Genomic DNA, 72,089 nt, shown 5'->3' with positions numbered 1-72,089 from the left:
GGGTGGGGGGTTGTGTTTCTGCTGCTATGGTCAAGGGGGAGTTGGAGCGAGTGGGGGGGGGGTCGAGACGGGGGTCTACTGCCGCGGGGAACAGGCCGGGCGTGAGGTGCGGTCGCGTGGCTGGCCAAGGAGGGGTTATGGCTAGTCGGCGGGGAATGGGGGCGGGTAGCCCCCTGATCCGGCTGATAACCTGGAATGTAAGGGGAATGAGCAGGCCCGCGTGTTCACGCACCTGAAGGGGCTGAAGGCGGATGTGGTTATGCTCCAGGAGACACACCTGAAAGTAGCAGACCAGGTAAGACTGAGGAAAGGGTGGGTAGGTCAGGTGTTTCATTCGGGGCTGGATGCCAAAAATCGAGGTGTGGCGATCTTGGTGGGAAAGAAGGTGTCGTTCGAGGCGTCGAGCATTGTGGCAGATAATGGCGGTAGGTACATAATGGTAAGTGGTAAGTTGCAGGGAGAGAGTGTGGTACTGGTCAATGTGTATGCCCCGAACTGGGACGATGCGGGTTTTATGCGGCGCATGTTGGGTCGGATCCCAGATATGGAAGTGGGGGGCCTGATAATGGGGAGAGACTTTAACACGGTGTTGGATCCGGCACTGCATCGCTCCAGGTCTAGGACGGGTCGGAAGCCGGCGGCGGCTAAGCTGCTGAGGGGGTTTATGGACCAGATGGGAGGGGTGGACCCTTGGAGATTTGCAAGGCTGGGGGTTAGGGAATTTTCATTCTTCTCGCATGTCCATAAGGCTTATTCCCGGATCGACTTTTTCATCTTGAGTAGGGCGCTGATAGCGAGAGTAGAGGATACTGAGTATTCGGCAATAGCCATTTCGGATTACCGCCGCATTGGGTGGACTTAGAGCTGGGGGAGGAGAGGGACCAGCGCCCGTTGTGGCGTTTGGAGGTGGGGCTGTTGGCGGACGAGGAGGTGAGTGAGTGGGTCCGAGGAAGCATAGAGAGGTACCTGAAGACCAACGATAACGGGGAGGTCCGAGTGGGGTTGGTATGGGAGGTGCTAAAGGCGGTGGTTAGGGGAGAGCTGATCTCCATTAGGGCCCACAAGGCGAGGGGGGAGCAGAGGGAGAGGGAGAGGCTGGTGGGGGAGATGGTGAGGGTAGACAGGAGGTATGCGGAGGTGCCTGAGGAAGGACTGTGGAGGAAGAGGCGCAGCCTCCAGGCCGAATTCGACCTGATGATCACCAGGAAGGCGGAGGTGCAGTGGAGGAAGGCCCAGGGGGCGGTCTACGAGTATGGGGAAAAGGCAAGCCGGATGCTGGCGCATCAGCTCCGGAAGTGGGACGCAGCTAGGGAGATCGGGGGAGTTAAGGACAGGGGAGGGAGTGTGGTGCGGAGTGGGGTTGGCATCAATGGGGTCTTCAGGGACTTTTATGAGGAATTGTATCGGTCCAAACTCCCACTGGAGGAGGGATGGATGGGCCGCTTTCTGGACCAATTGAGGTTTCCGAAGGTGGAGGAGGGACTGGTGGCGGGATTGGCGGCCCCAATTGGGCTGGAGGAACTGACCAAAGGGATAGGGAGCATCCAGGCGTGGAAGGCACCGGGGCCGGACGGTTTCCCGGTCGAATTTTATAAAAAATATATGGACCTGTTGGGCCCGTTGCTAGTTAGGACCTTTAATGAGGCAAGGGAGGGGGGGGTCTTTGCCCCCGCGATGTCCCCGGCACTGATCTCCTTGATCCTGAAGCGGGACAAGGATCCCCTGCAGTGTGGGTCTTACAGGCCAATTTCGCTGGTAGACATAGATGCCAAGGTGCTGGCGAAGGTCTTAGCCACGAGGATTGAGGATTGTGTGCTGCAGATCATCCATGAAGACCAGACGGGGTTTGTGAAGGGGAGGCAGTTGCACGCGAATGTGCGGAGGCTTTTGAACGTTATCATGATGCCGGCGAGGGAGGGGGAGGTGGAGATAGTGGTGGCGATGGACACTGAGAAAGCCTTCGATAGGGTAGAGTGGGGGTACCTGTGGGAGATGCTGAAGAGGTTTGGGTTTGGGAAGGGGTTTGTCAGGTGGGTTAGGCTGTTGTATGAGGTCCCGATGGCGAGTGTGGCCACAAACAGGAGGAGGTCTGAGTACCTTCGGTTGCACCGAGGGACGAGACAGGGGTGTCCCCTATCCCCCCTGTTCTTCGTACTGGCGATTGAACCCCTGGCTATGGCACTGAGAGAGTCGAGGAACTGGAGGGGGTTGGTGCGGGGTGGGGAGGAGCATAGGGTGTCGCTCTATGCGGACAACCTGCTGCTGTATGTGGCGGACCCGGTGGGAGGAATGCCGGAGGTAATGAGGATTCTTAGGGAATTCGGGGACTTTTCGGGGTACAAGCTCAACATGGGGAAGAGCGAGCTGTTCGTAGTTCATCCAGGGGACCAGGAGAGGGGGATTGGCGAGCTCCCACTAAAAAAGGCGGAGAGGAGCTTCAGGTATCTGGGAGTCCAGGTGGCCAGGAGCTGGGGGGCCCTGCATAGGCTTAACTTTACAAGGCTGGTGGAGCAAATGGAGGAGGAGTTCAAGAGGTGGGACGCGTTGCCGCTGTCCTTGATAGGTAGGGTGCAGTCAATCAAAATGACGGTGCTCCCAAGGTTTTTGTTCCTATTCCAGTGCCTCTCCGTGTTTATCCCGAAGGCTTTTTTCAGGCGGGTTAACGGGAGTATAATGGGGTTTGTGTGGGCGCGAGGGACTCCGAGGGTGAGAAGGGTGTTCCTGGAGCGGAATAGAGATAGGGGGGGGCTGGCGCTGCCCAACCTCTGTGTATACTACTGGGCCGCCAATGCGACAATGGTGCGCAAGTGGGTGATGGAGGGGGAGGGGGCCGCATGGAAGAGGCTGGAGACGGAATGTTGTGTGGGTACGAGTCTGGGGGCGCTGGTAACGTCGGCGCTGCCGCACCCTCCAAGGAGGTATACCACGAGCCCGGTGGTGGTGGCTGCCCTCAAAATTTGGGGGCAGTGGAGGCGGCACAGGGGGGAAGTGGGGGCCTCGGCGGGGACCCCATTACGGGGGAACCACCGGTTCGCCCCAAGATGAACAGGTGGACGGTTTGCGGGGTGGCACAGGGCAGGGATACGAAAGTTGGGGGACCTGTGTGTGGACGGGAAGTTCGCGAGCCTGGGTGAGCTGGAGGAGAAGTACTGGCTCCCCCCGGGGAACACTTTCAGGTACTTACAGGTAAGGGCGTTTTCCAGACGACAGGTGGCAGAATTCCCGCGGCTACGGCCACACACAGTACAGGACAGGGTGCTCTCGGGGGGGGTGGGTGGGAGTGGGGAATATCTAGGAAACTTACCAGGTGATGCAGGAGGAGGAGGAGGCCTCGGTGGTGGACGTAAAAGAAGGTAAGTGGGAGGAGGAGTTGGGAGAGGAAATTGAGGAAGGGACATGGGCAGACGCCCTGGGGAGGGTGAACTCTTCCTCATCGTGCGCGAGGCTCAGCCTCATACAGTTTAAGGTGCTGCACAGGGCACACATGACCGGGACAAGGATGAGTCGGTTTTTTGGGGGTGAGGACAGGTGTGTTAGGTGCTCAGGGAGCCCAGCAAACCGCACCTAAATGTTCTGGGCATGCCCAGCGCTGGAGGAATTTTGGAAGGGCATAGCGAGTATGGTGTCGAGGGTGGTAGGATCCATGGTCAAGCCGGGCTGGGGGCTCGCAATATTTGGGGTGGCAGAGGAGCCGGGAGTGCAGGAGGCGAAAGAGGCCGGAATTGTGGCCTTTGCGTCCCTGGTAGCCCGGTGAACAATTCTTCTTCAGTGGAAAGATGCGAGGCCCCCAAGCGTGGAATCCTGGATCAACGATATGGCGGAGTTTATTAAGTTGGAGAGGGTGAAATGCGCCTTGAGAGGGTCGGTACAAGGGTTCTTTAGGCGGTGGCAACCGTTCTTAGACTTCCTGGCAGAGCAGTAGACATTGGTCAATGGCAGCAGCAACTCGGGGGGGGGGGGGGGGGGGCTCACTTTATTCTTTTGTTTTTGTTATTTAGACTGGAAGGTCTGAGGGGTTGTCTATACTTGTTGTATTAAGTCGAGGTGTTAATGTTAATTTATTATTTATGTACAGGGGGGGAGGGGGGTATGGAGGGTTATTTTTCTGGACTGTGTTTTGTACTTAACCCTGTTGGGTTTCTTTTTCATTTTGTTAGGGTAGGTCATGCCTCACAAACCTTATTGAGTTCTTTGAGAAGGTGACTGAACAGGTAGACGAGGGTAGAGCAGTTAATGTGGTGTATATGGATTTCAGCAAAGCGTTTGATAAGGTTCCCCACGGTAGGCTATTGCAAAAAATACGGAGGCTGGGGATTGAGGGTGATTTAGAGATGTGGATCAGAAATTGGCTAGCTGAAAGAAGACAGAGGGTGGTGGTTGATGGGAAATGTTCAGAATGGAGTACAGTCACAAGTGGAGTACCACAAGGATCTGTTCTGGGGCCGTTGCTGTTTGTCATTTTTATCAATGACCTAGAGGAAGGCGCAGAAGGGTGGGTGAGTAAATTTGCAGACGATACTAAAGTCGGTGGTGTTGTCGATAGTGTGGAAGGATGTAGCAGGTTACAGAGGGATATAGATAAGCTGCAGAGCTGGGCTGAGAGGTGGCAAATGGAGTTTAATGTAGAGAAGTGTGAGGTGATTCACTTTGAAAGGAATAACAGGAATGCGGAATATTTGGCTAATGGTAAAGTTCTTGAAAGTGTGGATGAGCAGAGGGATCTAGGTGTCCATGTACATAGATCCCTGAAAGTTGCCACCCAGGTTGATAGGGTTGTGAAGAAGGCCTATGGAGTGTTGGCCTTTATTGGTAGAGGGATTGAGTTCCGGAGTCGGGAGGTCATGTTGCAGCTGTACAGAACTCTGGCATTTGGAGTATTGCGTACAGTTCTGGTCACCGCATTATAGGAAGGACGTGGAGGCTTTGGAGCGGGTGCAGAGGAGATTTACCAGGATGTTGCCTGGTATGGAGGGAAAATCTTATGAGGAAAGGCTGATGGACTTGAGGTTGTTTTCGTTGGAGAGAAGAAGGTTAAGAGGAGACTTAATAGAGGCATACAAAATGATCAGAGGGTTAGATAGGGTGGACAGTGAGAGCCTTCTCCCGCGGATGGAAATGGCTGGCATGAGGGGACATAACTTTAAACTGAGGGGTAATAGATATAGGACAGAGGTCAGAGGTAGGTTCTTTACGCAAAGAGTAGTGAGGCCGTGGAATGCCCTACCTGCTACAGTAGTGAACTCGCCAACATTGAGGGCATTTAAAAGTTTATTGGATAAACATATGGATGATAATGGCATAGTGTAGGTTAGATGGCTTTTGTTTCGGTGCAACATCGTGGGCCGAAGGGCCTGTACTGCGCTGTATTGTTCTATGTTCTATGTTCTATGTTGTTGATATTTTATGAAAACCTTTAATAAAAACTATTTATTAAAAAAAAAGTTATCAGTGTCCACTCTGCTCCTTTTACACACTTCAGAACACTACTTTTGCCACTATCTCCTGACACCATGTTACAAGTGTGAGGATAGCAGGCTCCATTTGTGTGTTTTTGAGAAAGGCTTTTATTGAACTGGTCTTACGATGTCTGCCTTCAGAGGCAGAGTGCCTCATGGAAAATTCACATGACCATGGAAAGTCAGTTAGCCAGACTATAAATAAGATTCACAGAATTGTGGCAGGTCAGAAGGAAGCCATTAGCCCATTGTGGCTGCACCAACTCTCTAAATGAGCATTTCACCTAGTATCATTCTCCTGCACAACAGGAGAAAATACACTACACCTTGCCTGCCCCTCGCAACTTACATGAAATCATGAATCTGAAGGCATGCATTTTCCGTTTGCCAATTATTTAAGGGCTTGCTGATGCTTCCCTTCAAACCTCCAATAATTTAATCCCTTAGTTTCATCCTGTCATCAGGAGGTTGATTTTTTGCGTCCTACAAAAATAGGGCCCGTCCCCCATGTCCAGTCCCCCCCCATGTTCAGTTCCCCCCCCACCTCCTCCACCTACCTTGCTTCACGCTCCCAGGAACAGCAAAATATTCCACACAGTTTGCGGGAAGGGTGGGGGAATTACACCTGGTTTTGGGAAGATCGCGACAGTGGCAACTTATTCCCAATTATCCCTTTAGGTGGTCCTAATTGGTTTACCACTCCTGCCACTGTGCACCTGCTTCCAACAAGAGCACTCGGAGGTGGAACACATTGGGGAACACGTAACTCTTTGAATTTGCTCCGACCTTACCTTCAAACATGTTTCCACATATAATAACCGGCACAGAGCATAGAACATACATACAGTGTAGAAGGAGGCCGTTTGGCCCATCGAGTCTGCACCGACCCACTTAAGCCCTCACTTCAACCCTATCCCCGTAACCCAATAACCCCTCCTAATCTTTTTGGTCACTAAGGACAATTTATCATGGCCAATCCACCTAACCTGCACGTCTTTGGACTGTGGGAGGAAACCGGAGCACCCGGATGAAACCCACGCAGAAACGGGGAGAACGTGCAGACTCCGCACAGAGAGGGACCCAGCGGGGAATCGAACCTGGGACCCTGGCGCTGTGACGCCACAGTGCTATCCACTTGTGCTACCGCGCTACCGAGCACACGGCGCTGGCTTGATTGTTCTCCCCGTTTGGCTCAGGGAGTATAAGCACCCCGGCTAACTACGGGGCTATTACTATATGTATATACGGGTGGCACGGCGGCACAGTGGTTAGCAGTGCTGCCTCACAACTCCAGGGACCTGGGTTCACTTCCCGGCTCGGGTGACTGTCTGTGTGGAGTTTGCATGTTCTCCCCATGTCTGCGTGGGTTTCCTCCGGGTGCTCCGGTTTCTTCCCCCAGTCCAAAAATGTGCAGGTTAAGTGGGTTGGCCATGCTAAATTGCCCCTTAGTGTCCAAAAGGTTAGGTGGGGTTACATAGTTATGAGGAAAGGGTGGAGGCATGGGCTTAAGTAAGGAGCTCTTTCTAAGGGCCGTGCAGACTCGATGGGCTGAATGGCCAATGTCTGCACTGTAAATTTTATGATAAGGTCGGTCAGATAGGAATAGACGGACCGAGAGAGGGGACCTGGTGAAATCTAACCGGGCCCCTTTGTAAATAGTATGCATTATAAATAGGAACCGAGGAATTAGGAGCACAGGTAGGCAATTCAGCCCTTTGAGCCTGCTCCACCAGTCAATCAGATCGCAGCTGATCTTTGTCTGGTCTCAAATCCACCTCCCTACCTGTTCCCCATATCCCTTTAACCTGTTTTCTTAAAATCAGAAATATATCTATCTCCTTCTTGAAACCATTGAATGATTCAGACTCCATCTCACTATGGGGCAGCGAGTTCCACAAATTCACCATCATGCGAGAAGCAGTTCCTCCTCATCTCAGTTTTAAATGTACTACTTCTCAACCTTTAACTGTGACCTCTCGATCTAGATTGCTCCACAAGGGGAAACATTTGGTCTATGTTTATTTTATCAATTCCTTTTAGTATTTTATATACCTCGATCAAATCCTCTCTCATTCTTGTAAACTCCCGCGAGTATAAGCCCAAACTATTCAATCTCTCCTCGTACGTCAACTCTTTCATCCCCGGAATCAATCCGGTGAATCTCCTCTGGACTGCCTCCAATGCCGCCACATCCCTCCTCAAATAATGAGACCAAAACTGGATAGAATACTCCAGATCTGGGGCGAAGATTCTCCCGAAACGGCACGATGTCCGCCGACTGGCGCCCAAAACGGCGCCAATCAGACAGGCATCGCGCCGCCCCAAAGGTGCGGAATGCTCCCCATCTTTGGGGGCTGAGCCCCAACATTGAGGGGCTAGGACGACGCCGGAGGAATTTCCACCCCGCCAGCTGGCGGAAACGGCCTTTGTTGCCCCGCCAGCTGGCGCGGAAATGACATGCCGGGGCGGCGGCATGCGCGGGAGCGTCAGCGGGCGCATGCGCGGGAGCGTCAGCAGCCGCTGACAGTTTCCCGCGCATGTGCAGTGGAGGGAGTCTCTTCCGCCTCCGCCATGGTGGAGACCGTGGCGGAGGTGGAAGGGAAAGAGTGCCCCCACGGCACAGGCCCGCCCGCGGATCGGTGGGCCCCGATCGCGGGCCAGGCCACCGTGGGGGCACCCCCCGGGGCCAGATCACCCCGCGCCCCCCCCCAGGACCCCGCCCACGCCGCCTTGTCCCGCCGTTCAAAAGGTGGTTTAATCCACGCCGGCGGGACAGGCAATTTATTGGCGGGACTTCGGCCCATCCGGGCCGGAGAATCGAGCGGGGTGGCCCGCCAACCGGCGCGGCCCGATTCCCGCCCCCGCCGAATATCCGGTACCGGAGACTTCGGCAACCGGCAGTGGCGGGATTCACGGCAGCCCCCGGCGATTCTCCAACCCGGTGGGGGGGTCGGAGAATGACGCCCGTGGTCTCACCATCACCCTATAAGTAAACGTCTTCTTTGTGTTACTTGTCTCACTCCCTTCGCCCTTCTTAAACCACCCACAGTAATAAGACAAGGCAGTTTGAAAGAATATTTGACTATTTTAGGCAGGATCATTGAATTTAACAGCAAATTGGTACAGAAAATATTTACACTAAAAACCTCTGGCAAAATAATCAAGATAAATTACAGAGCTAGCTGCTTTAATGGAGTGCAACATTTTTACTGAATTAAAAAATAAGCTCCAGATAGCAGTGTTTTCTTATTGACCATTATAAAAATGTTCATTCACATAGGCCGGAACTTTCCAGTGCCACCCGCCACGGGACCGAAAATCCCCGTTCGAAGTTGGCGGACCTTTGGCTGGTCTATCAAATGTTCCCGACGATTCCCGCTGCGGGGAGGACCGGAAAACCCCGGCCATTGCCTTTCCTGAAGCCCCTGTGACGTGCTCCAGGACCATGGGCACATTGCATAGATTAACAGATCTTTGGTTTTATTGGCCGAGTGAGACATCCTGCAGTCACACTTGCCAGAAACCTTCTTAGTGCTTTCCTCTCGTTTGGATCCGAATTTTGCAGTTCCCTTTGAATAGCCTCGATGTCCATGGACTTCAAAAATGACACAAGGTCATCATGGAAATTCCCATAGGACTCTTCATAAGTGGTCAGCTGCTGCCTGTTCTCCTGATTTTTGATGTGAGCATATGTCACAGCTGGAACTATTCCTTTTGGTGGAATATCCCGGGTGGCGTTGCTACCATTGCGGGCAGTGCTCATCATGAAGGTCTTGTGTAAGCATGGTAAACGGTACTGATCACGGAACTCTGTGATCAACGGATGCGGGATTACTTTTTTCTGCTCAACTGGTCGCGGGAGAACGGGTTTTGAAACCACTCTTTTATTTCCTGCTGAAAACATTTCCTGATATTCAGTGCAAAAATCCGCACCAAGTATCTTCCGTACTTCATTTTCAGTCGGGTGTTTGTTCCAGTACATAAGAGGAGTGGCCACCCTTTGGATCTCTTTTCGATTCACATGATGCACCATGAATATTTCATCAGGATGCGGATTATTCCTTGCATGTTCATACCAAGCTCCATCGCGGAACGATTCTGGCTTCCAAGACGTTTTAGATATATAATCATGTTGGTATACCGTCTCATACGGATTTAAAGGTGTTGCAACTATTGGACAATCAGGTAATTTCCTTGACCTGCTTTTGGTGGGCCTTCCTTCTTTGTGCCTCTTGACGTGTTGCATTGTCTTCTTAGATGTGGCCCAGGCCCTCCATTTCTAAAATTCTGCATCAATTCCAGATGGCTCCTTTTGAGTTCATAATTGATTTTATATCTTCCTGATCAATTCCTCTGCATCTGAGGAGTTTCCCAATGATGGTTGTTGTCCTTTTAGGCAACATCTTAAATATCCGTGGGTTTTATAAATGAACTAACTGATTGTGACATCACAACAATGGTGTTACATCATGACGACACTGTGTCAGAGGCTGATATCCAATGATGAGTTAAAATAGGTGCGTAAATTCTGAAATTCATTGAGACAACTGGAGGCTTAAATTATAGTCTTCAGTAGTATTTGTAAAATTGCTGGCATATGGTAAAGGTGGTAATTTGCCTCAATGATCTCAACACAGCATTGTCATTGATATTTAGAAGAAAGTATATTGGAAATTATCTAACGGCATTACTATATTTTTACTATGCTCCACTAAAATTAGCAAAGACAGGGGAGGGGGCACGATTCAACCAAAACATTTCTAAGGGCGTGATTCTCCGGAAAAATTTCTGAGTTCATTTGTGGCGGGTTAGTCAGGGAGTTTCACGTCGGCTCAGCGAGCGAGTTCCCCGTCACTATTCAATGACACTAAGTCATTTTTTGGGGCCCAGGGGAGTTTCTCACTGGTTTAGCCACACTTAGAATTTATTTTAGCACTGGGGAGTTGAACTCAGAGATCCGGCCACCATTTTGAAAGGGTGCCTCCCCTCTCCCCCCCACCCCCCCAATGGGCAATGTCACCCCCCATACACCCCAGGTGCGGACATCCCGCAATGGGGTACCTGGGGGTCCTCCCGCTTCAGGCCCCCACCCCCCTTACAGCACCCCTCTCTTCCAGGACCCCCACCGTCACCCCGCCAACCTCCCAGAGGCCCCTTCTTACCTGCGCTGCACTCCGCCACCCTTCAAAGCCACCTCCAACATCATTTCATTGGCATGGCCCCCTGACCCTCAGCAGTGCCATCCTGGCACTCGGACACCCTTGCACTGACACCCTGGCACCCAGGCAGTGCTCTTGCCAGCTTGGCAGTGCCAAGGTGCCAGCTGGGCAGTGCCAAGGTGCCAATGTTCCAGGGGAAGAGCCAGGGGGCCACCCTGTACTTAACCTAACCACCCAGGGGTCTCCGATGACCCGGGAGACACCTGAGTGCTGTTCCGCCTGGTCCATGCTTGTGTGGACCAGCACTGATCGGCACCCGGCTGAAGCATCACTGGGGAGGCTGGAGAATCGAGGGAGGCCGGTGGATCCTGGGCAGGTAGGTCATAAGTAGGTTTACAACCTACTTCCAGGAGTGGCATTTGGTCACGCCCATTTGCAGCAGGGTTCCAACTCCAACATCTCGTGGGACTTTGGTGAATCCCACAAGGCGCGGAAGCTGTCGGGAGGCTCGCTGGAGGCCTCTCCCAGGATTCTCTGGCCATGTTGTGCTCTCGGCAAGAGAATTGCGGCTTAAGAATTTTTTAGCGCTGAACTCAGAGATCCGGCCGCCATTTTGAAAGGGTGCCCCGATCTCTAAGTGAGCTTGTGGGTCCCTCGCACACCCCACCCATGGGTAATGTTACCCATCACACACATGGGCACTACCTGAAGGATTTCTACCATTCGTTACCAGCAGCACTTAGCGATTACTGGACCTCAGTAGAAATTTAAACTAAAACTTCTTTTTTCAAAAAAAATAAATTTTATTAAAGGGTTTTCATAAAATATCAATAACAAAATAAGTACAAAACACAGTCCAGAAAAACAAGCCTCCATACCCCCCTCCCCATCTGTACATAAATAATAAATTAACATTAACACCCCTACTTAATACAACAAGTATATACAACCCCTCAGACCCTCCAGTATAAATAACAAAAACAAAAAAGTAAAGTGACCCCCCCCCCACCCCCCCGCCGCCGCCGAGTTGCTGCTGCCATTGACCAATGTCTATTGTTCTGCCAGGAAGTCTAAGAACGGTTGCCACCGCCTAAATAACCCTTGTACCGACCCTCTCAAGGCGCATTTCACCCTCTCCAACTTAATAAACCCCGCCAAATCTTTGATCCAGGATTCCACACTTGGGGGCCTTCCACTGAAGAAGAATCCTTCGCCGGGCTACCAGGGACACAAAGGCCAGAATTCCAGCCTCTTTCGCCTCCTGCACTCCCGACTCCTCTGCCACCCCAAATATTGCGAGCCCCCAGGCCGGCTTGACCCTTGATCCTACCACCCTCAACACCGTCCTCGCTGCGCCCTTCCAAAATTCCTCCAGCGCTGGGCATGCCCAGAACATATGGGTGTGATTTGCTGGGCTCCCTGAGCACCTAACACACCTGTCCTCACCCCCAAAAAAACGACTCATTCTTGTCCCGGTCATGTGTGCCCTGTGCAGCACCTTAAACTGAATGAGGCTATGCCTCGCGCACGATGAGGAAGAGTTCGCCCTCCCCAGGTCGTCTGCCCACGTCCCCTCTTCGATCTCCTCTCCCAACTCCTCCTCGCACTTACCTTTTACCTCCACCACCGAGGCCTCCTCCTCCTCCTGCATCACCTGGTAAGTTTCCGAGATATCCCCCCCCCCCGGGAGCACCCTGTCCTGTACTGTGTGGCCGTAGCCGTGGGAATTCCGCCACCTGCCGTCTGGCAAACGCCCTTACCTGTAAGTACCTGAAGGTGTTCCCCGGGGGGGGGGGCCCGTACTTCTCCTCCAGCTAACCCAAGCTCGCGAACTTCCCGTCCACAAACAGGTCCCCCAACCTTCGTATCCCTGCCCCGTGCCACCCCACAAACCCTCCACCTGTTCTTCCTGGGGCGAACCGGTGGTTCCCCCGTAGTGGGGTCCCCGCCAAGGCCCCCACTTCCCCCCTGTGCCGCCTCCACTGCCCCCAAATTTTGAGGGCAGCCACCACCACCGGGCTCGTGGTATACCTGCTTGGAGGGAGCAGAAGAGGCGCCGTTGCCAGCGCCCCCAGACAAGATGCCGTCTCCAGCCTCTTCCGTGCGGCCCCCTTCCCCTCCATCACCCACTTGCACACCATTGTCGCATTGGTGGCCCAGTAGTATCCACAGAGGTTGGGCAGCGCCAGTCCCCCCCTATCTCTACTCCGCTCCAGGAACACCCTTCTCACCCTCGGAGTCCCTCGTGCCCACACAAACCCCATTATACTCCTGTTAACCCGCCTGAAAAAAGCCTTCGGGATAAACACGGGGAGGCACTGGAACAGGAACAAAAACCTTGGGAGCACCGTCATTTTGATTGACTGCACCCTACCCGCCAAGGACAGCGGCAACGCGTCCCACCTCTTGAACTCCTCCTCCATTTGCTCCACCAGCCTTGTAAAGTTAAGCCTATGCAGGGCCCCCCAGCTCCTGGCCACCTGGACTCCCAGATACCTGAAGCTCCTCTCCGCCCTTTTTAGTGGGAGCTCGCGAATCCCCCTCTCCTGGTCCCCTGGATGAACTACAAACAGCTCGCTCTTCCCCATGTTGAGCTTGTACCCCGAAAAGTCCCCGAATTCCCTAAGAATCCTCATTACCTCCGGCATTCATCCCACCGGGTCCGCCACATACAGCAGCAGGTTATCCACATAAAGTGACACCCTATGCTCCTCCCCACCCCGCACCAACCCCCTCCAGTTCCTCGACTCCCTCAGTGCCATAGCCAGGAGTTCAATCGCCAGTGCGTAGAGCAGGGGGGATAGGGGACACCCCTGTCTCGTCCCTCGGTGCAACCGAAAGTACTCGGACCTCCTCCTATTTGTGGCCACCCTCGCCATCGGGACCTCATACAACAGCCTAACCCACCTGACAAACCCCTCCCCAAACTCGAACCTCTTCAGCACCTCCCACAGGTACCCCCACTCTACCCTATCGATGTCTTTCTCAGCGGCCATCGCCACCACTATCTCCGCCTCCCCCTCCCTCGCCGGCATCATGATAATGTTCAAAAGCCTCCGCACATTCGCGTTCAACGGTCTCCCCTTCACAAACCCCGTCTGGTCTTCATGGATGATCTGCGGCACACAATCCTCAATCCTCATGGCTAAGACCTTCGCCAGCACCTTAGCATCTACATTTAGCAAGGAAATCGGTCTGTAAGACCCACACTGCAGGGGATCCTTGTCCCGCTTCAGGATCAAGGAGATCAGTGCCCGGGACACCGTCGGGGGCAAAGCCCTCCCCTCCCTTGCCTCATTGAAGGTCCTAACTAACAGCAGGCCCAACAGGTCCATATATTTTTTATAGAATTTGACCGGGAAACCGTCCGGTCCCGGTGCCTTCCCTGCCTGCATTCTTCCTATCCCTTTGATCACCTCCTCCAGCCCAATCGGGGCCCCCAATACCACCACCAGTCCCTCTTCCACCTTTGGAAACCTCAATTGGTCCAGGAAGCGGCCCATCCCTCCCTCCCGTGGGGGCTCGGATCAGTACAATTCCTCGTAGAAGTCCCTGAAGACCCCATTGATGCCAGCTCCACTCCGCACCACGCTCCCCCCCCTGTCCTTAACTCCCCAATCTCCCTAGCTGCGTCCCGCCTCCGAAGCTGATGCGCCAGCATCCGGCTTGCCTTTTCCCCATACTCATAAATCGCCCCCTGGGCCTTCCTCCACTGCACCTCCGCCTTCCTGGTGGTCATCAGGTCGAATTCGGCCTCGAGGCTGCGCCTCTTCCTCAACGATCCTTCCTCGGGCACCTCCGCATACCTCCTGTCTACCCTCACCATCTCCCCCACCAGCCTCTCCCTCTCCACCCGCTCCCTCCGCTCCTTGTGGGTCCTGATGGAGATCAGCTCTCCCCTCACCACCGCCTTCAGCACCTCCCATACCATCCCCACTCAGACTTCCCCGTTGTCGTTGGTCTCCAGGTACCTCTCTATACTTCCTCGGACCCACTCACTCACCTCCTCGTCCGCCAACAGCCCCACCTCCAAGCGCCACAGCGGGCGTGTCCCTCTCCTCCCCCATCTCCAAGTCCACCCAATGCGGGGCGTGGTCCGAAATGGCTATTGCCGAATACTCAGTATCCTCTACTCTCGCTATCAGCGCCCTACTCAAGATGAAAAAGTCGATTCGGGAATAAGCCTTATGGACATGTGAGAAGAATGAAAATTCCCTAGCCCCCGGCCTTGCAAATTTCCAAGGGTCCACCCCTCCCATCTGGTCCATAAACCCCCTCAGCAGCTTAGCCGCCGCCGGCTTCCGACCCGTCCTAGACCTGGAGCGATCCAGTGCCGGATCCAACACCGTGTTAAAGTCTCCCCCCATTATCAGGCCCCCCACTTCCAAGTCTGGGATCCGACCCAACATGCGCCGCATAAAACCCGCATCGTCCCAGTTCGGGGCATACACATTGACCAGTACCACCCTCTCTCCCTGCAACTTACCACTCACCATTACGTACCTACCGCCATTATCTGCCACAATGCTCGACGCCTCGAATAACACCTTCTTTCCCACCAAGATCGCCATCCCTCGATTTTTGGCATCCAGCCCCGAGTGAAACACCTGACCTACCCACCCTTTCCTCAATTTTACCTGGTCTGCCACCTTCAGGTGTGTCTCCTGGAGCATAACCACATCCGCCTTGAGCCCCTTCAGGTGCGCGAACACGTGGGCCCGCTTAACCGGCCCATTCAGTCCCCTTACAGTCCAGTTTAGAACCGGATCAGGGGGCTACCCACCCCCCCCGCCCTGCCGACTAGCCATGACCCCTCCTCGGCCAGCCACGCGCCCGCACCCCACACCCGGCCCGTTCCCCACAGCGGCATACCCCCATCTGGACCCCCCCCCCACTCACTCCAGCTCCTCCTTGACCATAGCAGCAGCAACGTGACCCCCCCCCCCCCCCGGCTAGGACCCACCCTAGCTGATTTACTCCCCCCATTGCACTTCCGCAAGTCAGCTGACTCCTGCTGACCCCGGCCACTCCCGCCTCTCCTTCGACTCCTCCCATTGTGTGGCACACCCTCCTCTCCCGTCCCCATCTATAGGCTCTACCCCTCCCCCTTCTGTTCTAAGCGCGGGAAACAAACAAAGAACAAAGAAATGTACAGCACAGGAACAGGCCCTTCGGCCCTCCAAGCCCGTGCCGACCATACTGCCCGACTAAACTACAATCTTCTACACTTCCTGGGTCCGTATCCTTCTATTCCCATCCTATTCATATATTTGTCAAGATGCCCCTTAAATGTCCCTATCGTCCCTGCTTCCACTACCTCCTCCGGTAGCGAGTTCCAGGCACCCACTACCCTCTGCGTAAAAAACTTGCCTCGTACATCTACTCGAAACCTTGCCCCTCTCACCTTAAACCTATGCCCCCTAGTAATTGACCCCTCTACCCTGGGGAAAAGCCTCTGACTATCCACTCTGTCTATGCCCCTCATAATTTTGTATACCTCTATCAGGTCGCCCCTCAACCTCCTTCGTTCCAGTGAGAACAAACCGAGTTTATTCAATCGCTCCTCATAGCTTATGCCCTCCATACCAGGCAACATTCTGGTAAATCTCTTCTGCACCCTCTCTAAAGCCTCCACATCCTTCTGGTAGTGTGGCGACCAGAATTGAACACTATACTCCAAGTGTGGCCTAACTAAGGTTCTATACAGCTGCAACATGACTTGCCAATTCTTATACTCAATGCCCCGGCCAATGAAGGCAAGCATGCCGTATGCCTTCTTGACTACCTTCTCCACCTGTGTTGCCCCTTTCAATGACCTGTGGACCTGTACTCCTAGATCTCTTTGACTTTCAATACTCTTGAGGGTTCTACCATTCACTGTATATTCCCTACCTGCATTAGACCTTCCAAAATGCATTACCTCACATTTGTCCGGATTAAACTCCATCTGCCATCTCTCCGCCCAGGTCTCCAGACAATCTAAATCCTGCTGTATCCTCAGACAGTCCTCATCGCTATCCGCAATTCCACCAACCTTTGTGTCGTCTGCAAACTTACTAATCAGACCAGTTACATTTTCCTCCAAATCATTTATATATACTACAAACAGCAAAGGTCCCAACACTGATCCCTGTGGAACACCACTGGTCACAGCCCTCCAATTAGAAAAGCATCCCTCCATTGCTACCCTCTCCCTTCTATGGCCTAGCCAGTTCTGTATCCACCTTGCCAGTTCACCCCTGATCCCGTGTGACTTCACCTTTTGTACTAGTCTACCATGAGGGACCTTGTCAAAGGCCTTACTGAAGTCCATATAGACAACATCTACTGCCCTACCTGCATCAATCATCTTAGTGACCTCCTCGAAAAACTCTATCAAGTTAGTGAGACACGACCTCCCCTTCACAAAACCGTGCTGCCTCTCACTAATACGTCCATTTGCTTCCAAATGGGAGTAGATCCTGTCTCGAAGAATTCTCTCCAGTAATTTCCCTACCACTGAAGTAAGGCTCACCGGCCTGTAGTTCCCGGGATTATCCTTGCTACCCTTCTTAAACAGAGGAACAACATTGGCTATTCTCCAGTCCTCCGGGACATCCCCTGAAGACAGCGAGGATCCAAAGATTTCTGTCAAGGCCACAGCAATTTCCTCTCCAGCCTCCTTCAGTATTCTGGGGTAGATCCCATCAGGCCCTGGGGACTTATCTACCTTAATATTTTTTAAGACACCCAACACCTCGTCTTTTTGGATCACAATGTGACCCAGGCTATCTACACCCCCTTCTCCAGACTCAACATCTACCAATTCCTTCTCTTTGGTGAATACTGATGCAAAGTATTCATTTAGTACCTCGCCCATTTCCTCTGGCTCCGCACATAGATTCCCTTGCCTATCCTTCAGTGGGCCAACCCTTTCCCTGGCTACCCTCTTGCTTTTTATGTACGTGTAAAAAGCCTTGGGATTTTCCTTAACCCTATTTGCCAATGACTTTTCATGACCCCTTCTAGCCCTCCTGACTCCTTGCTTAAGTTCCTTCCTACTTTCCTTATATGCCACACAGGCTTCGTCTGTTTCCAGCCTTTTAGCCCTGACAAATGCCTCCTTTTTCTTTTTGACGAGGCCTACAATATCACTCGTCATCCAAGGTTCCCGAAAATTGCCGTATTTATCTTTCTTCCTCACAGGAACATGCCTGTCCTGTATTCCTTTCAACTGACACTTGAAAGCCTCCCACATGTCAGATGTTGATTTGCCCTCGAACATCCGCCCCCAATCTAGAGAAACTTCAGTTCTCGCCTAATATTGTTGTAATTAGCCTTCCCCCAATTTAGCACATTCATCCTCGGACCACTCTTATCCTTGTCCACCAGTACTTTAAAACTTACTGAATTGTGGTCACTGTTACCAAAATGCTCCCCTACTGAAACATCTACCACCTGGCCGGGCTCATTCCCCAATACCAGGTCCAGTACCGCCCCTTCCCTAGTTGGACTGTTTACATATTGTTTTAAGAAGCCCTCCTGGATGCTCCTTACAAACTCCGCCCCGTCTAAGCCCCTGGCACTAAGTGAGTCCCAGTCAATATTGGGGAAGTTGAAGTCTCCCATCACCACAACCCTGTTGTTTTTACTCTTTTCCAAAATCTGTCTACCTATCTGCTCCTCTATCTCCCGCTGGCTGTTGGGAGGCCTGTAGTATACCCCCAACATTGTGACTGCACCCTTCTTATTCCTGATCTCTACCCATATAGCCTCACTGCCCTCAGAGGTGTCCTCTCGCAGTATAGCTGTGATATTCTCCCGAACAAGTAGCGCAACTCCGCCTCCCCTTTTACATCCCCCTCTATCCCGCCTGAAACATCTAAATCCTGGCACGTTTAGCTGCCAATCCTGCCCTTCCCTCAACCAGGTCTCTGTAATGGCAACAACATCATAATTCCAAGTAGGAATCCAAGCTCTAAGTTCATCTGCCTTACCCGTAATGCTCCTTGCATTAAAACATATGCACTTCAGGCCACCAGACCCGCTGTGTTCAGCAACTTCTCCCCGTCTGCTCTGCCTCAGAGCCACACTGTCCCTATTCCCTAGTTCTCCCTCAATGCTCTCACCTTCTGACCTATTGCTCCCGTGCCCACCCCCCTGCCATACTAGTTTAAACCCTCCCGTGTGACACTAGCAAACCTCGCGGCCAGGATACTTATGCCTCTCCGGTTTAGATGCAACCCGTCCATCTTATACAGGTCACACCTGCCCCGGAAGAGCTCCCAGTGGTCCAGATAACGGAAACCCTCCCTCCTACACCAGCTGTTTAGCCACGTGTTTGTCTACTCTATCTTCCTATTTCTAGCCTCACTGGCACGTGGCACAGGGAGTAATCCCGAGATTACAACCCTCGAGGTCCTGTCTTTTAACTTTCTGCCTAGCTCCCTGAACTCCTGCTGCAGGACCTCATGCCCCTTCCTGCCTATGTCGTTAGTACCAATATGTACAACGACCTCTGCCTGTTTGCCCTCCCCCTTCAGGATTCCCTCTACCCGTTCGGAGACATCCTGGACCCTGGCACCAGGGAGGCAACATACCATCCTGGAGTCTCTTTCATGTCCACAGAAGCGCCTATCTGTGCCCCTGACTATAGAGTCCCCTATTACTATTACTCTTCTGCGCTTTGACCCTCCCTTCTGAACATCAGAGCCAGCCGTGGTGCCACTGCTCTGGCTGCTGCTGTTTTCCCCTGATAGGCTATCCCCCCCGACAGTATCCAAAGGGGTATATCTGTTCGAGAGGGGGACAACCACAGGGGATTCCTGCACTGACTGCCTGCCCTTTCTGGTGGTCACCCATTTCTCTGCCTGCACCTTGGGTGTGACCACATTTACATAACTGCGATCTATGACGCTTTCCGCCACCTGCATGCTCCGAAGTGCATCCAATTGCTGCTCCAACCGAACCATGCGGTCTGTGAGGAGCTGCAGTTGGGTACACTTTCTGCAGATGAAGCCATCCGGGACGCTGGAAGCCTCCCGGACCTGCCACATCTCACAGTCAGAGCACAGCACCCCTCTAACTGACATTGCGTCAATTAATTAAAATTTGTCTTTTTTTTTATTTTTATAAATACTTTTTTTTTTAAATTGCAAAGTTACTGTCAACTATCTGTTTCCTAGCACTGGATTTCTAATAGAAATGCGATAGCTAACTATAATACTCTCCGATCTCTGGCTTAGATATCCTCTAAATTATAATTAAGTTATTATGTTTAATTAGTTCCCAAATACTCAAATTTTTTTTTTTAAATTTCGGTTAGAATCCCAACCAGCCACTCAGGTCACAGCTTTTCTGTGATGTCACTTCAGTTTCCCCCCGACACACAATTTGAAAAAAGGTCTAAAAGTAAAAATCACTTACTTACCTTCTGAGTGTCTGAGATGTTCTCAGGTTCTCTCGCTGACAGAGACTGCTCCTCCACCTCCGATCCTTGACCTGCACAATGCTAATATAATAATATAATATGGCACTTACCTTACACCAATGGGTCTTATTATTAGGTTAGAGGAGGAGGGCGGGTGGGAGACACTACACGTGTAGTGTCTCGGGTTTCCTCTCCACCAGAATTTATTGGTTGGGGGGGGGGGGACTTGCCAGAGGTCGAACTTCCGGTTCCCGCCTTATATAAAAACAAATAAAACAGAAAAGAAGAACAGACACGGGACCAGGCAAGGCTTTTTAAATTCACTACTCACCTCCCAGAAGGCCCCTGCGCACCGCTGCCGCCGAAATCCAAAGGGCTGCTCCTGTAAAGGTAAGGTTTTTAAATACACTACTCACCTCCCAGAAGGCCCCTGCGCACCGCTGCCGCCGAAATCCAAAGGGCTGCTCCTGTAAAGGTAAGGTTTTTAAATACACTACTCACCTCCAAGAAGGCCCCTGCGCACCGCTGCCGCCGAAATCCAAAGGGCTGCTCCTGTAAAGGTAAGGTTTTTAAATACACTACTCACCTCCCTCGCTTCCCCGCCCCGGCCCCGTCCCCTCCAGTCTTCAGCGCGTGAAAAAGCCCGCGCTTTCCACCTACCAGGCCCCGCCACCTCTGACGCAGCTCCTTTTACAGGTCCGGTCCACTCACCCCTGACTCGGGCAACCCCCTCCCCCACGAGGCCCCATCTCACCTCCAAGAGCCCCCCCCGACCAACCCAACCAAAACAGTGCCCAACCCGCCCCAGCCTGCCTCACCGACCCAAAAGAGAGAAAAACACAATGAAAAAGAAACCCGGAGCAATACAAAGGCCCCCCCCCCTCGAAACAAAAATAAACATAGCATATCAACCGCAGTCCCCAATCGCCCGTCCTGACCCTCAATCTGTGTCCAACTTCTCGGCCTGAACAAAGGCCCACACCTCCTCCGGAGACTCAAAGTAATGGTGCCGGTCCTTGTAGGTAACTCACTGTCGCACCGGCTGCAACATGCCAAACTTCACCCCCTTCCTGTGCAGCACCGCCTTCGCTCGATTGTACCCGGCCCTCCTCTTCGCCACCTCCGCACTCCAGTCTTGATATATCCGAACCTCCGCGTTCTCCCACCTGCTGCTCCTCTCCTTCTTGGCCCACCTGAGCACACACTCCCGATCGACGAACCGATGGAACCTCACCAGCACCGCCCGCGGAGGCTCGTTAGCCTTGGGCCTCCTCGCCAGCACTCTATGGGCCCCTCCAACTCCAGGGGCCCCTGGAAGGACCCCGCTCCCATCAGCGAGTTCAACATGGTGACCACATAGGCCCCCACGTCCGGCCCCTCCAACCCCTCCGGGAGGCCCAGAATCCGCAGATTCTTCCGCCTCGACCGATTCTCCATCTCCTCGAATCGCTACTGCCATTTCTTGTGGAGCGCCTTTACCGTCAGGCCTAAGATCCCGTCCTCATTGTCAGAGATCTTTTGTCGAGCCTCGCGGATCGCCACCCCCTGGGCCGTCTGTGTCTCCAGCAGCTTATCAATAGAAGCCTTCATCGGCTCTAGCAGGTCCGTTTTAATCTCTCTGACGCAGTGCTGGATACCCTCCTGCTGCTCTTCCGCCCACTGCATCCACGCTGCCTGGTCTCCGCCCGCCGCCATTTTGTCCTTCTTCCCTCGCACCTTCTTCGGGTCCACCACCACCTTTTTTGTCGCCCCACTCCTAGTTGAAGCTGTTGTAGACTCCTTCCCACACCGAGAAACGTCGAAAAAGTGCCGTTGGGGGCCCTGAAAAGAGCCCTAAAGTCCGTTTTTGCGTGAGCCGCCGAATGTGCGGCTTCGCTCCGCATAGCTGCAACCGGAAGTCAGTTAAAACTTCTCAGGTGCAAATAGGGATTGTTTTATTTGTCTTCTATTGATTACAAAGAACAAAGAACAAATTTGAAAGTCATTTAAAAGGCAATTCATAGACAATTTGAAGCTTTCAAAGAATCACAGAAATTACCTTCTTGCTTAGGCAAACAGCTCGACAATAACTTTGAAAGTCAAAGTCTGAAAATAAAATATGAATACAGGGAGACAGTGAATTGAAACTGAGAGAGAGCTAATCTTCAGCTTCAAACCAACAAAACAAAAACAAACAAAATCTACCTGAAACCTACCCTACCAATTTACCTAAAAAACCTACCTAAAAAATGGCAGAACGAAACTCTTCAGTTATACTGTTTCATATCTGTCTTAAGTCATCTAATCACACCCCAATATAATCCTAATTGGTTTGGGTGACATTCAAACACATCTGATTTGACGGCAAGCCGTCCATCTTCAATATGTAACATTACTTCTAATTGTTGCATATCTGCATACTTGTGTATGTTAAAGAATGCGATATGGTGCTTTTTCAAAGCCAGCAAAAACTGGTTTACTGCTGGCTTAGCAATGACAACAATGGAGCCTTCATGTTATCTTGTCAGGCAATGCTGTTGCTATGGGTCCTGGAGCCTTCATGTTATCTTGTCAGGCAATGCTGTTGCTATGGGTCCTGCTCTGTCCTTGGACACTGACTTGAAAAATGTATTCAAACTGTCTGTTTTAATCTAGTAAAGTGAATTATGCTGCTTCTATGAAACTTACATTTTGTACATGTTGAAATCCTTAATTTAATATGGGTAAGACTGGGGCTTAATATTTATGCTAAATAGCTATCTTTTACCTATATTAGGTGCATTAGAAATACCTGGCTTCTACACTACCCTACACCTCCTCAAGTGAGGACACCCCACTATGGGGTCCCTGGGGCACCTCTTCTTCAGGCCCCCTCAAGCCCCCTTACATCATCCCCTCTCTTCCAGGATCCCCAGCCATCACCCCCCCCCCCCCCCCCCCATATCCCGGAGGCCACTATTTACCTGCCCTGCACACCCCCCACTCTTCAAATCCTCTCCCCACCCTCATTTCGTGGGCATGGCCCACCTCAACCCTTGGCACTGCCACCCTGGAACAGTGTCCACATTCCAGGGGGAGGGCCAGGGATCCACCCTGCACGTACCCTAACTACTCAGAGGTTTCCGATTGGCTCCCGAGGACAGTTCCACCTGGTCCACGTTTGTGAGGACCATGGATGATCAGCTCCTAGCTGAAGCTTCCCTCAGAAGGCCAGAGAATCGAGGGAGGCTGGTGGATATCAGGCAGGTAGGTCTGAAGTAGGTTTAAGACCTACTTCTGCAAGCGTCATTTGGTCCAGCCGCTTGCGGCGCCACCATGCCAACTCCTATATCGTGTTTAACCGTGCCGGGGGCAACCATTGTCTCTGCCCGTCTCCCCCACCAACCACCCATAACCCCCACGGACTGCTGAAGCCTCTGGCCATGCGGCTGAAGGCTATTGGTAATAGGGAATTGGCAACCGTGGTTAAGTGAGCACTTCACACAACACAAGTGGAATCTCGTGGATAGGTGGTCCATGCAGCATGTGGGAGTCATTGCCTAGCATCCCAGTCACACCTTGATGACTGGACACTGTGCTGGCACACTTTGGGAGGAAACACTGCGGGAGGGTGTGCGGATGCCATGAAGAAGGGGAGATGCCTGGAGAGATGGGCCAAGGATTCGGAGATCGGCTCACATTGCGGAAGAAAGTGACAGAGGCATCATACTGGTTGTGCACACGGATGTTTAATGTGCAATACAGGTCCCCACTCTCCTGATGGTACCGCCCAAACCCCAGCTCCATTCCCACTTCCTACGTTACCCCCCCCCCCCCCCCCCCCCCACCCTTCCCCAGGTGCCCTCAGATATCCTCAACACAGGGCGAAATCGCTGGCTTTGAAAGCAGACCAAGGCAGGCCAGCAGCACGGTTCAATTCCGATAACAGCCTCCCCGAACAGGTGCCGGAATGTGGCGACTAGGGCTTTTCACAGTAACTTCATTTGAAGCCTACTTGTGACAATAAGCAATTTTCATTCATTCATTTCATTCATTCATGCTTGACCCTCCTAGCTTTACCGCTACATCTAGGTGCCACCCCACATCAGAGGTGGAGGCAGCCAGCTGCATATCCTGTATCGTGGCCTTCGATGCCCCTGGCGGGCGTCCTCTAGGGCCGGAGGGCCCCGGCGCACTTGTCGACGGCACATGTACAGCTGTGCCGCCCTGTCTCGTGTGCTGACTTCAAGATGCAGCCTCATCAGAGGGGCGGAATTCGGGGACCTGGTGGCCACCATCGCCACTCCATGGGAAGGGTCCGGGTTGGCACTCAGCACCCCCTCCTCCCGTTCGGTTCCCATAGGGCCCTGGGGTTCACCTTGGAATGGAGGGTCAGCCGGTTCGAGTCCCGGCTGCCCCTGTATCATCTGGTGGATCCCCATGCTTTGGACCATCGTGTCGATGCCCTCGGCGATGCTTTTCAGTGACTGGAACATGTTCTGCAGCGCCTCAGCAATGCCCACCTGCAAGTGGGACAAACTCTGCAGCGCCTCGGCCATTACCAAAAGTGGGACATGTCCCGCAGAACCTCAGCAAGGTCAGCCTGGTACTGGGTCACATCTCCCAGCAAGGCGGACATTCTGCCGAGGCCGTCAGCCATGGCCATCACCGACTGCACGACACCTTGGACACCTTCACTAATGGTGCCGACGTCAGGCACCAGGCTCTCCACTGCGGTCGCCACCTTAGCAGTGTTGGCCTCGGTGTCACGCATTATCTGCAACATCTCCTGAACCAGTAGCCTCTGTGACTCCTCCAATCGACTATGGATCTGTTGGAGTGACACTGACATCTCCCTCTGAATGTCCTGGCTGCTCCCTATCATCTCTGTAGCCGTCTGGGATGGCCACTTACAAAGGGAAATATGGCCACTTGCAAAGAATCACGGGAAATATGGCCAATGCAGGATCCAGGCGAACTCAGAGCTTAAGTGTATATTTGCCACTAGATAACCAGACACAATCGAAACCCCCAGCCAATTTGCATTCTAATGGCCCATTTCTCCAGAACAAAAGACTTGTACTCCGGTATCAGATACAGATACAGACTCATCGGTGCCACTCCTTTCACCCAGGAAGCCCAAATAGCCAAGGTCAATAACCGCTCAGGACACGCCCACCCCTTTTATTGGCTAAAATCGAAGGCAGTAATCGAAGCCTGCCGAATTATTGGGTCCAAAGCTAAGAAAAGACCGCCAAAAAGAGCGCGAAACCCCTGAAGGATAAAAAGAGGCACTGCCATGTGTTCAGTCTCTTTTGGCCCCGGCACACCGGCACTCTCTTGGCCCGGCCTACGCCTGATACCAATTGCAGCATCACGACCAGAAGCAAGTTCAAGACCAACGATCGCTACCAGACGGATGAGCCCAGTAGAAACAAAGTCACTTCTCCAGACCCAGCCACGCAAGATCTGAACAAAAGCCTTGTTCCTCTGCATAAAGCCGGGTGCCTGAAGTTAAGTACAGGTTGTTGTAGTGTTAGGTGTAATTTAGCTTGTAGTGTTTTATGATGCATGTAATTCTTGTGTGTAAATAAACTATCATTGAACTTGAACTAACTAACTGGTTGTTTCGTCTTTGATCGATATCCGGTAAAACTTTGTGCTGGTATCATTTGATACCTGGCGACTCTAAAGAGCATCTTTATTAATTGGCGACATTACTCCGGTGCCGATTGGCAACATTATTGGCTACTCTGGTGGGACTCGACCGAGAAGTGATTTTGTCACTCCGAGAGAACCCACAAAACGTTGAATTAGAAACCCAATTGAGAAAAGTGAAAGAAACCACAAGTGTAAGGCCCAAATCGATCAAATCTCCAAGATTCGGGAGTGTGTATTAACTTGCATGCATACTAACAGGGATATAAGGTAAACTCGTTAGATTTTGTTGCTTAAAACTATCGAGGGTATTGTGAACCGGAAAATAGCTTAGGCCATACCCGCTGTTCGAATCGCCGCCTTAGTCCCCCTGTCCCAAATTTACGGTAGAGAAACAGAGATTACGGTAGGAAAAGAGATACTAGTTGAAATGGCAGCAAAGGCAATGGAATGCTGATGAATGCGCAGGAACCCGAGGTCGCAGCGACCAGTAACGCAGAGCAGTGCCCCACATGGGAAGAGGAATTGAGAAAATACTTGAAGAGGAAAGGATGGTCCCTCTGGTCCGAGTTTTGTTCGAATGAAGAGTCAGGTACAGGTAGTATAGGACAAACCTGGTGGGATAACCTAACCAAGATACATAAAAAGAACGCAGGAAAAGTTTGAAATCTGATGGCAATCGCGTCCTGTCTGGCACAATTGCGAGGCACAGAGGAGGTCGTGAGGACGCTCCGCAGACAGCTTGTAGAGAAAGAGGAGAAGAGTGAGGGAAATGTTAGTGAATGTAAGAAAGTTAATGAGCAACTCCGAGAGCAGCTAACGACAAGGAGATGGCTGATGTCAAACGGGCACACCAATCTTGTATAGTTCACCTAAGCAGCTTTCAGACACAATACGATAAGGCCTACCAAGATACACAACGCGCAGTTTTGGTAAGAGACGAGACGGAACAACAGGTAGAACAGTTAAAGAAACAATGCGCAGATTTGAAGGCAGCTTTACAAGCACTCCATAGTTCCACAACGGAACAAAGGCAGAGTTCAGTAGATCACGCCAAATGTAGATGACAAATAGAGAAGTTGCAGTCACTGCTCTCAGTGCAAAACGGATTCAGAGACACCTTCGGACCAAATTTGGACGAGGAAAATGGCCCCGATTGGCAGGAACGCAATGAAACTGCCCATAGATATGTAGAAGACACTGAGAATCAGAATAGAGCCCCCCAGGCCCTGAAAAGGAAAGCACCCGCACCACCGACTGCACAGGCAGTGCACAACCCCATGAATCCAGTCACCACGCAGCACAAGTCACCGATTGTCGGTGAACCCGATTTCGTGTACAGCACCCCACTAACCATCACACAATTGAGAGATGCGTGCAACAAAATAGAACCATTCCCACCCACAGCAGACCCGCATCATTTCTTTGAACGAGTAAGACAACAGACAGTTATGTACGGTCTGGAAGAACTGGAAGAAGTGAAGCTTATAGTAATGAGCCTTGACCCATCCGTTAGCTCAGCATTACCCGATCCACAGAATGTAGGAGGAGGAAGCCTCCAGGAGATGAAGGCAGCTATTTTAGACGTGATTGGTTACAACAGAGGAGATCCCGTAGAACGTCTAAACCGTTGTAGACAAAAGAAGGGAGAGCATCCGACTGCATACGCAGGACGCCTTTGGATACACTTCAAAGCGGTCTTTCGGGATTTAGTCCGCGCACTCTTAGATAATGACATCACAACCAAATGGGCTCGCACTTTAGTCTCCCACTCCACAGAAGCAGGTCAAAAACCCTGTGAATTAAGACCCCGCAGACGCCACACATAATGAAGTTTGGGTTTTAAAGAGACTCTCCAGAGCTTGGGAATAATCCTTACATAGAAAGGCAGATCAGGAGAAGGCAGAAGCGAATATGAACCCAGTAGGGACACATCAGCACCCCGCATGGGTAAATGAGGGTAGAAATGAAGGACAGCACCCCAGAGCACAGGCACCACGAGGATGCTATAATTGTGGACAGCAGGGAAATTACGCCCGCGAATGCAACGCCCCCCGCCCCGAACCAGCAATCGAACGCCCCACCTAGGAACAATGTTAGGCTCATACATAGCATTAGCGCCCGATCAGGTCATGCCGCGACCAATAGCACAGATTGACGGTGTTCGGACTCCCCAACTTGGGTCTGCGACACACTCTGGGACAAATCAGGCAGACCAGTAGTCACAGGCACAATCCGGGGACATCCAGTAGCGTTCCTTTGGGACACAGGAGGGTCCCGCACCACTTTAAACTCCTGCACAATGTTTCAGCGTGACAAATGGCCCACCACAGACACCATCACTCTTAGTGGATTTACAGGACATGTACAGCAGGAATACATTACGGCCCCTGCAGATATTCAACTCGGAAACATAAATACCAAGCACCCTGTTGTTTTAGTGGATTTGCCCCAAACAGCAGAGCACATTTTAGGAATCGACTTCATGAGCTCACACAACCTTTCCTTTGACCCCGTGAATACGTGTGTTTGGAAAATGGCCAGAACAACAAGAGCCCCCGCCATGCTCACAGTAGGAGACTACGAACATAGAATATGGTCAGTGGGAGATTATTGGTTTGACCCACAAACGATTACCACAGATAAGACGATTAGAGAGGTCCTAAGAAAACATAAAGCATCCTTCGCCCAGCACAAGCAAGATTGCGGAAAAATTCCAGGAACAGTCACCATTACAGGTCCAGATCCCAAGCCCCAGAAGCAATACGGTTTTCCACAGCAAGCCGAGGGAGGAATTGCAAAAGTAATTCAAAGTTTGCTAGACCAAGGTGTAATTCGGCTCATAGCCTCAACAAACAATGCCCCAATTTGGCCCGTAAGAAAACCAGACGGTTCATGGAGACTAACCATGGATTACAGAGAACTCAATAAAGTAACCCCATTAGTAGCCCCACCGTTGCCACGAGCTCCGAAACAATGCTAAAGCAGGGAGTACATGCTAAGTACTTTGCTGTGCTGGACATTAGCAATGGCTTTTGGTCCATTCCTTTAGATAAGAATTGCCAATACAAATTAGCCTTCACTTTCCAAGGACAGCAGTATACATGAACATGCCTTCCGCAAGGTTTCCACATCTCCCCCTCCATTTTTCACTGACAATTAGCAAACGGACTATCCAAATTCTCCCGACCCGAATGCCTCATTCAGTATGTGGACGACTTGCTCCTACAAACTTACACAAAGGAAGAGCACGTTAATCTTCTTTCCAAATTACTATGTCTCCTACATTCAATTGAATGTAAAGTTAACCCGAAGAAAGCCCAGATCCTAAAAGAAAAGGTGCTTTACTTAGGCACCATTGTCACACATGGAAAAAGAGAGATAGAGCAGATTGAATCGGTGGTTAAATTGCCATTGCCCCATAATGTCACTGCACTCCGGTCATTTTTAGGATTAATTGGGTATTGTAGGAACCATATAGATGGTTTTGCCACAAAGGCAGCCCCACTTTCCGAGCTCCTTAAAAAGAACGCCCCATGGGAATGGCTTCCACAGCACACGGACGCCATTGATGCATTAAAACGCGCCCTAGGCACAGCCCCCGCTTTGCAGGTACCAAACCTACACTCTCCATACGCCATAGAAGTAGCGACCACCGACCGAACCCTATCGGCAGTACTACTACTAGAAAGACATGACCGTTTAGGACCCGTAGCCTAAGCCTCACGAGTTTTGGATCCAGTGGAGCAAGGATTTACAGCCTGCGAATGGCACTTGCTCACAGTTTTTTGGGCAGTTCAATACTTCGCATATATCACAGGCCTCAACCACGTAACGATTTTAACCGAGCACCCCCAACGCAGCTACTGTTAGATGGTAAGTTAAAAGACGGTTCAGTTAGCCAGATCAGAGCAGCTCGCTGGACCCTGCTCCTACAAGGAAGGGATATCACAGTTAAACGGACAAAGACCCACACATTTCTAGCGGACAATTTACAGTATGAAGGAACCCCACATGTGTGCCAGATCATTACAGCCAAACACCATACAGGATCCTTTATTCCAAAATCGCTACACCCACTTGTAGGTAGTAAAGATCAGAATTCTCCGACGGAGAACTCTTAAAACATTTATGTAGATGGTTCCTCCACCATTGATAATGGAAAAAGAATAGCAGGATGCGGTATTTATGTGGAAGACGCGCAGGGACGCGCATTAGAGGAGATATCGCTAAAATTGCCAGGTCACTTAGGATCGCAGGCAGCCGAATTAGCTGCAATTGCATATGTAGTGCAGCACCCAGATTCTTTCCCAACCCCCGCAGATATATATTCGGACAGTTTATATGTCTGTAACAGTTTGACGGAATTCCTGCCCCTGTGGGAATCTAGAGGATTTAGATCCACTGACGGTAAACCCCTACCCTCAGCCCCATTATTGAAGCACATTCTTGAAACAGCTAAAAACCTCACATATGGCATAATAAAAGTCAGAAGCCATCATCGTTCGTCCCCACCCGGGAACGTAAAGACAGACGCCCTAGCAAAGGCAGGATCACAACACGGTCACTTTTGGCAACGCCCCGAGAGTGAGCCGATACACGCAGTCCAGGTCTCACGGACAAATATCGAAGATTTAGCCCAGGCCCAAAAGGCAGACGACACTCTTTGACAAATTTTAGACGGTACCTTCCCAGCCCCCTGCGACAAATTCAAGGACACACTGACGGTACAGGACGGAATAATTTTAAAGAATGGAATTTATGTGGTCCCCACCCAGGACAGGAACCAGATAATTTGACAATTTCACGATGGACACGGACATCAGGGGATAGAAACCACCATTGCCCATTTAAGACCTTTGTGCTGGTGGCCCGATTTAAAAGCAGACGTCACGCATTATGTTGACAATTTTTAAATCTGTGCACAGAATAATCCAGAAAGTTACTCCAGGAAAGGACAATTAAGACACACCCGACCTGTCAATGGCCCATGGACAAATTTACAGCTCGATTACATTGGTCCCCTCCCCCCCTGCAGAAATGGTTTTAAATATGTGTTGATAGTGATCGACACCTTCACAAAATGGGTGGAAGCATTTCCCTCCAGGACAAACACGGCTAAGACAACAGCCAAGATTTTAACGCAGCAGATATTTACACGATGGGGACTCCCCCGCAGCATTGAATCGGACCAAGGTTCTCATTTTACAGGCGGAGTTATGCAGAATGTCCTGACAATTTTCGGCATAAAACAGAAGTTCCATATTGCTCATCACCCACAATCCAGCGGCATTGTGGAACGTATGAATCGGACCCTGAAAGCTACTATTAGGAAAATGGTGCAACAACACAACACCACATGTGTTCTCCCATTTGTCCTTATGTTTATTAGGAACACAGTATCAAGTTCCACATGATTCACCGCCCTCACCCTCATGACCGGACGACCCATGAAAGAAACTGAATATTTATTAGGACTTGATTTGGCCAGCCCCACAGTCACCGCCCTCACCCACGAAAAAGCAGTCCAACAGGTCACGGAAATATTAAAGCAGCCCAGCTCGCTGCAGCTGTCCGACTAGGCGCTAGGAAAAAGCAGAGTAAGGCCTGCTTTGATAAAACAGTCCAATCAGTAGAGTATACAGTCGGTCAGCAAGTGATGGTTTCCCTATACAACCCAAGTTCGTTCCAATCCCCTAAATTTGCAGGACCCGACTCCGTTTTGGATAAAGTGAGCCCCTCTGTACACAAAATAACATACCCTAATGGAAAATCAGGTTGGTTCGAGATCAACCAGCTTAAAGTTTATGGTTCCCAATGCAGCCACTCACACCATGTCTTCCTGGCCCCGCCCACTGACAACCTAGACCGACTCTCTCCCAGCCAGGACAGCACGCCTACAGACCCAACCTTATCCCCGCCCCCAGGAATGACTTTCCACCTTGAACTAGATTCAAACGCTAGCGACAGCACTCCAGACTTATTTGAAATCAACGACCAATGGCACAACCGCCCAGGCTCCAGTCGCTCCAGCCCCTGGAACCAGGACCAAGACATGTTTGGCCCCCTATACCCCTTTTCAATGCCACAGACAGAGCCACCGCCACCGCCCGACGAGAGAAATTTGCCCTTTGCAGGCTACCGCCCCCCCCATGACCAAAGAATTCCCCATTGGCACCGCGATAACTCTTGTTGATTAATACGGAATGATGATTCGGATCCCACAACGGCCCATGTGGCCACGGCACGAAAACGCCAGACACGAGTTTGGCAACCAGGAGATGGTGATGACTCAGAGGCTGACTCCTGTTACAGTAACCCTTTCGCGACGCTTTTTGATACTGAACCCTGAGGTGTCCAGATGATGAGAAAAAGGAACCGGCTGAGATTTACGGTGTCCTATTTCCTGATGGAACCTGCCCGCTTTCTTTCTTTCTGATCTTACATGGTTTTAGTTAATGTCACTTCGACATGGAATTTCTTGATACAGTTTATTCTTCCAGTCTCACATGTTTTAATTAATGTCGTCCATTTACTAAATTTCTTGATGCAGTCATGATTACTCTTCTGCACATTGTAGGAGTCCATATGTTACAAATTCTTTCCGCTCGTGTAAGGTCACCCAGGCAGTGGATTAACGGCACTAATCCCCGCCCTGCCTGAGGACCCCCTATGTATTCAGTCAGCCAAGCTCGGGTAGTGGAACAACGGCACTGATCATCGCCCTACCCGAGGAAGTCCACCCATCCTCGCCCTGCTCACACACACCCCATGTTCCCGTCATTGCGAGTAATTTGGAAAAGTTCTTAACACTCCTTACTGTCTCTTTTTGCATGTGGTTTAAAGAATGCTTTTTGTCACAGTCTCTGCACACAACCCTTTACTTTCAGCGACTCTTTGGTCACTACTCCAACTGTTATTTACATGTTCAACACACTTGGTTGTAACAAAATGTACTGCTATATGCACCGACCACAAGCTGTGAGATTCCTTGCACTTTAACAGAATATTTTTTTTTTCGGATGTCTTATCTCCAAAATGGTTATTTAAAAAAAAAATGAGGGAGTCAAACATGGTGATGATTCTAATGGGTAATTGATGCTCAGAAGAGAAAGACAAACAAAACGAGATATCAACCAAGGGTAAGAACAGATATTATGCTTGCACCCCAGGAATATACGAAGAACAATAAGACAAGAGGATGAAGACAGAACTGATGACCTCCATTATGATCATCGTTGGATCCCTACAGTTGCGTGCATTGACAGCCTTTGTACCCCACACCACATCAGCCCCGAACATGACCACACAACATAATACCCCTAGCCCGGACACCACACCACACAGAGAGATACATACTGATACCCCCACATGGTGCAAAAACATTGTGAAGTGGTATTCCTCCTATACATTAGAAGCCCTTTTGGTAATAGCAATACTCTGCAGTGTCGTTCAGACACTTAGACTCCGCAAATGGCGAAGGAGAGCTTCATGCTCCCCGATATATACACTCCGAGCCCCTTTTTTGGAATTCAACAGACCCCACAAACATTTTGAACCCCTGACTGCTATCTTGCCTGGGGGTTCCTGCCTCCACCTGATGTGCATCAGCAGCAGTGTGATGCTCACCAGATTGTGCCCCAGAAGCCTGTCCACTATCGAAGTGTGTGTATCTGCGCTGATGGAGGGTGGGGATGACAGCTGTGCCGCGACTATAACAGTGGAATCCTCGGAACTCTCCTCCAAGGTGGTCTCCTGGGAAGCCGGAGAGGGTCAGCTGGAGGACCTGTGGTCATGTGGTCAGTGGGAGGAATGGGTCAATCGGTAAGGCAATAACAATTCACGTTTGACAGGTGGTCCGGGTGGAGCCTAGTGATTCCTCACCTCAGCGGCGTCCGCCAGTCTCCGCATGGGTGACCGATCTGTCCTCCACAAGTCTGTGCCCTCTCCCGATATTTGTGGGGGAGCTCTTCCTGACGAGACACAGAGGGAGCATCGTTAGCCACACTCGTTCGTCACAGTGGTAGGAACGGAGGTGTGAAGGGAGGTTTGGGGGGGTTAGAGGGGGATGGAGGGAAGGATTTTTTGTAAAAAATGTTTTTATTCTCCTTTTTCACATTTTCTTCTAAATTTACCCCCACCAATAAACAGTAAACATTACCGGGTACAATGTCAAATCCCTTATTAACAACAACAATCCCATCCTCCCTTCAATCCCCACACAACAGCCCACACGACAATATAAGCATCAAATAAAAAAAAAAATCAGGAATCGCCCATGGTCCCAATTACCATAAATAGTCCAACCCCCCCCCCCCCACCCTCTCCCTCCAAACCCCAAACGTGTACAATGAATGACATCCATGAATTGTAACCCCCCACCCCCATACCCCCTCCCAGACACCTCCCCTCCACTTCCTCTCAAAAACACCTCACCCAGTATCGGTCCCTTCCCCCAACTTCTCACCCCAGGTAGGCTCATCGAAACCTGTTCTACCAGGCTCCGATGGCTGCAGCCCTTCCCCCCACCTCACTCCCGTTCACTAGCCGGCATAAACCAGCCATTGTGGAGGCTCCTGCTCATGTTTCCTCCCCACTGCCCGCTCCCAGGAAAACAAAGAAATCCCCTTTAACACCCAACCCCAGCATGTGGTGAACGTATTATAGCAACCATTCACCACAGTATTGCATTGTACTATGTTGTTGCCCTTGTGTGCTCCACCTATGGACCATTGTACTGTATTACATCGCTTGTATCATGTTGGTGCCCTTGTGGGCTCCGCCCCTGGCTCCGCCCCCTTGAGGGGGTATACAGAGCAGATGCCCTGTAGGCGGCTCTCAGTGCAGAGCAGTCGCAGGCAGGCACTGTTCTAGTTGATTAAAGCCACTGTTCACTTCAACTCTCTGTCTCGTGTGAATTGATGGTCGCATCACAGCATAAACACACAAGCCCCAAAGAACCATCATCGCAAAGGAAAGTCCCAACTCTTACCTTGTCCAAATAGACAGCGTTGACTCATTTAGTACATACAACAACATGCAGTGAAAAGATAAAGCTACATACAGCAACATGCTCTCCTACCAACCCCCTACCCTCAGGACAAGACCACTCCTCAGTCCCATTTCTCAGTTCTGCCACAGCCCTCCTGCCTTCGCAAACACCTCCGCCGCTTCCACCGTCTCAAAATAAAAGTCTTTTGATTTGTAGGTTGTTTTGTTATGATTCCTTTGTAACATAAGCGGCTTCCTTGGGTTGCATTTGTCAAGGAAGGTCGAGACGTGTAAATAACTTCAACTCATTTATTTACACTATGTACACTTTTATAACTTGAGTTCGACACTACTGCTAATCCTATTGTAGCTACCTAAACTGACTGACCAGCTGCTGTCTTCCACGTGGTGGGTGTAATATTGAATCAACCTGTGTCAGTCCTCACTGACTGTCTCCACTGGCCGAAGGGGGTTGATCATGTGTGTGGTGTCCTTTATGTATGGGTTGGTGTAATGCCCGCCTGTGGTCGTGTCACCTCCTTGTGTATCGTGAATGTCCATTGGTCGCCTCCCATGTAACTTATCTATTGGTTGAGTGTGTGTGTGTGTGATGTTTCTGGTGCTCCCTCTAGTGTCTGTCTAGCTTACATGTATTTACAGTGATGCACATCACCACATCCTCCCCTTTTTATATGTTCATATTTTCTGTTCACTTTAAGAAAAACTGAACAAAGAACAGGTAGAGAAGGTAAGGAATACAAGTCATGGGAATGGTGATTGAACAATAAGTCCAAATCATTCATGTGAGTCCATAAACCATCAATCATCATGGTCAAATGTCTCTCTTGGTTATGAACGCCATCAACAGGAACCAAGAAGTGGTCGAATCACTGCGCTTTGGAGTCTTTTTCTTTTTATGTTTGTGGTGGTGCTGTCGGATGGCATCTTGTAGTTGATAGGTCGTTGACATTGAAGAGGTACCATCAACAGTATCATTCGAGGTCATGGATGTGCCAGATGTTGAAGTCGGATGAGACTGTGCATACTGGTTCTGGCCACATGCTGTGCTGGAAGGGTGATTCTGCTGAGAAGCGTTGAAGCATGCCGATTTGGAGACAGAATTGCTGCTCGCATCAATGTCTGGTGATGGTGTGAAACTAGAACCTTGCATCTGAAAGGAATATGCCGTCTGGCCAGGCTGTGGTGCAGCAAATCCTGGGCAGTAACTAAGGCATCCAGTCTGTAGAGCAGATTGCGCTGGCGGTAGTCCTCCTTCGGTCTTGATTCCATTAGTGGGCAATCCGCAGTGCTGGCCTGTTTGAGAATATGCTGCATAGACTGCTGGCTGCTGCAGGCTTGAATACTGGGTTTGTCCAGCATGAGCTGTCATTGGCCGCACTGTCGGTGTGGAACAAATGTGTGGACATAGCTGTGGTGAAAATTGGTGTATTCCTCTTGGACTGCAGCTGCTGCTTGTTATTGCTGACCCAGTGTGATTGTCATGTGATCCATCTCCTGTCGTTGTGGCATCTGCTGTCACCCTGAGCGTGCCATCCCTGAGGTTGCGACACTGCCTGTCTGGAGTAAAGTCTGGCTTACGTGAATCAGAGTTGGCGTTTGGTTGCTCCACATCTGGAGTCTGGTCTGTTTTTTGTTGATGCTCCCCGTCCGGAGTCTTAGCAGGTTCACTGGAGCCAGCTGAGAGTTCTTGAAGCTGCACGTCTGGAGTCGGAACATGCAGGAATGCATTGACTAGTGGAGAGGTTCGAGCAATTGAGGGTGGAAGTAGTGGGGTGGCACCGGAGTCACCAGTGGTCTCACAGTGATCGTCGAGTGCCTCTGTACGCACAAGCTGAGGTCTGTCACTTTGCACCTTTTGCATGGGAAGTGGGATGCTGTCGTCACTCGTTTCACATACTGTGGGTAGATCCTCAGTAGCTGCTTGCTGTTCACTAGGGTTGGGTAAATTGTCAGAGTTTTCATCTGGTGGTGCAAACAATGTGGGTGGACTGTCATTGTCTTGCCGTTGTCCTTCATTTGGGCTTTTCTTCTTTGGAATTTTAAATCTTCCCCCAGACATTACAGAACCTTGTTCATTTCCCTCAATTTCTCCCATATGTAGGGCAGCAAATGTTAGATCCAATGTTTCTTTCGTCATTGTACTAGTTTCCAAAGAACAGTCCATTTCAATTTTCTTCTCAGTTACTTCATATGCATCCTTTTCTAATGTACATGCCTTCATAGTCTCTGGCTCTGATTTTGCTGGGACTAGCACAGTCACAGTCTCTCTTTTACTGTTCTCAATGGCCCACATTCTACTCCCCAGACATAAATGCTTAATCTCTGGAGTTAATGTGGTACAATGGATAATCGGGTCGACCTTATCTGCATCTTCACCATCACTGGAAAGCACAATTGGTTCACTTGAAACTGCTGCGGGTTTTAAGTGCTTTATCTGGCTACTCGATGTCAGTGTCCTCAGGATTCTTGCTCCAATGTTCTGCTCATTTATCAGTGGAGTGTGCAGAGGTTCAATACGATTAATATTCCCATCAGGGGTTGAAGAGTCATTACTGACTAACTGCTGGTCTCTGTATTTAGGACTTTGTGGTTTTGTGTTGAAGGGAGACAGTTGTCCCTGCTGTAGATATGATTCAGGTTGTGTTATTTCCATTAAATGAGGATCAATGTCTTGTCCATTTTTTCGATCCGTACTAAAGCAATGGCAATTTTCAGTCTGCTCCTTGCAAGTTAGACATACAAACAATTTCTTTAGCAAATCCTCAGCATCCTTCTGTGACTGTGCAGCATTATTAATATCTCTTCGGCTAGAATGATCCTGAAGGTCAGCGCATAATCCTTTTTTCTTCGGGCTTGGAAGAGGTGATTCCTTTGGCTTGTCTTTGTTTGGGCTTGAACAGTCATCAGCGCTGTGCCCTTCATTGTAGCATGATAGACCGTCATGGTCATGTTGCTGTGCAGTGGAGCGTGGTAGACTGTTATAGCCTTCTTGCTGTTTACGTGAGCATGGCAGACTTGCATCGTCTGTCGCTAGTTGGTCAGAGGAGGTTGCTAGATCCTCATGGTCTTGTTCCTGCAAGGACTGCGCATCGGAGTCATGCGTTTCTGCAATTGCTGGGACAATTGCAATTGTCTATCCACGAGCTTGCTGTGGAGTCTTGTGACACTGGAGTCACGTCTTGTTCCTGCAAGGATTGCGGTGTGGAGTCTTGCATGTCTTCTTTCGTAGAGTCGGGAACCCTGAGCGGGGCACGGACCACGCTCTGTGTGGCAGCAGCCGCTCTCTGTGGGCTTGTACCGCTTTCTGTCTCTTAATTTCAGGCTGCAGCATCATCCTGCACTGATGAGTTGGGACGTCATATCTGCTGGGTTGAAGATCCTCAAATCCGAAAAGTGAATCCGCATCTGCGTCGGATTCAATGCGGGGGTCGCCAATGTGCAACACGAAAGGTTCTTCCGGGTCGTAGTCCACATAGGTCACCCTCAACTTACCTGGATACACTATGCCACACCGCACCTTGCTGTTATACAGTGCTGTCTTCACTCGGTTGAAGGCCGCTCGCCTCCTCGCCAACTCCACCGTAAAGTCCTGGTATATGCGCATATCAGCTCCAGCCCACTGCACCTCCCGCTTCTGCTTTGCCCAGCACAGAACCTTCTCCTTCACGCGGTAGCTATGGAAACAAACAGTCACTACTCTTGGCGACACACACGCCTTTGGTATAGGCCTCCACAACCTATGAGCCCGATCCAGTTCATATCGAGAGGGATCTTCCCCCTCCCCCAACAGCTGTGCCGACATCGTGGCAAAATACTCCGTCGGCCTCGGGCCCACCACCCCTTCGGGCAGACGCACGATCCTCAGATTCTGCCGCCTGGATCTGTTTTCCAGGTCTTCCATTTTGGCGCGCAGACCCTTGTTGGTCTCTATCACTCTCCGCACTCCTTCCCCATCGAGGTGAGTTGATCACTGTGCTGCGATAATACCTCTTCCATTTCCTTCAGTGTCTCACCTTGCTCCCACACCTCCGCCTCTGCGCTTGATGCCGCCTCCCTCACCGGGGCAATCACCTTCTCCACCAGCACCTTCAATACCGCCCCCATCTCCTTCCTCATCGCTTCCATGTGCTTTGTGAACTGTTTTTCAAGTTCCACGGCCATCGCCTCGGTCATCCTTTCTGCCTTGAGCAGTGTGGCCTCACCCAGCAACCCAGCGTCCGCCTTCCTTCCAGTTCCTGATCCAACCTTTTCCCCCACCGGCGGACCTTCATTAGTCTCCTTTTTCACGGCCATTTTTCTTTGAGATTTTGACATCTCTCTTCTCTGTGCCTTCCTACCCTTGTTTAATCAAAAGTTGCTCCTGGGACGAGGCATCAAAACTCTGAAAAATCAATTCTCGGGCGGGAGCCCTCCAACGTGCGGCTTCCTCCTACCCGCCGCCACCGGAAGTCCCAGAATGGAGGGAAGGCTGTGGGTTGCTTGGAGAGCTGGGGGTGGATGCTCCCTTGTGGTGGGTGGGAATGGGGGGGGGGGGGGGGGGGAGTTACTCACTCGTGCTGCCCGGTGTAGGTTATTGACCTTTGTTCGACACAGGAGGCCAGTCCTCCTGGTCACACTCCCCGAGCTCACAGCTGTCGCCAACTCATCACAGGCAGCACTGGCTGGCCGATGGCTCATCCTCCGGGACCCTCGGGGGAACAGGACATCCCTCCTGGCCTCCACTGCACCTAGGAGCCTTCCCAGGTCAGCGTCTCAGAATCGTGGGGCTGGTCTCCTCCGTGCCATTGTTGCGAGCTGGCTGAGCAAGTGCCGCTCAATTGCTGCTCCACCTTGTTAGCGAGGGGCTGGCGAGCGCGGTCCCGGCGAATCAGCTGGCGAGCCTTCATTTGCGGCGAGAAGCCGTTGATGTCTCCTGAAGTGGACCAATTAGCGTTGAATAGCATTGCCAGCCTTGCTGGGCTGAGCGATGGGAAGCACGCGGCAATTCCCGCTCGCTGCCACACGTAGAAATTTATCTGGAGAATCGCGGCCAAAATGTTTTTCACCACTGGGGAGCTGAACTTGCCAGTGAGACCGGCTCCTCAGAGATTGAGCACCATTTAACAATAATAATAATCTTTATTGTCACAAGTAGGCTTAAATTAACATTGCAATGAAGTTACTGTGAAAAGCCCCTAGTCGCCACATTGCGGTGCCTGTTCAGGTACACAGAGGGAGATTTCAGAATGTCCATAACACCTAACAACACGGGCTGGATTCTCCGGGCTCCGACGCCGAAATCGCGTTCGATGACTGGCCGGAGAATCCAAGTATCCGACAAATCGGGGTGTGCCGCTTTCGCGATGCTCCGCCCCCCTCCAAAGCGGAGTGTGCATGCCACGTAGCGACATGCACGTATTGACTGTGGCTGCCCCCCCAAAGCTGCGCCCCTGACCGGCCGCGTTCCCGACGGTGTGGGTCTCTCATGGTCTCACCCGCCGGGAACTCACCGTGGCGGCTGTGGACTCAATCCAGCGCTGCCACAGTTGGGGAAGGGCCGATCCGCGGGCAGGGGGGGACATTATTCAGGGCGGGGGGCACTGTGGAGTGGTGGACCAGGGCGTGTGAGCCGGCCGAAGGGGGGACTATTTCACAGGACGGGACCACGGGCGGCCGCCGCCATGTAGCACGCCGCGGCCGCTGCCGTGTACGTGAGCGGCCACGCACCCGGCGATTTCCCGGGGAAGATCGGCAGCTGGAGCCAGGTGCTGTATGCTGCGGTCCTGCTACCCCTCAGCAAAACGGTGAATCGGTGGCTGGTTTGCGCCAGTTTTTCTGGCGTAAAATGCCACCGTTCCCACGCCGACGTAGGAACATAGTCCCAGAATCGGAGGATCCAGCCCCAGGACTTGTGGGAGGAAACCGTTGTGGGTGTGACATTGCCCATGGGTGGGGGATGTGGGGGCCCTCAAGCTCACTTAGAGATCAGGACACTCTTTCAAAGGGTGGGAGTGGGCAGCAAGGGAGCACAGTGGGTAGCACTGTTGCTTCACAGCTCCAGGGTCCCAGGTTTGATGCCCGCTTGGGTCACTGTCTGTGCGGAGTCTGCATGTTCTCCCCGTGTCTGCATGGGTTTCCTCCGGGTGCTCTGGTTTCCTCCCACAGGCCAAATATGTGCAGTTAGGTGGATTGACCATGCTAAATTGCCCTTAGTGTCCAAAAAAGGTTAGGCGTGGTTACGGGGATAGAGTGGAGGTGTGGGCTTAGGTAGGGTGCAGTTTCCAAGGGCTGGTGCAGACTCGATGGGCCAAATGGCCTCCTTCTGCACTGTAAATTCTATGGTCCCAATTCTACTTTGATGCCTGGATACTGTACTTGAACACTGCAGGACGCAGCACCACGCACGCAGCAGCGAACATCCGAACACGCAGGGGATGGGACACATCTCCGGGAACATGTCCACGACCAGAGGGTGGGTGGGTGCCACGGGGAAGGGGGATGTCTGGAGAGATGGACAAAGGGTCCAGAGGTCATCCCGCATGCAGCGAGTGCTAATGACTTTGTACTTGCTTCCTACACTGAGCAGAAATAAACTTAACATGAGAACGGTGATCGAGCAGGGGAGTGGGACTGACTAGATTTCTCCGTGCAGAGGCAGCATGCAACCAATGGGTTGAATGGCCTCATTTTGTGGTGTAAATGACTATGGCTCAAATCTCTATTCCCTCTGCCAATTTAATGAAATCAGTGTCACCTGGTTATTGGCCTCGCTGCTGAAGGAAATGGGTCCTTTCCTAGATTGACCTGATTGGCTGGTAGGGAATCTGTGTTAAATTTGAAATAAAAACATTGAAAAAAGTACTAACGTGATAGGCAGGAAGAGTGATGAGGTCCGACAGAAGGAGTTCAGGGCATTAGGCAATAAGCTAAAAAGCAGGACCTCTTGGGTTGTAATCTCAGGATTACTCCCTGTGCCACATGCCAGTGAGGCTAGAAATAGGGGGTTGGTGCAGCTAAACTGGTGGTGTAGGAGGCAGGGGTTCAGATTTCTGGACTACTGGGATCTCTCCCGGGGTAGGTGTGACCTGTACAAGAAGGACGGGTTGTATCTATACTGCAGGGGCACCAATATCCTGGCTGGGAGGTTTGCTAGAGTCACTTGGGAGGATTTAAACTCGTATAGCGGGAAGGATGGGAACCAGAGCGCTAGCTTAGAAGGTGGAATAACTGAAGGGGAAATAGAGAACAAAAATAAGAGAACAATATCACCCTGTCTGCTCAAACGCAGTGGTTCGAAGTGTATTTGTTTCAACGGCAGAAGTATAGCGGGTAAGGCAGATAATCTTACAGCACTTATACGTAGTTGGAATTATGATGTTGTGGCTATCGCAGAAATGTGGTTAAAGGAAGGGCAGGACTGGCAGCTGAACGTTGGAGGATATAGATGCTTCAGGAGAGATAGACGGGGATGTAAATGGGGAGGAGGATAGCATCACTGGTTAAGGAGAATATTATAGCTGTACTGCGGGAGGACACCTTGGGAGGCTCATACAATGAGGCAATCTGGGTAGAGCTTAGGAACAGGAAGGGGGCAATCACAATGTTGAGCATTTATTACAGGCCCCCCAACTGCCAGCGAGAGATAGAGGAGCAGATAGGTCGAGAGATTTTGGATAGGTGCAAAAGTATCAGGGTTGTTGTGTGAGGGGATTTTAATTTCCCCTATATTGACTGGGACTCACTTAGTGCTCGGGGCTTGGATGGGGCAGAGACTGTAAGGTGTATCCAGGAAGGTTTCTTGATGCAATCTGTAGATAGTCCAACTCGGGAAGGGGCAGTACTGGATCTGGTATTGGGGAATGAGCCTGGACAGGTGGTTGAGGTTTCAGTTGGGGAACATTTTGGGAATAGTGACCACAATTCAGTACGTTTTAGGGTACTTTTGGACAGGGCTGAGGGTAACCCTCGCGTTAAGGTGCAAAACTGGGGAAAGGCAAATTCAGATAACATTAGACAGGAATTTAAGAATTTGGATTGGGTGGGGCTGTTGGATGGTAAATCAACATCGGACATGTGGGGGTCTTTCAAGCAACAGTTGATTAGGATTCAGGAAAGTCAAGTTCCTGAGAGAACGAAGGATAAGTATGGGAAGTTTAGGGAGAGTTGGATAACGAGGGATGTTGTGAACCTTGTCAAAAAGAAAAAGGAGACTTTTGTACGGTCTAGAAGGGTGGGGACAGTCAACACCCTTGAGGAGTATAAAGAAAGTAGGAAGGTACTTTTGTGAGGGCCACGAAGAATCCAGCACGAGTTTTAAGGACACAAAGAAATAACATTTATTTACAATAACATATATATACAACAGCAGCAGCAACTTCGCTTGCTGTTCTCTCCTTCCTGCTGGTTCCAAACTGGCCAGCTTTATTTATACAAGGAGTCTGCTAATGGTTTCTCCGCCCCCTCATTGGGGAAGCTCATACTCCCAAAGGATTGTGGGATTGTCATTAGACCCCAGCCAATGGTAAGCAGGCAGGTTATAACAGATACTTAAGCGGGAAATTAGGAGGGGTCATGAAAAGTCCTTGGCTAGTAGGATTAAGGTGAATCCCAAAGCTTGTTATTTATATGTAGAAAGCAAGAGGATGTCCAGGGAAAGGGTTGGACCACTTGAGGACAGTGGGGGAATCTATGTGTTGAGCCAAAGGAAATGGGCGAAGTACTAAATGAGTACTTTGCATCAGTGCTCATCAAAGAAAAGGACTTTGTGGAAGATGATTCTTGGGTAGGGTGTGTGGACTGTCTGGATCATGGTAACATAAAAAGGGAGGAGGTATTGGATAGCAGTAGAAGGGTGTTTTTCTGAATGGAAGGTTGTGACTAATGGTGTTCCACAGGGATCTGTGCTAGGGCCTCTGTTGTTTGTAGTATACAGAAACAATTTGGAGGAAAATGTAGCTGGTCTGATTAGTAAGTTCGCGGACGGCACCAAGGTTGGTGGAGTGGTGGAAAGGCTGAATAGACTCGGACTGTTTTCATTAGAAGGACGAAGGTTGAGGGGTGACCTTTACAAGATTATGAGGGGCATGGATAGAGTGGATGGGCAGGTGCTCTTTCCCAGGGTGGAGGGGTCAGTCACCAGGGGGCATAGGTTTAAGGTCCGTGGGGCAAAGTTTAGAGGAGATGTGCGAGGCAGGTTTTTTCCGCAGAGGGTGGTGACTGCCTGGAACGCGTTGCCTGGGGAGGTTGTGGAAGCAGATACTCCATTCAAAAGGCATCTCGACAAACACATGGATAGGATGGGTATAGAGGGATACGGCACAAGGAAGTGCTGAGGGTTTTGGCAAAGGTTGTATCATGACCGGTACAGGCTTGGAGAGCCAATACATCCTGTGATGTATTGTTCTTTGTTCTTTGTTCCTGACCTCTCTAACTTGGTGCAAACAACATTATCAACAATCAAAGACAGAGAAAAAACCCCAGAGAAACAAAGGACAATAGTCCCCCGAGAAAAGACAACGCAGTGCACTCACCCACGACCCTCCCCCATCTCCTCAAAACAGCCCCTAGTGCAGCCAACAAAGAAAAGAAAAATCCCACAATCGTTGCTCTCCCAGGTACATCGCCTCTCCTGCCTGGCACACCTCAAGACCTGTTCTTTATTAAAGAACTGGTGCAACCGCACCACCATCACCCTCGGTGGCTCGTTACCCTGCGGCTTCAACATCAGCGCCCTGTGGGCCCGATCCTCAGAGTCTGCCTCCGGGAGCGGTTCTCCTAAAGTCGCTTCTGGGTATCTCGCAACACTCCCACCTTGTCCACCAACGAAGCAAGCTGCTCCTCGTGCTCACCCACAGTCTCTTCCACCTCCTGGATTGCCTGGCTTTGAGTCACCAGCCTCAGCTCCATGCGGTCGACCCCTGCCTTAAGCGGGTGCACCATCTTCACCATGTCCTCCAGAGACTCCTTTCTCTGCTGGGTGAACTTCTCATTCAAGAAGTCAGCTCCATTGACCATTGAGATGGTAGGGCCGATTCCTTGCTCTCCGCCATCTTTCCCTGTGTCACAGGAAAAGGTTCTCGCTCCGACAACTCCTTTCGCCTGAAATCACTTCTGGTCCACGAATCCATCCACCGGTGGAATAAACTCTTCCTCCACCACTCCTGCACCTTTTTCCACCAAAACATCTGCCCGTTAATCAGGAAAAGGGCCCAAAATCTCCACCGCAAGCGGGAGCTGCCAAATGTGCGACCACTCATATCATAGCCACCATCGGAATTCCCAGATAGTTAAAGGCATTTATAGAAGTGTAGGTTATTGTGATGGTCTTGTGTCGTGTGTAAATTGAGAAGGCTGGGATTGAGGTTTGCTTTGCGGATGCTTATTTTTCCAGAAGCATCAGTATCCTGCTGCTTCGGGTGTTTGGGTCTTTCTCGGGGTACAATTAAATCTAGACAAGAGTGAATATTTTGTGGTGTCTCGGCTGGGGGCGGGGGCAGGAGTGGGGGGGGGCTGCCATTCCGTAGGGCAGGGACTCACTTTAGATACCTGGGGGTGTAGGTTGTTCGGGATTGGGGGGGGGGGGGGCTCCGTAGGAACAACATTTCTAGTTTGGTGGGGAGAGTGAAAGCTGATCTGGCAAGGTGGGATGGTCTCCCTCTGTCACTGGCGGGTCGGAGACAGGCGGTTAAAATGAACGTGTTGCCGCGATTTCTGTTTATTTTCCAAAGCCTACCGATTTTCCTGCCAAAGGCATTTTTTAGAGAGATTGAAGGGTTGATTACCTCATTCATATGCGGAGGGAAGGTGGCCAGAATTAGAAAGGTGCTGCTACAGAGGGGAAGGCAGGCCTGATGAATCATTACTGGGCGGCGAATGTAGGTAAGATACGGAGCTAAGTCAGAGGGGTTGACTCCCAGTGGGTCAGAATGGAGGAGAGTTAGGGCAGCACGGTGGCGCAGTGGATTAGCCCTGCTGCCTCATGGCGCCGAGGTCCCAGGTTCAGTCCCGGCTCTGGGTCACTGTCCGTGTGGAGTTTGCACATTCTCCCCGTGTTTGCGTGGGTTTCACCCCTACAACCCAAAAATGAGCAGGGCTAATCCACTTAATTGGAAAAAAATAATTGGGTACTCTAAATTTAAAAAAAAAAGAATAGAGGATAGTTTGTGTAGGGGGTCGGGATTGTAGACGCTAACAACAGCGCCGCTCCTGACGGCCCCGGGGAAATACTCAGGGAGTCCGGTAGTAATAGCTTTGTTAAGAATTTGGAGGCAGTTTCGCCAGCACTTGAGGTTGGGGCAGGGTCAAGGGAAATGCCGATTCGGGGGAACCACAGATTTGAGCCAGGGGAGTGGGATGGAAATTTTCGGAGATGAGAGGAGAAAGGAATTAGGACACTAAAAAATGTGTTTCTAGGGGGTCGAGATGCAGGTTTGAAGGAGCTGGGAGCGAAGTATGGACGGGAGCAGGGGGAAATATTTAGATACATGCAGGTTTGAGACTTTGCCAGAAAGGAGATACAGAGCTTCCCGGTAGAGCCGGCCTCCACATTGCTGGAGGAGGTGTTGATGACAGGGGGACTGGAGAAGCGGGTAGTGTCGGTGGTTTACGGGGCTATTCTGGCAGAGGAGAATGCACCGCTGGATGGGATCAAAACAAAGTGGGAGGAAGAGTTGGGAGAGGATATGGAGGAGGGGTTCTGGTGTGAGGTGCTCCGGAGAGTGAACACCTCCACCTCGTGTGCGAGGTTGGGGCTGATACAGCTGAAGGTGGTGTACAGAGCTCACCTCACAAGGGCAAGGATGAGCCGGCTCTTTGAGGGGGTAGAAGATATGTGTGAACATTGCAGGAGTGGGCCCGCAAACCACGTTCATATGTTTTGGTCCTGTCCAAAGCAGGAGGATTACTGGAAGGACATTTTTTTTTTTAAATCTTTTTATTGGCATTTCTCATATTTATAAGCAGTTGTATATATACACAGCACATTTTTCTCGCCTGCACTAATTTCCTTTATTATACAGAGGTTTAGTTTGTCCTTCGTTTAACTTGTCCTGGTGGGTGTTCCGAGATACAAACGAACCAACACGGTTGTAGATGGTACAACTCTGTTTTATTATTCTGGATAATAACAACTGTTAACTTCTGACTGTGGTTCGTACTTCACCAGTTAACCTGTGGACCCAGCCCTTGCACTATCATAGAGAGGCACTCAGCGCATGGTGTATGTCTGAGTGGCACGCTGTGAGCTCTGTGCTCTGAGCTATCTCCTGGTGGAATGAGCGGGAACTGTGGTGTTCCCTGTTTTATAGTGCGTGTGCTCTCACTGGTGATTGGCTGTGATGTTGCGTGTGTGTTGATTGGTCCGTCGATCTGTCCATCAGTGTGTGTGTGTGTTTGCACCATGATATGTTAATATGGACACCCCCCTTTTCACAAGAATATGTGCCTATATGGTAATAAATATTGGTGTGTACTGAGTGCAGCTGAATATGTGTGTGCAATATTTACAACATGTACATGAGGCTAAACTATATACATAGGAAGGTGTCAGGTGCAACATAGCAACGAGGTTGTACCACAAACAAAACAAGTGCAATCATCAAATATCGAAAGAGAACTGGAACGACAAAAAGAGAAACACGTTAACATTATTGCACAACAGTTCAGTGAGTCCAATGTGCAAACAGGCTCATAAGTCCAGCCTAGTAGGTGGGCGACAAATTCGGGTTGACCGCCTCAAGGGTGGGTCAGGATCCACCGGCTGAGGAATGGGCCTGGCCACGGGCGAGAGAGGAAGAGGCAGAGTGGCAGGAAGCTCCACGAAGTCGACATCAGGGACAACAGGAGGGCGTGGCACCGGTGCATGATCACGTAGCGAGCGCGGAAGCAGCTGAAGGGCCCACCTATTACGCCGGCGAATGGAGCCATCAGGCATGCGAACCAGGAATGAGCGGGGAGTTACGCGGCGGAGAACCTCGGTGGTTGCCAACCAGCCACCCTCCGGTAGGTGTATGCAGACGTTGTCTCCAGGTGCCAGGGCAGGAAGATCAGTTGCCCGAGTGTCATGTGCCACCTTCTGCTGAGCACGCTGCTGTCGCATCCTTTGCAGTACTGGAGCATGGTCGGGTTTAGGAACATGAGTGGATGGCACAGTGGTCCTGAGGGCGCGACCCATCAACAGCTGGGCTGGTGAGAGGCCTGTGGACAGTGGGGCCGAGCGATAGGCCAACAGGGCTAAACAGAAGTCAGATCCGGCATCAGCAGCCTTGCAGAGGAGCCGATTCACGATATGGACGCCCTTTTCCGCCTTGCCGTTTGACTGGGGATGCAGGGGGCTGGACGTCACGTGTGTGAAGCCATATGAAGCGGCAAAAGAAGACCATTCTTGGCTCGCAAAACAGGGCCCATTGTCCGACATGACGGTAAGCGGAATGCCATGGCGAGCGAAGGTTTCTTGACATCATCAGCTGTAATCAGAGCATGTAAAGTCGTGCAGGCGTATGACCTCCGGATAATTGGAAAAATAGTCAATTATAATGACGTAGTCCCTGCCAAGCGCATGTAAGAGGTCCACACCCACCTTTGCCCAGGGGGACGTCACCAACTCATGGGGCCGAAGCGTCTCAGGGGGTTGCGCCGGCTGAAACCTTTGGCAGGTGGGGCAGTTGAGCACCATGTTGGCGATGTCGTCGCTGATGCCCGGCCAGTACACGGCATCTCGGGCCCTCCGCCTGCACTTTTCAACCCCAAGATGGTCTTCGTGCAATTGTTCGAGGACCAGCCTGTGTATGCTGTGTGGGATCACAATCCGGTCCAACTTTAGGAGGACACCGTCAATGACGGCCAAGTCGTCCCGGACATTGTAGAATTGTGGGCACTGCCCCTTGAGCCACCCTTCCATCATGTGGCGCATCACACGTTGTAGAAGGGGGTCAGCCACAGTCTCACGGCGAATATGGGCCAGACTTGCATCAGTAGCTGGCAGATTGGCCGATGTGAAGGCTACATGTGCGTCGACCTGACAGACGAACCCCCTCGATTCGGGCGGTGTGCTCACTGCTCTGAACAGGGCATCCGCGATGATGCAGTGTCGTCCCGTTGCAGGAGTACCGCACCAATGCCGGGCTGGCTGGCATCAGTCGAGATCATTGTATCTCGAGTAGTGTCGAAGAACGCCAATACCGGGGCGGTGGTGAGCTTGATCTTGAGCTCCTCCCATTCCTTTTGGTGTGCGGGCAGCCACTGGAACTCCGTAGTCTTCTTCACCAGGTGGCAAAGAGCCATTGTGTGGGAGGCAAGGTTGGGAATAAACTTCCCCAGGAAGTTGACCATCCCGAGAAAGCGTAGCACTGCCTTCTTGTCTGCCTGGTGCGGCATGGCTGCAATAGCTGTCACTTTGTCGGCATCCGGACGCACCGCTGACCAGGATATGTGGTTCCCCAGAAACCTTAGCTCAGTTTGGCCAAAAGAACACTTGGCTCGGTTGAGGCGCAGGCCGCATTCTCGTATCCGAGCAAAGATGCGCTGGAGACGACTGATGTGCTCCTGTGGTGTGGTGGACCAGTTGATGACGTCGTCAACACAGACGTGCACCCCATCGATGCCCTCCATCATCTGTTCCATGATTCGATGAAACACCTCGGATGCCGAGATGATGCCAAACGGCATCCTATTGTAGCAGTACCTGCCAAAGGGAGTGTTGAAAGTACACAGCTTCCTGCTGGACTGATCCAGCTGAATCTGCCAAAAACCCTTTGAGGCATCAAGCTTGGTAAAGATTTTAGCCCGGGCCATTTCGCTCGTGATCTCTTCCCGTTTGGGTATGGGGTAGTGTTCCCTCATGATGTTATTGTTCAGGTCTTTCGGGTCGATGCAGATCCGGAGATCGCCAGAGGGCTTTTTAACGCACACCATGGAGCTGACCCATGGCGTAGGCTCCGTGACCCGGGAAAGCACTCCTTGGTCCTGGAGATCCTGCAGCTGCTGCTTGAGGCGGTCCTTGAGTGGTGCTGGGACTCTACGAGGTGCGTGAATGACCGGGGTGGCGTCCGGTTTGAGCCGAATTCTGTAAGTGTAGGGCAGTGTGCCCATGCCCTCAAAAACCTCCTGGTTGTGGGCGAGGAGCGAGTGGAGCTGTGCCCTAAAGTCTGCATCCGGGAAATCGGATGTGCCTTCTGGAGACAGAGTGTGTACCCGATGAACGAGGTGGAGAACCTTGCATGCCTGTGCGCCTAGCAGGGAGTCCTTCGAGGATCCAACTATCTCAAAAGACAGTGTGGCTGTGTATGAATTGTGTGCAACCTCGAGCTGGCAAGATCCCATGGTCGGGATAACATTTCAGCTGTAATCGACCAACTGACAGCGGGATGGCCGAATCGGTGGTTTGACCTTCAAGGCGTAGAAGTCTGACCATGCAATGAGATTGGCGGAGGCACCAGTGTCTAAACGGAATGTGATTGGTGATCGGTTGACCGTTAGGGTGGCACTCCATTCATCGTCCGGATTAACGCTGTTCACAGGCATCGGCTGGTGGGTCCTACTTGGGGACATCCGATTTCTGTCTATTACCGCAACGCGGAAGGCTTCCCGGTCGTCGGTATCACCGGTCTGTACGTCGTCACGGTATGACTCGGTGTATGGAGGCTGAATGGCCCGCACGTCCCTGCGAGGCTGGCGGAATTGGGGAGCGTTGGCAGGTTGAGCTCCTCGACAGCAGGCAGCGTAGTGGCCCATCTTGGCACAGCGGAGGCATTATCGAGTTTTGGCTGGACATTGCCGCTTTAAGTGTGCGGATCCACAGTTGCCGTACATCGTGACGTCATGGCGTTCGTTGCGACACTGCGCATGCGCAGTTCAGTCCTGCGTAGAGCGCACCTGCGCGTCACGTCCCTCCGCGTCAACGTCTCTTTTGGCGCGTACAAGCGCGAGAGGCCTCGGAAAGCACGCAAAATGGCCGCCCTCGTCTGGGCCGCGGGCCGGGAGGAACTCGATCGACTGGACCCGCTCGGCCTCTTAGGATCCCTGCCGTGCCGATTCGGCTGCCTGGAATTGGGAGTACCGGCTGGTCGCATTTTCGTGGAGGACGTAGGTTTCGATGCCAGTGGCTAGGGTGAGGCTCTTTATTTTGAGGAGCTGCTGGCGTAGGGTGCCCGAGGTGACCCCAAAAACTATCTGGTCCCGAATCATGGAATCGGAGGTGGCCTCATAGCCGCAGGACTGCGCGAGGATACGGAGATGTGTCAGGAAAGATTGAAAAGGCTCATCCTTGACTTCCGGGTGCGGCGATGACCAGCTAAGTCGCACGTTTCGGCAGCTCCCTGTGAAACGGACTTTTGGGCTCTTGATAGGAGCCCCAACGGCAATTTTGACGGCTATAAACACTGTGCGGTAAACCAGAAGGGAATCCCCCCTGGATATGGATGGAAAAAGGAGGAGAAAGTGGCCAGATTGCAGTGGATCCTTTAGAACAGCGGCAAGGAAGGCAAGCAAAAACCAAGATGGCGTCGGAAGGTGGCAGTTTAACATGGGGCCCTGAACAACAAGAGTTCTTGAAATGCTGTGTGGAAGAGATCAAAAAGGAAATGAAGAAAGAGCTGTTGGCCCCGATACTACAGGCGATTGAAGGGCTAAAGGAGGAACAAAAGACCCAGGAGCGGGAGCTTCGGGTCGTGAAGGCAAAGGCAGCCAAGAATGAGGACGATATACAGGGCCTGGTGGTGAAGACGGAGACGCAGGAGGCACATCAGAAACGATGTGTGGAAAGGTTGGAGGCACTGGAAAACAACGCAAGGAGGAACAACCTGAGGATTCTTGGTCTTCCTGAAGGTGTGGAGGGAGCGGACGTCGGGGCATATGTTAGCACGATGCTGCACTCGTTAATGGGAGCGGAGGCCCCGGCGGGTCCGTTGGAGGTGGAGGGAGCATACCGAGTGATGGCGCGAGGACCGAGAGCAGGAGAAATTCCCAGAGCCATAGTGGTGAGATTCCTCCGTTTTAAGGATAGAGAAATGGTCCTTAGATGGGCGAAGAAAACTCGGAGCAGTAAATGGGAGAACGCGGTGATCCGCGTTTATCAAGACTGGAGTGCGGAGGTGGCGAGAAGGAGGGCGAGCTTTAATCGGGCCAAGGCGGTGCTTCATAAAAAGAAGATAAAATTTGGAATGCTGCAACCGGCAAGACTGTGGGTCACATATCGAGGGAGGCACCACTACTTTGAGACGGCGGATGAAGCGTGGACTTTTATTGTGGAAGAAAAACTGGAATGAGCGGGTTATTAAAAAGAACGTTCGAACAAAGTGGTGGGGCGAATGTGGGGGGCAAAGAGGGGTTTTATGTACTAATCCTGCGATGTGGTAACTTTTCTCTCTCCCACAGGTGGTGATGGGGGGAGGAGGGGAGGTGGAGGAGATGGGGCGTTGGCCATTGGGGGCGGGGCCAAGGGAGAAGCGCGGGCTTGGTTCCCGCGCTATGATAATCATGGCGGGAATAGAGAAGCAGGAAGGAGGGGGCGTCGCACGGTGCGAGCCGAGGTCACGGGGGGAAGCCGAGGTCAGCCAGAGTTTGCTGACTTCTGGGAGCAACATGGGGGGAGTAATTACGCTAGCGGGGGATCTAGCGGGGGGGTGGGTGGGAGGGGGGATTAACTGGGTGGCTGCTGCTGGGGAGAGGGGGGAGCTGGTATGGGAGAGGATGGGCGGGGGGGCACCGCCTGGGGGAGATACAGCTGCGTGGGAACCGGGTGAGGAGCTGGAAAAAGGTGATGGCTAATCGACAAGGGGGGGGGGTAGGAAGCCCCCCAACTCGGCTGATCACGTGGAACGTGAGAGGGCTGAACGGGCCGATAAAGAGGGCACGGGTACTCGCACACCTTAAGAAACTTAAGGCAGATGTGGTTATGTTACAGGAAACGCACCTGAAACTGATAGACCAGGTTAGGCTACGCAAAGGATGGGTGGGGCAGGTGTTCCATTCGGGGCTAGATGCGAAAAACAGGGGGGTGGCTATATTAGTGGGGAAGCGGGTAATGTTCGAGGCAAAGACTATAGTGGCGGATAACGGGGGCAGATACGTGATGGTGAGTGGCAAACTACAGGGGGAGACGGTGGTTTTGGTAAACGTACATGCCCCGAACTGGGATGATGCCAATTTTATGAGGCGGATGCTAGGACGCATTCCGGACCTAGAGATGGGAAAGCTGATAATGGGGGGAGATTTTAATACGGTGTTGGAACCAGGGCTGGATAGGTCGAAGTCCAGGACTGGAAGGAGGCCGGCAGCAGCCAAGGTACTTAAAGATTTTATGGAGCAGATGGGAGGTGTAGACACGTGGAGATTTAGCAGACCTAGGAGTAAGGAGTTCTCGTTTTTTTCCTATGTCCATAAAGTCTACTCGCGAATAGAATTTTTTGTGCTGGGTAGGGCATTGATCCCGAAGGTGAGGGGAACGGAGTATACGGCTATAGCCATTTCGGATCACGCTCCACACTGGGTGGACTTGGAGATAGGGGAGGAAACAGGAGGGCGCCCACCCTGGAGAATGGACATGGGGCTAATGGCAGATGAGGGGTGTGTCTAAGGGTGAGGGGGTGCATTGAAAAGTACTTGGAACTCAATGATAATGGGGAGGTCCAGGTGGGAGTGGTCTGGGAGGCGTTGAAGGCGGTGGTTAGAGGGGAGCTGATATCAATAAGGGCACATAAAGGGAAGCAGGAGAGTAAGGAACGGGAGCGGTTGCTGCAAGAACTTTTGAGGGTGGACAGACAATATGCGGAAGCACCGGAGGAGGGACTGTACAGGGAAAGGCAAAGGCTGCATGTGGAATTTGACTTGCTGACTACAGGCACTGCAGAGGCACAATGGAGGAAGGCACAGGGTGTACAGTACGAATATGGGGAGAAGGCGAGCAGGTTGCTGGCACACCAATTGAGGAAAAGGGGAGCAGCGAGGGAAATAGGGGGAGTGAGGGATGAGGAAGGAGAGATGGAGCGGGGAGCGGAGAGAGTGAATGGAGTGTTCAAGACATTTTATTAAAAATCATATGAAGCTCAACCCCCGGATGGGAGGGAGAGAATGATGGGCTTCTTGGATCGGCTGGAATTTCCCAAGGTGGAAGAGAAGGAAAGAGTGGGACTGGGAGCACAGATCGAGGTAGAAGAAGTGGTGAAAGGAATTAGGAGCATGCAGGCGGGAAAGACCCCGGGACCGGATGGATTCCCAGTCGAATTCTATAGAAAATATGTGGACTTGCTCGCCCCGGTACTGACGAGGACCTTTAATGAGGCAAAGGAAAGGGGACAACTGCCCCTGACTATGTCTGAAGCAACGATATCGCTTCTCTTAAAGAAGGAAAAGGACCCGCTACAATGCGGGTCCTATAGACCTATTTCCCTCCTAAATGTAGATGCCAAGGTCCTGGCCAAGGTAATGGCAATGAGAATAGAGGAATGTGTCCCGGGGGTGGTCCACGAGGACCAAACTGGGTTTGTGAAGGGGAGACAGCTGAACACGAATATACAGAGGTTGTTAGGGGTAATGATGATGGCCCCACCAGAGGGAGAAACGGAGATAGTAGTGGTGATGGATGCCGAGAAAGCATTTGATAGAGTGGAGTGGGATTATTTGTGGGAGGTGTTGAGGAGATTTGGCTTTGGAGAGGGGTATATTAGATGGGTGCAGCTGTTGTATAGGGCCCCAGTGGCGAGCGTGGTCACGAATGGACGGGGATCTGCATATTTTCGGCTCCATAGAGGGACAAGGCAGGGATGCCCTCTGTCCCCATTATTGTTTGCACTGGCGATTGAGCCCCTGGCGATAGCGTTGAGGGGTTCCAAGAAGTGGAGGGGAGTACTTAGGGGAGGAGAAGAGCACCGGGTATCTTTGTATGCGGACGATTTGCTACTATACGTGGCGGACCCGGTGGAGGGGATGCCAGAAATAATGCGGATACTTGGGGAGTTTGGGGATTTTTCAGGGTATAAATTGAACATGGGGAAAAGTGAGTTGTTTGTGGTGCATCCAGGGGAGCAGAGTAGAGAAATAGAGGACCTACCGTTGAGGAAGTAACAAGGGACTTTCGTTACCTGGGGATCCAGATAGCTAAGAATTGGGGCACATTGCATAGGTTAAATTTAACGCGGTTGGTGGAACAGATGGAGGAGGATTTCAAGAGATGGGATATGGTATCCCTGTCAATGGCAGGGAGGGTGCAGGCGGTTAAGATGGTGGTCCTCCCGGGATTCCTCTTTGTGTTTCAGTGCCTCCCGGTGGTGATCACGAAGGCTTTTTTAAAAAGGATTGAAAAGAGCATCATGGGTTTTGTGTGGGCCGGGAAGACCCCGAGAGTGAGGAAGGGATTCTTACAGCGTAGCAGGGATAGGGGGGGGCTGGCACTACCGAGCCTAAGTGAGTATTATTGGGCCGCTAATATTTCAATGGTGAGTAAGTGGATGGGAGAGGAGGAGGGAGCGGCGTGGAAGAGATTAGAGAGGGCGTCCTGTAGGGGGACTAGCCTACAGGCTATGGTGACAGCCCCATTGTCGTTCTCACCGAGGAACTACACCACAAGCCTGGTGGTGGTGGCTACACTGAAGATTTGGGGACAGTGGAGACGGCATAGGGGAAAGACTGGAGCCTTGGGGGGGTCCCCGATAAGAAACAACCATAGGTTTGCCCCGGGGGGAATGGATGGGGGATATCGAATGTGGCAAAGAGCAGGAATAACGCAACTGAAAGATCTGTTTGTGGATGGGAAGTTCGCGAGTCTGGGAGCGCTGACTGAGAAATATGGGTTGCCCCAAGGGAATGCATTCAGGTATATGCAACTGAGGGCTTTTGCGAGGCAACAGGTGAGGGAATTCCCGCAGCTCCCGACACAAGAGGTGCAGGACAGAGTGATCTCAAAGACATGGGTGGGGGATGGTAAGGTGTCAGATATATATAGGGAAATGAGGGACGAAGGGGAGACTATGGTAGATGAACTAAAAGGGAAATGGGAAGAAGAGCTGGGGGAGGAGATTGAGGAGGGGCTGTGGGCAGATGCCCTAAGCAGGGTAAACTCGTCGTCCTCGTGTGCCAGGCTAAGCCTGATTCAGTTTAAGGTATTACACAGGGCACATATGACTGGAGCACGGCTCAGTAAATTTTTTGGGGTGGAGGATAGGTGTGCGAGGTGCTCGAGAAGCCCAGCGAATCATACCCATATGTTTTGGTCATGCCTGGCACTACAGAGGTTTTGGATGGGGGTGACAAAGGTGCTTTCAAAAGTAGTAGGAGTCCGGGTCGAACCAAGCTGGGGGTTGGCTATATTTGGGAAAGACTGGAGCCTTGGGGGGGTCCCCGATAAGAAACAACCATAGGTTTGCCCCGGGGGGAATGGATGGGGGATATGGAATGTGGCAAAGAGCAGCAATAACGCAACTGAAAGATCTGTTTGTGGATGGGAAGTTCGCGAGTCTGGGAGCGCTGACCGAGAAATATGGGTTGCCCCAAGGGAATGCATTCAGGTATATGCAACTGAGGGCTTTTGCGAGGCAACAGGTGAGGGAATTCCCGCAGCTCCCGACACAAGAGGTGCAGGACAGAGTGATCTCAAAGACATGGGTGGGGGATGGTAAGGTGTCAGATATATATAGGGAAATGAGGGACGAAGGGGAGACTATGGTAGATGAACTAAAAGGGAAATGGGAAGAAGAGCCGGGAGTGCAGGAGGCGAGAGAGGCTGATGTTTTGGCCTTTGCGTCCCTAGTAGCCCGGCGCAGGATATTGTTAATGTGGAAAGAAGCCAAGCCCCCGGGGGTGGAGACCTGGATAAATGACATGGCGGGGTTTATAAAGCTAGAGCGGATTAAGTTCGTCCTAAGGGGGTCGGCTCAAGGGTTCACCAGGCGGTGGCAACCGTTCGTCGAATACCTCGCAGAAAGATAGACGGAATGGGAAAAAGAAGGCAGCAGCAGCAGCCCAGGATCGGGGGGGGGGGGGGGGGGGGGGGACCAGAAGGACTCTCAGGGTTGTTAATATATACTGTATAGTATGTATAGGTCGTTGCTACAGATAATTATATATTGGACTGTTAAATTATATTTTTGGAGAGTGTTACTTGTGACAAGGCAGTTGCCAATTAGGGCTAGTTTTCATTTTTGTTATTTATTATTTATTCTTTTTTTTTTTGTTTATAAAATAGGTCATTGTTATTTGTGTTGTTATAATATTGTGTAAAGGATGCACAATGTACTGTGTTGGTTGACCAAAAATTTTCAATAAAATATTTAATAAAAAAAAAAGAAAAGGCTCATCCTTACCCTGCAGGCGCTGCTGGAAGAGGTACCTCTCGAAGCTCTCATTCACTTCGACGCTGAAGTGTTGCTCAAGTTTTAGAAGGACCGTCTTGTACTTCGTCTTGTCCTCGCCTTCCGCGAACACCAGGGAGTTGTAGATGTGGATGGCGTGTTGCTCTGCCGTGGAGAGGAGGAGAGCGATCTTCCTGGTGTCTGATGCATTCTCCCTGTCTGTGGCTTCTAGGAAGAGCTGGAAGCGCTGTTTAAACAGCTTCCAGTTGACGCCGAGGTTTCCAGCGATTCGGAGCGGCGGGCTGATGGTGTCCATGGCGCAGGATGGCGGATCTCTGAAGATGTGCAGGTAGGTCTCACCGTTGCTGGGGAGTTTCCAATCCTGGTATTATGTCGTGTTGGGTGTTCCGAGATACAAACGAACCAACACGGTTGTAGATGGTACAACTCTGTTTTATTATTCTGGATAATAATCGGTCTATGGTTCCTCTCCCTTCCCCGTACACCCCGCCCCCCCCCCCCCCACACGCCCCCCCCCCCATTCCAGGTTTTGGATCAGACCGACAAACTGATCCCAAGTGTCCAGGAAGCCTTCCTCTGACCCTCGGGTGGCGTACCTAATCTTCTCCAGGTGGAGAAATTCCGAGAGGTCAGCGAGCCAGTCTGCAGCTGTGGGTGGTGCTGCCGATCGCCAGCCGAGCAGGATTCTCCGGCGTGCGATTAGGGAAACGAAAGCGAGGGCGTGGCCCCCTTCCCCATGTGTAACTCTGGCTGCTCCGATACCCCGAAGATTGCCACTATTGGGCATGGCTTCACCCTCACCCCCACAACCTTGGACATTGCCTCGGAGAAGGCTGCCCAGAACCCAGCAAGCTTGGGGCAAGCCCAAAACATGTGGGTGTGGTTGGCCGGGCCCCTCTGGCACCGTTCACATTTGTCCTCCACCTCCGGGAAGAACCTGCTCATTCGGGTTCTGGTCAGGTGCGCTCTGTGCACCACTTTGAGCTGCATTAGGCTTAGCCTTGCGCAGGAGCAGGTGGTGTTCACCCTGCTCAGTGGTTCGCTCCAGAGTCCCCATCCTACCTCTGTCCCCAGTTCATCCTCCCATTTTTGTCTGATCGCGTCCAGTGGAGTCCGGGCTCTGTCCAGCAGCTGTCCATATATTTTCCCACATAGCACCCCCCTTCTCGTTGCCTGTGTCTATCAGGTCCTCCAGGAGTGTGGTTTCTGGGGCCCCAGGGTACACTACCGTCTCTTTGTGGAGGAAGTGTTTTATTTGGCGGTGTCTCATTTCCTGTCCTTTTGCTAGCCTCCACTTCCTCGTCAGTTTGTCTAGTGTCACCGGTCTGTGCCCTACGTAGAAGTCCCCGACAGTCAATATGCCCCTGTTCCGCCTCCATCTTTTGAAGGTGGTATCCAGCATGGCTGGGGGGGAATCTGTGATTGCCGCAGATGGGGGTCATGGGGGACATTTTAGTTATCCTGAAATGTTGTCTGAGCTGAGTCCATGTTCTCAGCGTGGTCGCCAGCACTGGGCTTGTTGTGTATCTTGTTGAGGGGGATGGCAGTGCTGCTGTGGCCAGGGCCCGGAGGGTCGTTCCTTTACAGGATGCCTCCTCCATTTGTACCCACTCTGTGTCGGGTTCTTGTACCTATCCCTAGGTCATTATTACGTTCAGCAGCCGCCTGATGTTCGCTGCGAGCTGCCTACCCTTGACAAAGCCGGTTTGGTCCTCTGTGACCACCTCTGGTACGCAGCCCTCCAGCCTTTTGGCCAGGACCTTTGCGAGTATTTTCGCATCCACGTTCAGCAGTGAAATGGGTCTGTATGATCCACATTCCGTCAGGTCTTTATCTTTTTTGGGTGTCAGTGAAATTGTGGCCTGCGCTAGCGTGGGGGGCAGGGTGCTCCTTGCCAGTGAGTCTGCGAACATGTCCCTTAGGTGTGGGGCCAGGACTGGTGCAAATACTTTGTAGAAATCTGTCGGGAACCCATCGGGTCCCGGTGCCTTCCCAGCCTGCATGGAGCTGATGCTCTCCATGATTTCTCCCAAGTTTATTGGTGCTTCCAGCTCCCCCCCATCTGTCTTCCCCCACAACTGGTAGTTCCATTCTGTCTAGGAACTGTTTCATCCCCGCACCCCTGTTGGGGGGCTCAGAGGTGTACAGTCCCCGGTAGAAGGTCTCAAATGCCTGATTGACCTCTGTTACCAGTCTGCCTCTGCTATCCTTAACCTGCGCTATTTCCCTTGTGGCTGCCTGCTTTCTCAGCTGGTGAGCCAATAGGCGGCCAGCCTTGTCTCTGTGTTCGTAGAAGGTCCCCCGTGTCTGACGGAGTTGGTACACTGCTTTCCTAGTGGATAGCAGGTTTTTAAAAAAATATATGTTTATTCAAATTTTTCCAACAACATTTTTTAACAAACAAGACCCCCCCCCCCATAACAAAAAGAAGAAAGAACACAAACACCACAATCAAAAATAATAAACTACTGATACATTGGGTTTCTCCCGCATATATTAACCCCCCCCATATGACATTCAAGAGTACCCTTGGGGAAACCCCCCCACCCACCCAAATACCCCCCTGAAAGAGACCCCCCCCCGGGTTGCTGCTGCTGCTGACATCCTCCTAGCGCTCCGCGAGATAGTCTAGGAACGGTTGCCACCGCCTGAAGAACCCCTGCTCAGACCCTCGTAAGGCAAACTTTATCCTCTCCAGCTTAATGAGCTCTGCCATGTCATTTATCCAGGCTTCCACACTGGGGGGCTTCGCCTCCTTCCATAATGGCAAAATCCTCCGCCAGGCTACCAGGGACGCAAAGGCCAGGATACCGGCCTCTTTCGCCTCCTGCACTCCCGGCTCGTCCGTTACCCCAAATAATGCCAACCCCCAACTCGGCTTGACCCGGGCGTTCACCACCTTGGACATAGTCCTCACAAAACCCCTCCAAAACCCCTCCAGTGTCGGGCACGACAAGAACATGTGGACGTGATTTGCCGGGCTCACCGAGCACCACCCACATCTGTCCTCCACCCCAAAGAACCTACTCATCCTCGCCCCTGTCATATGCGCTCTGTGAACAACCTTGAATTGTATTAGGCTGAGCCTGGCGCACGAGGTGGAAGAATTAAACCTACTCAGGGCATCAGCCCACAGACCCTCATCTATCTCCTCCCCAAGCTCCTCCTCCCACATGCCCTTTAGCTCCTCTACCGAAACCTCCTCCTCTTTCATCTCTTGATAGATCGCCGAGACCTTGCCCTCTCTGACCCATACACCCAAAATCACCCTGTCCTGAATCCTCTGTGCCGGGAGCAATGGGAATTCCCTCACCTGCTGCCTCACAAACGCCCTCACTTGCATATACCTGAACGCATTTCCCAGGGGTAACCCAAACGTCTCCTCCAGCGCCCCTAGGCTCGCAAACGTCCCATCTATAAACAGGTCCCCCATTCTTCTGATCACTGCCCGATGCCAGCTCCAAAACCCCCCATCCAGCCTTCCCAGGACGAACCAATGGTTCTCCCGAATCGGGGACCAAACCGAGGCTCCCATCTCGCCCCTATGCCGTCTCCACTGCCCCCAGATCTTCAACGTTGCCGCCATCACCGGACTCGTGGTATACCTTGTCGGCGAGAGCGGCAGCGGTGCCATCACACACGCCCTCAGGCTCGTACCCATGCAGGACTCCATCTCCAACCTCTTCCATGCCACCCCTTCTCCCTCTATTACCCACTTACGGATCATCGCCACGTTGGCTGCCCAATAGTAGCCACACAGATTCGGCAACGCCAGCCCTCCCTGTCCCTGCTACGCTCCAGAAACACCCTCCTTACCCTCGGGGTCTTATTCGCACACACAAAACCCATGATGCTCCTACCTACCCGTTTGAAAAAGGCCTTGGTAATCACAATGGGAAGGCACTGGAACACAAAGAGAAACCTTGGGACGACCATCATTTTAACCGACTGTACCCTGCCCGCTAGCGAGAGTGGCAGCACATCCCATCTTTTGAAATCCTCCTCCATCTGCCCCACCAACCGCATCAAATTGAGCTTGTGCAGGGCCCCCCAGCTCCCAGCCACCTGGATCACCAAGTACCGAAAGTTCCTGTCCGCCCTCTTCAATGGTAGGTCGTCTATCCCCCTTCCCTGGTCCCCTGGATGCACCACTAAGAGCTCACTTTTCCCTACGTTGAGCTTATAGCCCGAGAAGTCCCCAAACTCCCTTAGGATCCGCATGACCTCCACCATCCCCTCCACTGGATCTGCCACATACAGCAACAGGTCGTCCGCATACAGCGACACCCGCTGTTCCTCTCCCCCTCGGACCAACTCCCTCCATTTCCTGGACTCCCTTAGTGCCATGGCCAAAGGCTCATTTGCCAATGCAAACAACAAGGGGGACAGGGGGCAACCCTGCCTCTTCCCTCGGTACAGCCGAAAGTACTCCGACCTCTGCCGATTCGTAGCCACACTCGCCACCGGGTCTCTTTGTAGGAGCCTGACCCAACTGATAAACCCCTCCCCGAACCCAAACCTCCGCAGCACTTCCCAAAGATACTCCCACTCCACCCGGTCGAAGGCCTTCTCCACGTCCATAGCTGCCACTACCTCCGCCTCTCCCTCCACCGATGGCATCATAATCAAGTTGAGGAGCCTCTGCACATTAGTGTTTAGCTGCCTGCCCTTTACAAATCCCGTCTGGTCCTCGTGAATCACCCCAGGGACACAGTCCTCAATTCTCGTAGCCAGCACTTTTGCCAGCAACTTAGCATCCACATTGAATGAAAATGAATGAAAATCACTTATTGTCACAAGTAGGCTTCAAATGAAGTTACTGTGAAAAGCCCCTAGTCGCCACATTCCGGCGCCTGTTCGGGGAGGCTGGTACGGGGATTGAACCGTGCTGCTGGCCTGCCTTGGTCTGCGTTCAAAGCCAGCAAATTAGCCCTGTGCTAAACAGCCCCTTGGCTGTTGAGGAGCGAGATCTCAGACTACGCCCCGCACCGGGTGGAGCGAGATCGGTCTATACGACCCACATTGCAGCGGGTCCTTCTCCCGCTTCAGAATCAGCGAGATCAGTGCCCCGGACATTGTCGGGGGCAGGGTCCCCCTCTCCCTCGCCTTATTGAAAGTTCTCACTAACAACGGGCCTAGCAGGTCCATATATTTCCGATAAAACTAGACCGGGAACCCATCTGGCCCCGGGGCCTTCCCCGCCTGCATGTTCCCCAATCCTTTAACCAGCTCCTCCAACCCAAATGGCGCCCCCAAACCAGCCACCTCCTGCTCCTCCACCCTCGGGAACCTCAGTTGATCCAAAAATCGTCGCAACCCCTCTTCCCCCGCTGGGGACTCAGATCTGTACAGCTCCTCATAGAAGTCCTTAAATACTTCATTTACTCTCACCGCACTCCGCACCGTATTCCCCCTGCTATCCTTAACTCCACCTAAATCAGAGGATGGAGATGGCGTCCTGTAAAAGAACGAGCTTGGGGGCGCTGGTGACGGCACCGCTGCCGTTCTCGCCATCAAAGTATACCACGAGCCCGGTGGTGGCAGCAACGCTAAGGATCTGGGGCCAGTGGAGACGGCACAGGGGTGCAGTGGGAGCCTCGGTGTGGTCCCTGATCAGGGGTAACCACCGGTTTGTCCCGGGGAAAATGGACGGGGGGGTTCCAGGCCTGGCATCGGGCGGGGATTAGAAGAATGGGGGACCTGTTCATTGACGGGACATTTGCGAGCCTAGGGGCACTGGAGAAGTTTGAGTTACCCCCGGGAAATGCATTTAGATATATGCAGGTGAGGGCTTTTGTGAGGCGACAGGTCAGGGAATTCCTGTTGCTCCCGGCACAAGAACATAAGAACATAAGAACTAGGAGCAGGAGTAGGCCATCTGGCCCCTCGAGCCTGCTCCACCATTCAATGAGATCATGGCTGATCTTTTGTGGACTCAGCTCCACTTTCCGGCCCGAACACCATAACCCTTAATCCCTTTATTCTTCAAAAAACTATCTATCTTTATCTTAAAAACATTTAATGAAGGAGCCTCTACTGCTTCACTGGGCAAGGAATTCCATAGATTCACAACCCTTTGGGTGAAGAAGTTCCTCCTAAACTCAGTCCTAAATCTACTTCCCCTTATTTTGAGGCTATGCCCCCTAGTTCTGCTTTCACCCGCCAGTGGAAACAACCTGCCCGCATCTATCCTATCTATTCCCTTCATAATCTTATATGTTTCCATAAGATCCCCCTCATCCTTCTAAATTCCAACGAGTGCAGAAGAAATTCAAGACAGGGTGATCTCCATTGTATGGGTCGGGGAGGGCAAGGTTTCGGCAATACACCAAGAGATGAAAGAAGAGGGGGAAGCGCTAGCAGAAGAGTTGAAGGGTAAATGGGAGGAGGAGCTGGGGGAGGAGATCGAGGAACAAAGAACAAAGAACAAAGAAATGTACAGCACAGGAACAGGCCCTTCGGCCCTCCAAGCCCGTGCCGACCATGCTGCCCGACTAAACTACAATCTTCTACACTTCCTGGGTCCGTATCCTTCTATTCCCATCCTATTCATATATTTGTCAAGATGCCCCTTAAATGTCCCTATCGTCTCTGCTTCCACTACCTCCTCCGGTAGCGAGTTCCAGGCACCCATTACCCTCTGCGTAAAAAACTTGCCTCGTACATCTACTCTAAACCTTGCCCCTCTCACCTTAAACCTATGCCCCCTAGTAATTGACCCCTCTACCCTGGGGAAAAGCCTCTGACTATCCACTCTGTCTATGCCCCCCATAATTTTGTATACCTCTATCAGGTCTCCCCTCAACCTCCTTCGTTCCAGTGAGAACAAACCGAGTTTATTCAACCGCTCCTCATAGCTAATGCCCTCCATACCAGGCAACATTCTGGTAAATCTCTTCTGCACCCTCTCTAAAGCCTCCACATCCTTCTGGTAATGTGGCGACCAGAATTGAACACTATACTCCAAGTGTGGCCTAACTAAGGTTCTATACAGCTGCAACATGACTTGCCAATTCTTATACTCAATGCCCCGGCCAATGAAGGCAAGCATGCCGTATGCCTTCTTGACTACCTTCTCCACCTGTGTCGCCCCTTTCAATGACCTGTGGACCTGTACTCCTAGATCTCTTTGACTTTCAATACTCTTGAGGGTTCTACCATTCACTGTATAATCCCTACCTGCATTAGACCTTCCAAAATGCATTACCTCACATTTGTCCGGATTAAACTCCATCTGCCATCTCTCCGCCCAAGTCTCCAGACAATCTAAATCCTGCTGTATCCTCCGACAGTCCTCATCGCTATCCGCAATTCCACCAACCTTTGTGTCGTCTGCAAACTTACTAATCAGACCAGTTACATTTTCCTCCAAATCATTTATATATACTACAAAGAGCAAAGGTCCCAGCACTGATCCCTGTGGAACACCACTGGTCACAGCCCTCCAAGGTTTGTGGGCTGATGCCCTGGGTAGGCTCAGCCTGATACAATTTAAGGTGGTTCACAGAGCGCACTTGACGGGGGCGAGGTTGAGCAGGTTCTTTGGGGTAGAGGACAGATGTGGAAGGTGTTCAGGGAGTCCGGCGAACCATGTCCATATGTTTTGGTCATGCCTGGCACTGGAGGGGTTCTGCAGAGGAGTGGCGGGAGCAATATCTCAGGTGGTGAAAGTCCGGGTCAAGCCAAGCTGGGGGCTAGCAATATTTATTATAGTGGAGTAGTGGACGAGCCGGGAGTGCAGGAGGCGAAAGAGGCCGGCATTCTGGACTTTGCGTCCCTAGTAGCCCGGCGAAGGATCTTGCTAATGTGGAAGGAGGCGAAGCCCCTTAGCCTGGAGGCCTGGATAAACGACATGGCTGGGTTCATAAAGCTGGAGAGGATTAAGTTTGCGTTGAGAGGGTCTGCGCAGGGGTTCTACAGGCGGTGGCAACCGTTCCTAGACTATCTCGCGGAGCATTAGAGGAAGATCGGTCAGCAGCAGCAGCAACCCTGGGAAGGGGGGGGGGGGGAAATGGGGGATTGCTTAGGGGGATGGATGAGCAAGAGAAAACATGAAGGGCGGGGGAAACTGGCACATGCGGGCGAGAGCCAGTGTATAATGCTATGTAAATATACCATTTTGCCATGTATATATCTTGCTCAGTGCGATTTTGTGTTATTTTGTTACGGGGGGCGGGGGCGGGGGGGGGGGGGGGGGGCGGAGGGGGGGGGGGGTTATTGTTTGTAAGGGGAAAAAATTGTGTTGGTAAAAACTTTAATAAATATATTTTTAAAAATATTTTAAAAACCACCTATCTCCTTCGCTGCCACCCTCTTAGGGAGCTGGTGTGCCAGCATCCGGCTCGCCTTCTCCCCATACTCGTACGTCGCCCCCTGTGCTTTCCTCCACTGTGCCTCCGCTTTCCCTGTGGTCAACAGGTCAAACTCCGTCTGGAGGCTTCGCCGCTCCTTAAGTAGTCCCTCCTCGGGGGCCTCTGCATATCTCCTGTCCACCCTTAAGATCTCCCCCACCAACCTCTCCCTCTCCCTGCCCTCTCTCTTCTCCCTGTGGGCCCTAATGGAGATTAACTCTCCCCTGACCACCGCCTTCAACGCCTCCCAGTCTACCCCCACCTGCACCTCTCCGTTATCATTGTCCTCCAAGTATCTCTCAATGCACCCCCGCACCTCCCGCACACCTCCTCATCCGCCAGTAATCCCACATCCAGACGCCACAGCGGGCGTTGGTCCCTCTCCTCTCCTAACTCCAGCTCCACCCAGTGCGGGGCGTGGTCTGAGATGGCTATGGCCGAATGCTCCGTTCCTTCCACTTTCGGGATTAGCACCCTACTCAAAACAAAAAAATCTATCCGGGAGTAGGCTCCATGTACATGGGAAAAGAATGAGAATTCCCTGGCCAGGGGCCTAGCAAACCTCCACGGATCCACTCCCATCTGGTTCATAAACCCCCGAAGCAACTTAGCCGCAGCCGGCCTCTTCCCCGTCCTAGATCTGGAGCGATCTAATGCTGGATCCAGCACCGTTTTCAAATCCCCCCCCATTATCAAGTTTCCTGCCTCCAGGTCCGGAATCCGACCCAGCATGCGCTTCATAAATCCGGCATCATCCCAGTTCGGGGCGTATACGTTTACCAGTACCACCCACACCCCCTGCAACCTACCGCTCACCATCACGTATCGACCCCCATTATCCACTACAATATTCTTGGCCTCAAACGACACCCGCTTCCCCATCAGTATTGCAACCCCTCTGTTCTTCGCATCCAGCCCCGAATGGAATACCTGTCCCACCCATCCCTTTCTAAACCTGACCTGGCCTGCCACCTTCAAATGTGTCTCCTGAAGCATGACCACGTCTGCCTTCAGTCCCTATAAGTGCGCAAACACTCGGGCCCTCTTAACCGGCCCATTCAGGCCCCTCACATTCCAAGTTGTCAGCCGGATTGGATTGGGAGGCTTCTCACCTCCCCCCCACCTCCCCCCCCCCCCCGCCCCCCGCCCCGCCCGCCCGCCCGCCGACTAGCCATCTCCTTTTCTAGGCCAGTCACGTGCCAGCGCCTCCCGCACCCTCCAGTCCCCCAGTCGGCGGACTCCCGCCCCGACCACCTCTCCTATTTCCAGTTCCCCACTGGCCAATACAGCAGCAACCCTATACCCCCCTCCCCCCCCCCACCCCCCTCACCCCGCTAGATCCATATCTAGCTCTTTTGCTCCCCCCATAACACTCCCGTAAGTCAGCTGACTCCTGCTGACACCAGCCTCTCCCACCTTCCCGTCGACCCCCCCAGTGTGGGAATCCCCCCTCTGCCTCCTCCCTAACAGTCAGTGTGCACTCCTCCGACCCCCACCGCCGTCCTTCCCTAGCGCGGGAAAAAGCCAGCGCTTTCCTGAGCCGGCCCCGCCCCCTCTGCGCAGCTCCTTTTGCGGCCTTATCTCAATTCCCCCATCCCCGGCCCTCCCCTCCCTCCAACACTGGCACCCGTACTCTCCCACATTCTCCCCATCAAATCCCTTCATCCATCCCCATCCAGCAGCCAACCAAGCGAATATTCCCTACACGTGGTTAAAACCATATATACAGCAAACATCCCCCCCCCCACAACAAACCCTCAATTTGAGTCCAACTTTTCAGTCTGTATAAAGCTCCAAGCCTCATCAGGCGTTTCGAAATAGTGGTGCCGATCTTGGAACGTGACCCACAATCGCGCTGGCTGCAGCATACCGAACTTCACCCCCTTCCGATGGAGCACCGCCTTGGCCCGATTAAAGCCAGCTCTCTTCTTGGCCACCTCTGCACTCCAGTCCTGGTAGATTCGGATCTCCGTGTTCTCCCACCTGCTGCTCCGCTCTTTCTTGGCCCATCTCAAGACACACTCTCTATCCATAAAGCGGTGAAACCTCACCACTACAGCCCTTGGCGGCTCGTTGGCCTTGGGTCTCCTGGCCAGGACCCGATGAGCCCCATCTAGCTCCAGGGGGCTCGGGAAGGCCCCCGCGCCCATCAGCCAATTGAGCATCATGCTCACATATGCCCGGTATCGGGCCCCTCAACTCCTCCAGGGAGACCCAGAATCCGAAGATTCTTCCTCCTCGACCTATTCTCCAGGTCCTCAAATCTTTCCGCCCACCTCTTGTGCAGCACCTTGTGTGCCTCCACCTTCACCGCCAGGCCCAAGATCTCATCCTCGTTCTCCGAGGCTTTCTGCCGCATCTCCCGGATCACCGCCCCCTGGGCCTCTGGGTCTCCACTAGCTTCTCAATCGCCGCCTTCATTGGCGTCAGCATTTCTGTCTTCAGCTCCTCAAAGCAACGTTTAAGAAACTCCTGCTGCTCCTGCGACCACTGTGCCCATGCTGCTTGGTCTCCACCCGCCGCCATCTTGCTTTTTCTCCCTCTCACTTTTCGCTGCTCCAAGATCTTTTTTTTCACTGCTCCACTTCTGGTCCATACACTGTCGGGGGGACCTTGCTGTCACCTTCCCACACTGGAAGCCGTCGAACAAGTGCCGTTGGGGCCCCTCTAGAGAGCCCTAAAGTCCGTTCCCGGCGGGAGCTGCCGAACGTGCGACCTATTCAGGCATGTTCGCAACCGGAAGTCCGTGGATAGCAGGTTAAGGTCCATTTGCAGCTTTTTCCTCTCCACCAGCAGCCCTACGGTCGGGGCTGTAGCCACCTGAGTTGGCCAAGTCCCGATTTAAAATGGCGAACGGCAAAGGCTGAACGGAAATTCAGCGAACACAGGTAGAAACCAGCAGGTGCAGGTTTGCTGTGTATTTAACTCTGCAAAAGCCCAGACAGCATTGATACCAGCGACCATCAGCATAATAATGTAGCAGCCATCTACATACTAATGAGCAATCCCCGGGAACAATAGCAACATTTGGGACAAACAAGACTGAGCCAGACTCCCTGACGCCTCAAGACCGCCCATCGATCATGGAACCGCTCCAGTATTGGAGAAATCGTACCAAGCGATTGGAACGAAGTCCAATCACCTAGAACCATGTACAGGGTCTGCCCCGAAAGGCAGGAAGCCCCTGGGGACTATAAAGTTAAGCCCCAAGTTCAAATCGGCCCTCTTCTTCCTGACCGGGTCACCCAGCAACGCGAACCAACATTGACCATGACCGGTCCAGTGGCCGCCGAGTGATCGTAAGTCTGAAGTCAACGCTCGCTACGAGATAGGCGCTCCTAGCTATCAATCCGGACCAACTTCGAATCCCGCAGACTCAGAACCCGAACGAAAGGCCATTTGTTCCCCTGACCTGGTGGGCCAGTCCAAAGTTAAGTACAGGCCTGTTAGTCGTAGAAGTAGCTTAGACGTAGAATTTGTGCATGAATAGCGATTACTGTGCATAATAAATGTGCTTTGATTTAAATCTTACTAATCGGTGTATTGAGTTATTGATCATTACTCGAACTAGAACCTTGTGGCGGTATCAAGATACCTGGCGACTCGAGAGCAAAGGTTATAAAACAGAGCCAATTGAACCAACCAAAGGTTAGCAACATATTACTGGCGACATTCTGATGGGACCCGATCTAGAAGTAGCTTCACCAATCCGGGAGAACCCAAAAATTTGAATTAGAGATCCAATTGGGAACAGAAAACCACAAGTGTTCAAGCAGTTCTGACCAACCCTCATAATTCGGAAGTGTGTGTATGCATGCGAAACTAACAGGGCGATAAGGTAATACTGATAGATTTTTGTTGCGACAAAATTGTCGGAATTTGTACTTCGGAAATTAGGGAAAGCCGTACCCGTATTTACAGCACCGCCTTATCTCCCCTGTTCCAAATTTAAAGGAAGCATTCAGACAAGAAAGATGGCAATGCAGGCAATGCAGCGCCTCATGAACCCAGAGGAATTTGTGTTCGCAGCGACCAGCAGCAGTAGAGTAGGACAGTGTCCCGTATGGGAGGAAGAAATCAGGAAGTACCTCAAAGGGAAAGGATGGCCCCTTTGGAGCGAATTCTGTAGCAATGAGGAAACAGGTCCCGGGAGTATAGGGCATACCTGGTGGGAGAACCTGAGCGAGATTCACAAGAAGAGCTTAGGGAAAGCTCGCAAGCCGATGGCAATCGTGTCCTGCTTGGCACAGTTGCGAGGCACAGAGGAGGTCGTTAGGACACTCCAGAAAGAGGTAGAAGGCATATATCGAATGAGTAAGGTCGATGTAAGTGAGGTAGAAAGAGAGAACTTAGAGTTGAGGAGGAAGTTGGCAGCAAAAGACAGAGAGGTAGATGATGCCAAGCGGGCTCACCAGTCTTGTCTGGCGCACTTAAGCAGCTTCCAGTCCCAGTATGAAAAGGCCTATTAGGACACGGAACGTGCAGTCCTGGTACGAGAGGAAACCGAAAAGCAGGTAGAGACATTGCAGAGGCCGTGTAGTGACCTGAAGGCAGCGTTAAGAGCACTCCATGCTGCCACCACGGAGCAAAGACAAAGCTCACTAGACCACGCAAAGTACCGGAAGCAGATTGCAGAACAGCAATCTCTGCTTTCAGTCCAAAAAGGATTCCAGGAAACCTTTGGAGCAAAATTAGATGAGGAAGACGGCCCTGATTGGGAAGAGTTAAACGAGGCAGCGCAGAGATATGTTCAGGGAACATGTGCGCAGGGAAAGCCACAGAAGAGGAAAGCGCCCCAATGAACCCAGTCACCACCCACCGCACAGCCACATCGGACGACACGGAATTTTTGTATACCACCCCCTTAACCGTGACCCAATTACGGGACGCGTGTGAGAAAATCACACCGTTCTTCCCCACCTCAGAGTAAAGCTCACAGTTTTGAGTTTAGTCCCTTCGGTCGTAGCAGCCCTTCCCGACCCACAGAATGTAGGAGGAGGCACCCTTGCAGAAATGCATACCGCGGTCCTAGATGAGATCGGGTATCACCGGGGTGACCCCGTAGATGGCCTCAACAAATGCAGGCAAAAGAAAACCGAGCACCCCACAGCGTTTGCTGGACGCCTGTGGATCCACTTTGCAGCAGTTTTTGGAGACTTAGACCGCACCCATTTGTCCCCAGACAACATGGCCAAATGGACCCGCACCCTTATCTCCCATTCCACAGAAACAGGACAGAAAGCGTACGCGAATTATGATCCCTCAGAGGAGGCTCTTAACGAAAAATGGGTAGTAAAAAGATTGTCCTGCGCCTGGGAGCAGTCTGTACAAAGCAAACCTGCAGTTAAAAATCCCGAAGAAAAGCACGCCGACGCAGATATACAGGCAGTTAAAACACATCAGAACCCCGCATGGGTAAATGAAGGAAAGAACAGCCCCCCACAAAAGTCACAGGAGTGTTACAACTGTGGACAATTGGGACACTTTGCAAGGGAATGCAATGTCCCTCGAACGCCACAGAGAGCCCAGCATATGGGCACTCTAAGTAGAAATAAGACAGAGCCCATTCATAGTGTTAGCACCCGTTCAGATCAGACGGACCTGACCGGAACGGACTGACGGTGTACGGGCTCCCCCAGTTGGGTCTGCGACACCCTTTGGGATAGGTCCGGACGACTGGTAGTTGCAGCGAAAATTCGGGGCAGCCCATCGAAATTTCTCTGGGACACAGGAGGGTCCCGCACCACAATAAATTCCTCCACCATGTTCCAAAAGGACACGTGGCCCACTACAGCCACAATCACCCTCAGCGGCTTTACAGGCCACTCACAGCAGGGACACATCACAGCCCCTGTACCCATTCAAATCGGCAACATCACCACCAAGCACCCCGTAGTTTTAATTGACCTGCCCCACACAGCAGAACACATTCTGGGAATAGACTTCATGAATTCCCACAATCTATCATTTGATCCAGTCAACCAGTGTGTCTGGAAAATGGCAAAGTCCGCAAGAGCCCCCGCAACGCTCACAATTGGAGAGTACGCCAACAAAATCAGCGCAGTCGGCGAATTTTGGTTTAACCCGACCACGCTTAGCACGGACAAGCAGGTTAGGGCAGTTCTGCAAAAGAACAGGGCAGCATTCGCGACCCACAAACACGACTGTGGCCGGATAGCTGGTTCCGTACAAATCACAGGACCTGACCCTAGACCCCAAAAACAATATGGATTTCCCCAAGAGGCAGAGGGAGAAATCGCAAAAGTAATCAAAAGCTTATTGGAGCAGGGCGTACTTAGATCAGTAGCCTCCACTAATAATGCCCCGATTTGGCCAGTGAGAAAGCCCGATGGATCATGGCGACTGACCATCGATTACCGGGAACTCAACAAAATCACCCCCACAGTAGCCACAAGTCCCGAGACCATGCTCAAGCAGGGACTCAATTCCCAATTCTTTATGGTTTTGGACATCAGTAATGGATTCTGGTCCATTTCATTGGCAAAGGCGTGCCAATACAAATTTGCCTTCACTTTTAAAGCACAGCAGTACACGTGGACATGCCTGCCACAAGGATTCCACAACTCCCCCTCCATTTTCCACCGACAACTGGCAAATGGTTTATCAAAGTTTTCTCGCCCCGAATGTGTGGTCCAGTACGTAGACCACCTACTACTGCAGACAGACACCAAGGAAGAGCACATTGAGGTTCTGTCCGAACTCCTGGAACTCTTACACTCAATTGGTTGTAAAGTTTTTGGAAGATAAGGTGATATATTTGGGTACAATTATCACGCACGGTAAAC

Source organism: Scyliorhinus torazame, chromosome 1 (genome assembly GCF_047496885.1).
Source record: "Scyliorhinus torazame isolate Kashiwa2021f chromosome 1, sScyTor2.1, whole genome shotgun sequence".
NCBI lineage: Eukaryota > Metazoa > Chordata > Chondrichthyes > Carcharhiniformes > Scyliorhinidae > Scyliorhinus > Scyliorhinus torazame.
This window is presented reverse-complemented; position numbering follows the sequence as displayed.